General features: G+C 50.5%; 1 long non-coding RNA gene across 1 annotated transcript; it reads left to right on the top strand.

Annotated features, from left to right (window-relative positions):
• The first annotated feature begins 32,044 nt into the window (after positions 1 to 32,044).
• LOC123589152 lies at positions 32,045 to 59,906 on the top strand. The gene is made up of 2 exons (XR_006708193.1): positions 32,045 to 32,168; positions 59,524 to 59,906. It is a non-coding gene; the product is annotated as an uncharacterized LOC123589152 (long non-coding RNA).
• Positions 59,907 to 71,603: the final 11,697 nt, after the last annotated feature.

Genomic DNA, 71,603 nt, shown 5'->3' with positions numbered 1-71,603 from the left:
AACAAGTGGGGGAGGGGCAGAGAGAGAGGGAGACACGGAATCCAAAGCAGGCTCCGGGCTCTGAGCTGTCAGCACAGAGCCCAACGCGGGGCTCGAACCCGCGAACCGTGAGATGGTGACCTGAGCCAAAGTCGGAAGCTTAACTGGCCCACCCAGGCGTCCCAGCATCCTTTACTTACATGCTAAAAAACCAAGGCGCACAGCGTTCACAGAAGCTGCCCAAGTTCACCCAGTTAGTAAATGCCGAAATGGGGATTTCGTTCAAGCAAATTTTGCTCCAGTGCCTAAGTGCTTAAACTGTGATGTTCTGCCTCATGCTCAGGTGACCTGTGGTAATGGGAACTATGGCAAATACTTTTATGAAATCAGGGCAATATTCATGTATTTCTTTGGCGTCTGCTTTAGGTCAGAAATTGCTAGACACTGCAGATTCCATGGTGAACACAAAGAACAAATGGACAAACAATATGGTCCTTGACTTCATAGAACAGGATGTGCAAAGGCTCTGGGGCGTGTTAGAGGAACGCAAAGAAAGGTGAGAAAAGCAGAGAAGAGAGTTGGAGCCAGATAAGAGAGAGCCAAGGCCGAGAACGCAGGGACTTGTGGTCCTTTCAGCATTCTTGTTTTTATTCTAAAAACAATGGAGGGGCGCCTGGGTGGCGCAGTCGGTTAAGCGTCCGACTTCAGCCAGGTCACGATCTCGCGGTCCGTGAGTTCGAGCCCCGTGTCAGGCTCTGGGCTGATGGCTCGGAGCCTGGAGCCTGTTTCCGATTCTGTGTCTCCCTCTCTCTCTGCCCCTCCCCCGTTCATGCTCTGTCTCTCTCTGTCCCAAAAATAAATAAACGTTGAAAAAAAAATTAAAAAAAAATAAAATAAAAACAATGGAACATCTGCAGAATTTTAAGCAGGGGAGTAATGTGGGGGAACATCATCTTTGGTCACCTCAACACCCCGGAGCAGATTGACAGTCTACTGGTCCCATGGGAAAGCAGGGAGATAGCATGACAGTTTTGAGGCCCCACCGTCACCGGGAGCATCTGCCTCCGATGGAGTCTGGTGAAGTGTTTGTCACCATCTAATATAATGGATTCTACTGGGTAAGGTCGCCATCAAGGTCAGTTGAGGGTAAATGGCCTCCACTCTTCAATCTCGTGACTGAAGGTTTTTGTCTTAGGGACCAAGACCTAAAGCAATTCGCTGTAACCATCATAGGAAGGCTGGTTGAATTCTCACACTTGGAACCAACCCTTTCTGTTGCCAAGAGCCAATCTGAGGTGGTTTTCTTTAGAAGGAAGCGCTAGGCATGGAAGGGACATGGGGCTTCTCATCATCTTCTCCAGATAAACTAGATTTCAAGGAAGCAGTGACGTTTCCGTGAAAAATCGACAAGCTTATTTGGCTGGTGGACAGGATACATCAAGGAGATCCATTGCCCCATTGCGAGTCGTAAAACCCGAAAGCAGCAGTGTTCGAAGATGCCCCTTTCTCAAGTTTGGCTCTCTTACTTGTGCACCAGATCTAACCTTGACATGGATGTTGAAGCTGGCCTTCCAACCCCACGGAGTCCCGCCTCTTCCCACATCTGCAGAGGAGGCAGGAAGGTGAAGTGAACTCCATGAGGACAGGAGCACTGTCTCCTCCCTGCCCTTGGTGTCCTGAACAGCACCCATGTATGGCAGGTACTCGTTTAGTTTTTGCTGAATGAGTGAAAAAAGTTCTGTTCACGGCATCCCTGATGGCTGACAGCCTCTTCCTGTGTATGGCAAAGTGCAGATATAACACCACCTCCTTGGTTAATGTTAAGTGATTTTTTACAAAGCAAAAAGAGGTCCTTCTTTGTAAAGAATGCCCTTCGGAGCTTCACAGAACAAGCAAAATCCCTCCTTTTTGTGATACGAATTCAGATAGTTGAAGTTATTAGGGGTCTCCTTGGCATCTCTTCCCTGATGGAACGTCTTTTGTTCCTTAAAATGTCCTCCGTATTATGTGTGTGTGGGTTTGCATTTTCCTACTTTCCTCTGTGGTGAACAACCAGGTTTCTCACTTTAACCCATCCGCTAATCAGGTCAGATTTATCCCTAGCCCGCATCAAGCCGCACACTGTTCGGTACCTAGTGGGTTCTCCATTAGCGTTTCGTCAAAGGAATGAATGAGTAAATGAGTATCGTCCTGAGAACACTCTCCAGGTTTTCTACTGCACTATTACAGTAAGATACTCCGGGCTGAAGATACAATATTGCAAATCTACCTGATTATTTAGGGGCAAAACAGTCACCTCGTTCAGTTAAACGCTATGATTCGGTTAATGTGATTTAAGACACAAATGCATTTGCATTGTGTGTGTGTGTGTGTGTGTGTGTGCGCGCGCATGTTCATTTTGTGTCCGTGGGTAAGACGATGGTGTTGATGCTAGAACTCATTCTGGCCCCGGGGAATTATGGGCTGCTCGGATCCATAGAGGAGGACCAACGGCACACAGGCTGAATCGGTCTTAAAGAGATCAGCCGTATGGGAACTGGAAACACGCACAGTGTCTGTGTCCGGGAACAAACTCTAACAGTGTGGGTGTCCCAACAGTGTGAGGGGAGCGTAGCGATAAGGAACAGGTGGCAGTGGCCCGGGTCAGATGGGTGATCGCCATGATGTTGCCAGATCTGAAGACTGAGATTTCTCGGAAACCAAACCCTGAGACATGGGCCCCTCCAGGCAAAGGTCAAGAGCATCATAGTAGGGAAGCTGGGTCTGGGTCCCCAGAGCTCCACCCTGGAGGACTGGGTCTTGGGTCTGATTGGATGCAAGGGAGGCTTTTGGAGGAAATGGATCCCAAGACTCTGGCGGGAGGGGTGATTTTCTTCCAAGCCACATCAATCAGTATATAAACTGAGCTACCCTAAGGAAGGGGACCCGAAGCATAGCTGAGCAGACAAAACAGAAGTTTACTTTGTTAGCGTGCCACAGTCCAGAGGTAAATTGTTGGTCCAGTGCAGATAGAGACTTTGGGTCCGTGATGACGTCAGAGGGACCAGGCCCTCCTACCTCATCGTTCCACCCTGATCTGCACGGTCCAAGCTTGTGCAGAAGCTTCATGTCTGTATCGCACAGCCTAGAAAGACAGAGGGGAGGGCAGGTAATTAGCTTTTAAGAAGCAAGACAGATGTTTCACACGTCACTTCATTCACGTCCTAGAGGCAAGAACTTGGTCACTTGGCCGCCTCTCACCGCAGGGGAGGGAAAGTAACGTAACTTTCAGCTCCGAGCGGTCACAGGCTGAGTCCTCCAGGAGCCAATGCTGAGACTGTGTTTGGGGTACAAGATGATCAGTGGAATCAACGCCCATGGAAAGGAATATAAAGCAGGATTAGGCAGGGAGAAGTCAGACTGTGAAGCGTTGAGCAACCTGGGAGGAAATTCGGGGGTAAGAATCAACCACCCGAGTCGGCTCGTGATGGACTGAACTGGCTGGACCTTCCAGCCCCTCCCTCCCTCGGTCACTAGGTGCAGGCTACCCCAGCTGGGGATGGACACCCTTGAAGGAGCCGATCTGTAAAAACCTGCCTGCTGACCGCCCTCCCCACAGCCGGGCGCTAAGCCCCCTCTTTGCGAAGGGGCCCGGCGGCATGTGGCTGGGTCTACCCATGTGGCACGTGGCTTAAAGCAAACATGAGAAGCGTGGATGCTGGTGGGCAATGAGTAATCTTGGGTCGGAGCGTGTGGAGGGAACTCGTTTGTTCAGCACCTACTAGGTTTCAGCAATGAACCAGGATACGGGGCCCCTGATCTTACAGACCTTACAGTTTACTGAAAGAGACAGAAATAAGCAAGGGAACAAACAATCAAGACTATTAAAAATAACGGAAACCCCCATGAAGATATTCCAACGGAACAGGGAGTGTTAGTTGGCAGTTACTTCCGAGGGGGTAATCAGAGAGGGCTTCTCTGAGGAGGTGATGTTTGCACTGAGGACGGAATGAGGGAGAGGGGGAACAGCATTGCAGGCAGAAAGAACAGCATGTGCAAAAAAAAATCGGAGGAAACTCGACTCCTTCAAGGAAGAGAAAGAAGCTACTGGGACTTGAAGCTATTTTGGCAGAAAAAGAGATATAAACCCTACCATCAAATAGGTTGGGAAGGGTCAGATCATGTACTATTTGGATAAAGAGTTTGGAATTCATTTTAAATGTGACTGAAGCCATTGTAAGTATTAAAACAAGGGAGATGACTTAACTATTTTAATCAAAATTCTAATAAATTTGCTATATTTTCATGGAACTAATTCTTTAAACCTATTTAACTCTTGGATCAATTTTCTGTACAACACAGTTAACCTGCTTCCAACTTTTGTCCTATTTTCATTTGACTGAAAGTACTTTCATATGGATCAGTTTCACAGAAACGCTTTTACTCTTGTTATCGTTCCCAACTCTGCTCTGGCAAGAATGACGCAGACACTGAGACGTGGCCAGACTGTCCCTTTATCCACAGGCAGATTTATTTTCATGCCAAAACCCAGCGTCCCATGAAAATAGTTCTTCATTGCCTACTATGCCCTGACCCACTTCTCCTTGAACGTCTTTGTGCTTTTTTTCCTGCTCGTTTGGGTTCCTTCTCAAGTTTCATGTAAGTCAAGATTCTCTCTTTTTTTTTAAGAAAATAAAGCCCACTCAAAATAGCCTAGGCGGGTCTGCATGGCTCAGTCCGTTAAGCATCCGACCCTTGATTTTGGTTCAGGTCATGAGCTCACCGTTCGTGAGATTGAGCCCCCCTGTCAGTGTGGAGCCTGCTTGGGATTCTCTCTCTCTCTCAAAGTAAATAAATAAACTTTCTCTCTCTCTCTCTCTCCCCATATATATATATATATATATATATATAAAGTTTATATATTTTTATATATATAATATATATAATATATATAATATATATAATATAATATAATATAATATAATATATAATAATATAATATATATAATATAATATAATATAATATAATATATAATAATATAATATATATAATATAATATAACATAATATATAATAATATATTATATATAATATATATAATATAATATATATAATTATAATATTTTATATATTTTTATATATTATTTTATATTACTTTATATATTTTTATATATTTTATTTATTATAAATATGTTTATAAATATACAAATAAATAAATTTATAATAAATAAATAAATATATAAATAAAAATATATAAATAAATGTATAAATAAATAAATTTATAAATATAAATAAACATATAAATAAATATAAATTTATGTATATTATTTATTTATATTTATATATAAATTTTTAATAGCTTAACAAAAGACGCAGTGTCTTAATTTACACCTAGCTTTAGGTGTGGCTGGACCCAGCAACTCAATTCGGGTCATGGCCGTTCAGTACTGCCCTCTATTTCTCTGCAATACGCTTTTCTTTTCTGTTGACCAGTGACCTGATGGCCACGGTCCTGTCCGTGTGGTTGGGCACAGCAGCTCCACGAACACACGTTCTACTCCTCGGCGGCTGCAGAGATTTAAAAAAGAAAAAAAATCTAAAAAAAGTTTTTAAGTTTATTTCCTTCGAAAGAGACAGAGACAGCCTGGATGCAGGAGGAGCAGAAAGACAGAGAGACGAAAAAATCCCAAGCGGGCTCCACACCGTCAGTCAGCGCGGGGGAGCCCGACGCGGGGCTGGAACCCACGAAACCGTGAGATCGTGGCCCCAGCCAGCCGAGTCCAAAAGTTGGACGCTCAGCGGAATGAGCCCCCCGGGCGCCCCGCCCCCGCCCCCAAAGCATCTTTCCATCCTGTCTTGCAAACCCTGCAGGACCGATTCCAGTTTGGGTGTGGTGTGACCACACCCGCGTTCATGATGTCGCGGAAAGAGCGTAAGGCTCTGGTCGGCTGGCTCACTCTTTGAGACCAGGGCTACAGCCAGCCCTTCCTTGTACCGTAGGAGTTGGAAATGGAGCAGTGATTGCCCTCTAAGAAACCTCAAGCCTGGATAGCAGAATAAAAGGGAACAGATGTCGGGCAGGGACTGCGGTCGTCCCTGAGCCCGTGACACCGTTCCTGTCTGCAGCTCTGGGTTTTCCCGTCCGAAATACACTTCCTCGGCTGTGGCCTTTGGGTCGAGCCCGCTCCCGGGGCTGTACTCGTGCTTGTCACCCAGCAGAGCCTGCTCTTTGCTCTCTGGCTCTAAAGGAGGACCACATCCCTGGACTGACCCGAGCCCCAGAAATAAGACCCAGACAGAGCAACCCTACACAGGGAGCTGACTGCCAAAACAGCCACCCCTAAGCCCCCAGTTGGGAGGACAGCTTCTCTCTCCGCATCCCCCGTGGCGTCGAGTGGCTGAGCCAACGCTTAATTCAAAGGCTAGAATCCATTCAAAGCCAACGCGAGGAACAGAAAAGAAATCCCCTCATTAAATCGATGCTCGGTGGGGTGTGTGCATAATTCATCCCAACACCATCAAATATAAATGTCCCAGCGTCCGGGGACTGGAGCCGGCACCACGGAAGTCTGAGCCCGCTTAGAAGGAGATGTTGGAAAGAGACGAGTTTTGCAAGGAGACCTTCTCGGAGCGGTCATGAGATGTGGCACCGGAGTGTCTCCGGCAAGGATGCTCGACGAGGACGTGGTCAGCGACGGGGCTCCCCCTCCAGCCTCTCGGCGGGCGCCTGCGTGTTTATAAACTCAGCTCCGGACTCCCTCTGAGCTGGGGCTGGGCTGCCAGAGCTGCCGAAGGACATGGAACGAAGGGTCCTGGGGCTGTGGATTAGACGGGCGACTTGCGCGCGGGGGGCGCGGGCTCCTGCTGTCCCGGCTGGGCTTGGCAAGCTTTGCAAAGCATCGCTTCCAGCCCGCGGCCTCAACGCCAGCTAGCCCCAGGGCCACGGACGGCCGTTGCGGAAAGTGCTGGTCAGGAACCCCTTTGTCCCTCAGTCCCCCGGTGCACAGGTGAGGGTCCGGTGAGCCCAGGCGAGGTTCTCCCACCACGTGGAAACCTTACCCTCCACCTCACTGACGTTGTCCGCGCATCTGCTCTGAGCGACGGCACACACAGCCTGGGTCCCGCCGCTCCTGTCCCAGAGAGCTTGCGTCTTGCTCCCGCCCGGCCAGACCGTGGTGGCAGTTCGTGACCTCCTCCTCCTCCTCCTCCTCCTCACCGTCAAGGCTACTGTCCGCTTAACGCTTGTCGCGCGCTGAGCCCCGGGTCAGAGAGCCACGTGCGTCTCGTCAGTTATCCTCAAACGTGTGGATCCAACTATTTCCAGGCCTTTTGCACCTGCTTCCTGGAACGCTCTTACCAGGCTCTTCAAAAAGCGTCATCCTCCTAGCCGCAAGCTGAATACCGCCTCTGCGCCACCCGTAAGAGACTCTTGAATACTGAGAACAAACTGAGGGTTGATGGGGGTGGGAGGGAGGGGAGGGTGGGCGATGGGCATCGAGGAGGGCGCCTCTTGGGCTGAGCGCTGGGTGTTGTATGGAAACCAATTGGACAATAAATCATATCTAATATAGAAAATGCATAAATAAATACCACCTCTGCAGAATATTCCTTCATTCCTTTAGTGGCGTTCAGCACTCTACCACATGGTCAAGTTCATTTATCTGCATAGTTATTTATATCTGCCACCCCCCCCCCCCCGCCCTCCCCGTGTTGGAACATGAGTGGCTGAGGAGGCGAAGCAGGGATCCACTGTCTCGTTCCGTGTCCTGTGTTCATTGCCCGGAAGAACACGTTAAACAACATCAGCGATCAGCGCTCAAAAAAATGTTGGTGGAGAGAATGAACAACTCTATGATGCAGATGATATTGTAATCCCCATTGTACTTAGAAGAAAACTGTTGCCCAGACAGCGGATATAATGAATTGATTTCCGCTGGGTTACGTGACACTGAATTGAGTGGTGGCTGCTGATCGTCACCATGGACCTGCCCCACTAGCCGAGCCCCAAGCCACGGTGCTGCCCAAACCCTCCTCTCCATTCCTTTTCCACGATGACTCCATCTTGGGTCAAGATCAAGTTCACCAAAACCTCTTGGACGGTGACCTAGAGAGTAGTTTAGGTAGTAGCAGTCATCTGTCTCCAACCACATGTCCCTTTCTCTGCTTTCTCATTCCCTCCCAGACCGTTCATCAGTTCCTTCGTGATCCTGTATTCCTTTAAAATACTTGAGAGCGGGGCGCCTGGGTGGCGCAGTCGGTTAAGCGTCCGACTTCAGCCAGGTCACAATCTCGCGGTCCGTGAGTTCGAGCCCCGCGTCAGGCTCTGGGCTGATGGCTCAGAGCCTGGAGCCTGTTTCCGATTCTGTGTCTCCCTCTCTCTCTGCCCCTCCCCCGTTCATGCTCTGTCTCTCTCTGTCCCAAAAATAAATAAACGTTGAAAAAAAAAAAAATAAAATAAAATAAAATAAAATACTTGAGAGCCTCTGTGAGGCATGAGCCCCCGGCTTGGTACACCCTCCTGTCTGGATGTATAAACGGGCCCAGACTCCCTGGTAGGGAACGCTATGGGATGGCCAGTTTCCGGTGGCCGATGAGAAGGAAAGAGGTAATTGTGTCAGGAGGCAGGAGCACTGTGTGTTCCTGTCGCCTCCTCTGGTCCTCAGCACTGGTTTGGTCCTCGAAAATAGCAGGAGAATCCAACCGAGTTATCCCTACCCAAACTGGCTCCAACTGTGTTCCTCCCTCTCTACAGGGTTGAGGCATCCGGGCTAGAAGAGACGTGCTGTTCACGCTGATATGTTGTCATGGATCAGAAGATCAGGGTAGCAGACGGTAAATATTCTGCGTGGTGCCTAAGGTGGAATATAATCGGTCAATTCCAGCATCGGTCCAAGGGAGCTCATGGGCATCGATCTCCAATGTGCCACGTTGTTCTGGGCCCAAGCCCGTTCTCACTTCGCGGCGCTGGCCTGCCGAGAAACCCCGCGGGCTGTAATCCAGCCGGTCTGTCTCCCGGGATTTAAAGAGCAGCCACTCAGAGATCACTTAGCTTGTTGTAAATGGGTTTTGAGAACATAGGGATCATAAAGTGCGGAAGGAATTCATCCGTCAGCCAAGGGGTCACACGGCTCGCCAGCCTCCCGGGTTCTCGGACGCTCAGCCGGTTTCCTGAGAAGCAGGGCAATTGCCAAACCCTGCCAAGGCCCGTTCAGTGAGTGCGTTTGGAGAGCGCACCCCTGTTCTGTCTCCCCGCATCTGGACCTCGCAAGGGAGGAAACGACTGGGTTGAGCTGGTGCCATCTGGCGCGCAACCTCCCTCTGCAGGGGGCTGAGGCTGCGCGGGTACCTCGGAGGCTGATGGAGACGTGTGACATTGGGCCGCACGGTGTATTTCCCAAGGTCGTTGAGGATCAAGGACGTAGCGTCTGTGAGTTTACTCGTTCATGCTCATAAAAGCCAGGCTCTGATTTTGCTAAGAACATCCCGGGACTGGATCTAACCCCTGTCAGCCGATTCACCCCCAGCACTTCCCCCCTGCACCCTGCAATCCATCCACGTCGGAATTGTTCCCGTGTCTTGAACATGGTGTGCTGGCTCTCCTTTCCATAAAACTGTGCGTGATACCTTTGCTACCTTGACCTTGGCCATTCCTGCACAGGACCCAAGCCCACTCTCACCTCCCACGCGAGCGATTCTGTATCTCATGGGTCTCTCCTTAAATGGCACTCCCTTCAGAGCCCCCCTGACTCTCCTAGACCATTTTACGTATGTATGTATGTATATATATATATATATATGTATATATATATGCTTATTTACTAATGTTGAGAGAGCGCAAGGGGAAGAAGGGGCAGAGAGAGAGGGACAGAAGATCCGAAGCGAGCTCTGCACCGACAGGCCGACAGCAGCGAGCCCGACGCAGGGCTCGAACTCACAAACTGTGAGATCATGACCGGAGCGGAAACCGGACGCTCAACCCACTGAGCCGCCCAGGCGCCCCTCCTAGACCATCTTAGGCACCCCTGCTATGACTCATTCAAGTCTCTCATATCAGCTTCATCTTTCCTCTCCCGAGGACCCTCTGCCTCCTGGAATTAGGATTGCTCGATTTACCAAGTAAAACTTCAAAAGGCCAGGCAAGCTTGCATTCCAGAAACACTGAGTCTTTTTTTTAGTATCACTTGACCGATTACGAAAGAAAGAATGAGTTGTTTACCGGAAATTCAAATTTAACTGGGCATCCTGTATCGCATCTGGCAACCCTACCTGAGATGCCCGTTCACCTGCAAAGGAGCCGATTGTCTCTCGGTGGGAATGGAACTCACAGGCCTTACGACTTCGGGCCAAAACTACCGCCTGTGACAACTACGTAAAACCTGGTTCTTCCTGAACTGGCCACCATGCCCTTGGAAGCCAGAGGCGTGGTATCGCCACCTCCTGAGACCTTTGCAATCCAGCAGGTAGAATGGCCACTCCGCCTCCAGGGTACGGCCACTCATCCCTCCAGGATGCACTTCTGGGGCCATGTGGGTTCGCGGTGTGGGCGGGACGACCTCTCGGTGCTGATCTCCGCTAAATACGCTCCACGGCCAAGGTGCCCTGGATACTTCCTAGATACCCACCTGCCCCAAAAGGCGAGGCTTAGACCACCTGCCATGAGCAGCCGTCTAGGGACCCAAACTCACCATGTCCCCCGCAGACTGGACAACGGGCGTTACGGTTTTTATCTCCAAGGTAATTTGATCTCAGGAGCGCCGTTGCCTTTTTCCACTACCTGGCCTTGGGGAGGAACATCTTGACAGATTTAATGAAATTTGAGTTTCAGGAGGAGTGTTTGGGTTTCTTGCAGAACAATCCCTGCCTGGAAGACAGCTTATTCTTCAAATTTCTCACTTTCTCAACAGGCTGAAGCTTTGCATAACAAGAGTTCTTTAAAAATTCGATGTTGGTGCATCCTGCTAAGGATATTTGCTAAATGGATACGTGGCATGGAGGGAGCGCCGATCTCGAACATCTGCTGTGAACCAGGAGGCTAAGTGCTTCGTGTTTTTATTCGCTCGAGTCTCACCGATGCACTATTGGATTAGGGCGAAGATTACATTTTTAGAGGAGGAAACCGAGGCTCAAAGTTAAGTGAGTAAGTTCACATCAGCAGTGTCAGATTTGGGATCTTCTACAAAGTATTGTAGGAAGGGTGTGCTTCCCCCCACACTGTTGATTTGGGGGTTCAGCTACGGGACTTGGGGCGTCCGAGGAGATATTCACATGTGACCCAAAGGCGGCCCCAAGAATGCCCGTGTGTTTTGGCCTGGCCAAACTTGACTGGGTCTCCCCTGAGCTTCTCAGCTAGGCTTCAAACTTTGGACACCTGGGTGTATCTCTGGGTTGTCCAGCCTTAGCCAGAATGCCTCTTCCTGCCTAGCAGCCTGACAGCCTTGGGTGCATATTCAGTCTTTTACCCATCAGCCCCCAGTGATGTCTGACTGCCCTGGCCTGCCTTCGGCAGGAATCCCAATAGGCTGGTTTAGCCAGAATCCAACCCCCCACCACTGCCCTCCACCCCCCACCCCCCCCCCCGCCACAACCTTACCCTTGATATTTCGTCTTATTATTTTTCCATCCATTGGCCCCCTAGCCTGCTCTCCGCTGTGAATCCCTCTTTCCTTTTTGTTTCTTTGACACGGGACCCTGGTGGCTTCTGGTACAGGGAGGACAGGATTCACGGAACAGAGCCAGCTCAGCCCCTGCCTCGCTGACTGGGAGCGGAAAGCAGCTACCCAGCTGGATCCAGTCTAGATGGGCCACACTGCCATTGACTTGCAGACCTGAAATCCCCCGAGATTCCGAGATCGTTTTCTAAGCAGCAAAAGATGATTTGCTACAGCCAGGAGCTCACATGTCCCAGATTTCAACCCCTAAAATTTGAATGCGTGGGTTCAGGCCACCCACACTCACCCCTGGAGCGTGGGCAAGCTCCACCTGTCCGCGAGTTGTTAAGTCCGCAGGCTTTGGATTTCAGAGGAACCGGAGACGTGCAGAGGGAGTGCGGGCCTCTAGGGAAGTTTCACAGCACAGCTTTGGGATAGGAAACACGGCCGCCGATATTTATTTTCCTGAAAAATCAAATCTTCTCCCCTTCTTCATCTTCCTCCCCCTCCTCCCCACTTCTCTTCCTCCTCGTCCTTCTCCTCCCCTCCCTCCTCCTCCCCCTTCTTCTTCTTCTTCTTCTTTAATTTTTCTCTGTGTTTCCAGTTTGATTAGTTTCTATTAACCTACAATCAAGTGAACTAATGACTTCGTCTCCAGGTCCATTCTGCTGGGAAGCCCGTTCCAAGAATTATTCATCTCTGACATCGTGTTTTTCATTTTCATTCCATCTTTTTATAGCTACCATCCCTGCTAGAATCCCCCACTTGTTTCTTCACGATGTCTTGCACGCTAGACCCTCCAACATACTAACTTTAAAGGCCCCCTCCGATAGTCACGACACCCGCACCTTCCCCGGGGCCGGGCTTGTTGACTAATTTATCTTTCGGTAGTGGGCGCTTTTTTTTTTTTTTCCTGTTTCTTTTTTTTAACACTTCTCTTAATTTTGTATTACATGCTGAATACTGTGTGCAACAGAACAAGAAAGACTGAAGTACCTTGTGTCGATATCTAGACACGGGCATGCCTTTCCTTCCACCAAGTCTTCTGTATCGGAGGTGGAGTCAATATCGCCTACGGTTGAACCAGGTTTAATTGTATCGTTGCTGTTACGGCTGCCGGTAACCTCGGGGTGACGCTTCAGATTCCTCCAGGAGCCACGACCTCATGTCGAATCTGAGGCCTAGGATTCAGAAGGGTTTTCCTCAGTATCCCTCTTGCGCTCTGAGCGGGCCGTCCGAACCTGCTCCAAATGTGGAACACCTTCTCTTGCACCCGGCAGTTGACTTCTGTTGCTCACACGAGGCTAATGATAGGGCAGGGAGTTTCTCAGATGTTCTAGCCTTTGCCTTAGGTAGATCTGTGCACCCGATCTCCGGGGGTGGGGCTCTCCCGGCCTCCCACCCATCCTCCTCCGACAGGCTCCGCCCCAGGCGAGGTCTAGAGCCCAGGCAAGCTTCCTGTCCTCCAGTCCTCTACTCCGTGGCAGCTGAACTACACCTTGTATAAAGCAAGTTTTCTGCTACTATCCCAGCAGCCGATGGCCTGCCTCTAGTGTCTGTGCAATACGGAGGGGGGGTAGATTTTATCCTTCTCCCAGCGGCATTTGATGGTTTCCCAGTGTCAAGGCAGAGCCAGGTGGCAGGTGGGTTTTGCTACGTCTTCCCAAGGAGCACACGACTTTGGTCTTGTGTCCAAAGGAAGGGCGGGCCTGGGGCCGGGGTGGTTCCTGCCCCTCCTGCGGTGGATTCGAGTTTTGCTTTGCATCGGCGGAAGGTTTATGGTAAGGTGGTTTCCTGTCTGTCTCGACATGAGGTTCCACTCTCGGACGGTGGCAGGGTCTGGGGAACCGGGGCAATGAGGGGGTCCTAGTGAGTAACGACTGGAGGTCCGTGGAACAGATCCCCTTGGTGGGTACAGACTTCCTTTAGATTTAGAGAGTGCCCAAGGGTTCTAGGCTGTCGTGCTTGCCCTGGCTTTGTTCTCAGGGATCCTTAAAAAAATTTTAGGGGCCCCCGGGTGTCTGTTGCGTAAGCGTCTAACTCTTGATTTAGGCACAGGTCATGATCTCACAATTCAGGGGTTTGAGCCCCGAGTCGGGCTCTGTGCCCACAGCGTGGAGCCTGCTTGGGATTCTGTCTCCCTCTCTCTCTCTCTGCCCCCCTTCCCTGCTCGCACGAGTGCATTCTCGATCTCTCTCAAAAATAAATGAACATTTTTCAAAAGACTCTTGAAAATGTTTATTGTTTTATCATTGCTCTCTCCTGGTGGACCGCCTCTTGCTGGGCTCAGGCAAAGATGTAACCTCTCGTGGGTCCCCTCTCCCCTTAGAGGAAACTGTTGCCCTTTGGAATTCAGTGACCTATATTTTTCTTGTAGCCTTAGCTTTCTGTTGGGTTCCAAAAACTAGCATCATGCAGATTATCTGGCGTTTTCTCGTTGTCAGCAGAGGAGTGACCTTCACTTATAGCTTTTACCATCGCAGGGGACTACAGACCCATTCTTACTATAGTCTCGGGCTCATACTAATGTTCTATCATCTTCTCTGGGTGTTTTGTTTTCATTGGCTCTTTGATGCAGCAGGTTTGTTTCCCCGTGGGTTTGTCTCGAAACCGCCAACCCAGCTGAACACGTATGCAAGACATTCCTGAAGGTTCGAGGAAAAGGTAGACGTTACTATGTAGAAAGACAAATAACTGAAATCTTAGCATCGTCAAACCTTAGTCTTAAGTGTACTCTAGCCACTTGACAATGGCCAGGAATTTATATCACTGCCATTTTTAAATATCGAATTAAGAATTCTGCCATGTTTGTTCAGCATCCAGCCACCCACCCCACCTGCGGGCTCTCCTAGCTCCCTGCTCTCCCATATTCTGGATCCCCTCCTTTTAAGAGTGGTGTCTGGGTCACGAACCTTGAGCTGTAACCAGCACAGCTCAGTCAGTCTTTAACGAAAGAGGAATTTATTGGTAGCTCAGGAATTGAGGACGTTCAAGGGTGGAACACCTGAATCCGAAATTTCTGTGTTAACAAGTCTTTCCGATGAGTGGATCTGCTCTCTTTTCTCCTGGCCTCGTTCTCAGATGGGCTTTCTCTGGGCTCAGGCAAAGAGGGCCACCTGCATCTTTAGACTTAGATTCTCCCCGACGTAGGGATTGCAGGGAAAAGGGATACCTTCGTTCCGCATAGCTCAGGCAATGTCTAGGGTTACGAACCTTACGGGCTTGGGGCTCAGTCACCTGCCCATTCCCAGAGCGAAGGGGGTTGGGGGGTTGGGGAAGGTTCACCTCCGCTGAAATCACGAGCACGGAGACCAGAGAAGTGTTAGTTTCCCAAAAGGGAGACATTTAGAGAAGACACAGCAAGTTTCAGATATCATTGCAATCAATTCTCTTGTCTAGGATGCAGCCAATGAAAAGTAGTCATTACTCATAAACCATCGTGAATGGTTCTAGAAATTATGAATTATTTTAGCGCTTTACGTAACCTGGCTTTCTGGGTGTAGGGGCCAATCAAACTCTGGGTGTGTTAGGGGGTTATACACCGCACACGGGAATGTCTTTCTGAGGCTGTCCGTGAGAACTCAACCTGGGGCGTACGATATTTGCTGGCTATACGCTCTTCTCCCGGCTGCCTAGTCTGGACTTCGTACACAGTGTCTATTTACGACCGTCCCCGGCGCGGGCACACAATTTACTGCTGTCTTCCCTGCACTCAGGCCTCCTCTGAGATGATGACTTCTCAACCCCCAGCTGGAGTCTGAGCTCTGATTAGGAACCAAATGACCTCAATTTCACAAGCCTTGGATGGGACCGAGGAAATACTCCTTAGTCAGCAGGAGCAGTCGTTGATATGGGAGGATTGGCTGGGGGCTGGTGGCCCGGTTTGGAAGGGGGCAGTGGTAAAGGACCGACTTTTAGGGGAGGGGTGTGGAAACCCAGTCTTAAGAGTTTCGTAAGTCAAAACGGCTCTTCTGAAGCCTTTAAACAGGGTGGCTGCTCACTGTCCAAGTCCATGAGGTGAACGTGGCCCTTGGAGTGGTACAATGTGGAGGGGTACCACCTTTATAGACCCCCATGTCTCCCCCAATGTGATTATGGGGCAGGTGACTCCCTACGTGCTTCCGCCCAAGGACGAGGCGAGAAATCAAGGTGAAACGCAGAGATCTGGGGGGCAACGAGGTGGCTGAGACCACTCGAAGGCAGAAGGAATACTTGAGGAGCTGAACGTCTTTGCCCTGGAGGGGACCGCCCTGGGGGGAGCCAGTTCTGAGTTCGGACAGTGGGAAGAGAATATTCCAGAGTGGAGGCATGATAGGCTCTGCATGCCGCCAGGGGCTGGAAACGAGCCCCTGGCAGTGGAAGGAGTTAGAGTCAGCTTTTGATTCAAACGCTGGAAGAAGGTGTTAATTATACAGGGGACCCAGAGGGCCCCGTTTTGGTGATGGGTTGCCGGTCACGTGCTCTCCCCGGCCTCCGGGCCTTTGCCAAAGGTCTTGTCCCTCGGGCATCACCTGTAGCTCCTGCCCTGACTCCCTCCACGAAGCCCTTTGCTTGTTCTCACTCTCTTTTTCAAACCCATTTGAGGAATCATTTCCCCCGGGAAATTTTCCCGGCCATCAACCATCCATCCATCCATCACCATCACCATCATCATCATCATCTTCACGAAAAATTATCATTATCACTAGGATCAGTACAACGATCGTCGCGCTTAATAATGTCGCATAATATAATTATGACAATTATTAATACTAAGTAACATGACTGTGAGTGAGACGCTCCATGGGCCTGTCCCTGGGACCCATGCCTTCGCATGGACGGCTCACAACAAAGCGAATAATGGTTCCATGCTCCCCTCACCCCACTCTGACCCTGAATGAGGAAACTGAGACCGACACATGCAATAACTTGCCCCAGGACGCCTAGTGAGCAGAGATGGGGAGCCCAGAGTGATCTTGGGCCTTTTGGACACACTTACCATGTGATTTTGTGACTTTCTGTTCTCATGCTGTCCTCCCGTCTCTGCTGTGACCTGCCTGGTGGAGGATGGGGACCAGAGGAGGATTCTACAGACCCTAACCAATTTTTGCTACTGACCAAATGTGCCAGGTGACCAGGAGAGGGGTGTGGCGTGTCCGTTGTTCAAGGGCCGGAAGTGCTAAGAAGAGGGGGGCAGGAGATGATCCCCAAACTCAGAATAAAGGGCTCAGGCCCTAATGAGCTTCCAAGGAGCACACCAGGAGCGCACCAGTGACCAGACGACAGCGGGCAGGGACGATGGGATGGACCTCTGTGAGCTTCGGGAAACTTACCAGCCTCCCCACCCTTGTCACTCTGTTGCTCCCGGCTGGTCCCTTCACAGGAATAGGAGACAATATAAAATCAGGGAGAAGAAATGAAGCCCGACAGCACGACCTTCAGGATGGGAAGAGGTGGTCAAGGGACAGAGCAGGGAGGGTGCTGGCTGGAGTCTGAAGTCATGGGGCTGGAAGGGGACAGGAAGGCAGGAGGCTGGCAACGCAGGCAGGAGGCTGTGCAGGTTCAGGTGTTCGTGGTGGAGGGCACAGACGTAGGAGTCCCACAGGCCAGAACTTAAACTTAGCCCTGCCACATCACACGTAATTCTTCTGCCCTGAACTCGAGTATCCCTGACCTCAACACAGAGTCACAACACCCCTGCTCAGAGAACGCCACGGAGGGTTAAATGAGTTAATACCAGAGAGCCCTTTGCTCAATGCATGGCAGATGGTAAGCTCATACGTCTGCTGTAATAGCTCTCTTAGTCGTGAGGACCAGAGGCTATGCTCCTGCTGACTCCCACTTGGGAAGAGGTCAGCCCTTCAGGGCTCAGGAAGAGGCAGGGTGAAAAGGGGCCACCGTATGGACTCCCAGTTCTAAGGGGTGGGGCGGAGGAAAGTGCAGAGCAGGGCTCGGTTAGGAGGGGCTGTGCCAGAGCGGCCATGACCTTGAGGAGGATGATCACCACCGTTGCGCTCCAGATGACAGCCCCAGGTCCAGACAGAGGCCAGAAACCAGGTTGGGATTCCCCCACGCCGGGCCACAGGTCAAGGGCAAACACGTGAGAGACATTGTCAAGAATCTAGCAACAGCACTGAGCTGGGAGAAGATAGGTCCAGAGAAAGGGGCTGGGGGCTTGGCTGTCATATCCGAGCTGTGAGGGGCAAAGGTGAGAGTCCATGGATGGGGGTGGGGACAGGGGTAGGGTGTCCTCCCTGGGGGTAGTGGTGAGCTATGTGGGGTCCCAGCTGCACAACTTGCTAGCTGAATGAGCTTGGGCAAGTTACTCAACCTCTCTGGGCCCTGATGTCACCGTCTATAAAATGGGGATGAGGACAGTAGCCCTAAGGAAGTTTTAGGGTCACGTGGAGATCCGAGGCACGGGGAAGCATTTAAGCATCGGGCACATAGCCTGCGATCGGTAAGTGTTAGCTATTGTTAGTATTTGATTAGCTCTGGCTCTAGGATTTTTAAGATCACATCGAAGGGGGCTCATCCCTACTCACCAGGGTAGAAAAGCAGAGAGGATGGGGAAAAGGAGCCCTAGCTGAGAGCCAAGAGCATGCTGGAGGTGGGGGGTGCCCAGAATGGTGGCAAGAAAGGCAGTCAGGAGCTAGGTGAGAAGCCAGGCTGAGCCGAGTAGAGGGGATCCCCACGTGTGCCATGGCCTGAATCTTGGGGACCGCACTGTAGAATTCAGGTGCCCTTCAACACGCACATACACAGTCTCCAGAGTTGTGCACTGATCTTACTTACCTTCGGAAATATTCAGTGTGGGTCTGCAGCGTGTCAGGCACTATGTGCTACGTACTGTCGGCCAAGACAGGCATCGTCCGTACCTCATGGAACTTACGGTCCCTTCAGAGGGGAGGATCTTGGCACTGAGTACAAATTAGCGTACGGAGAAGCCAGCGAGAGGAGGTGTGGGTGAGGAGGTTTGGAGCGTCTGGATAGCAGAGCGCGAAACAGGCAAAGGAAACATCATGTGCAAAGGGCCTGTGGTGTGAGGGAGCAGGGCATATTAACGAGGTGGGGGTACTCGTGCCAGAAAAAAAAGGAACTGGCTGCTGGGCTCCAAGAGCGAAAGTGCCCGTGATGCCTAGTTACTGATGAGGAAACTGAGGCTCAGAGGTTACATGAATGTCAAGGTGAATCATCAGGGAAATGGCGAGGCTGCACCTCAAACTCAGGTATCCCGAAATCCCTGTTCTTTTTCCCCGCTGCCCGGTCCTGCCCAGGTGTACCCAGGGTAGGTAGCGACTGCCAGCCTCCCCAGACCAGCACAAGGCCCGGGTGTCCCCCAGCCGGCCACACATTCTTCCTCCTGCCGAGGGACGGTGTTTGGGAGGGAGGTGGGCAGCCGTGGGAAACTTCTGCTTGATGGGTCCTTGCCAAAGCCTTTTACCTCCGTCGTGGAAAGGACAATATTGAAAATCAATGGGGAGAAAGTGTCTGAAAGGGGAACTCAATCAAATATCCCAATACGGAGGAGTTAATCATCCAAAATTAACCTTATCACGTCTAGTATCAAACTGATCTATAAAGAAAATCAATGAGAGCGAGTCGAACCCCGAAGCCTCGCGCCCCATCCTGGCTGCTGCTGCGACCAGGCTGTGGCAATTGGGCTCTATTACCTGGAAACTGTCCCTCAGCGGTTGATAGATTTAGCCACGGGCTTTCAATGGGTAGTTTTCATATACGTGTCTCCTCCTGCATTTGCTTAACTGCCATTCTTAGAGCCTTAAATAAGATGCACTTAGCTGAAAATTGTCCTTCACCGAGGAGATACGCTGTTCCCACTGAGATGGATAATCCGGCATTGTGTGTGCTCGTGCTCGGAGGGAAACAAGACGTTCCCTCAGAGACACAGCTGCGTCTCGGTTCCCAAGCGGCCCAGAGGGGTGTGCGGGGCCGGGAGGGTGCCCTGATGGAGTGGGGTGGACAGAGGGGGACCCCTAGAGGCCGGTCCGGGAAGAGTGTGGCCAAGCCAGGCTGAGGGCTGGTGGGGGCCCCACGCAGATGAGGGAGGCTGTCGGGCGTGGCTGGAATAAGGGGCTGGAATCTCTCCAAACGGAAAAACGGGAGTGATTCTTCTGGACCAAAGCATCGCTGTCGGGCTACTCATTGTCCCTCCTCCGCGCTAGCTATAAGCCCCGTGAGAGCAGAGGCCTTGTCTGTTGCACCCGCTATTAAAATGCGAGCGTGCAAAATGACACCTAGCCCAGGGGCGCCCGGGTGGCTCAGTCGGCTAAGCGTTTGACTCTTGGTTTGGGTTCAGGTCATGATCTCACAGTGGGTGGGTCTGAGGCCCGCGCCGGGCTCTGCGTGAATGGGAATCGTCGGGGCCAAACCTCGACACCTGATATCGAGCAAAATCCCATATGTAGCAATGGGGGGGAGCGGACGCTGAGGAGTGTAAAGTCAACAGGGTGGCTAAGCAGCTGGCCTGAGGTCACACAGCTTCGCGCTGTTGGTGTTAGAATCTGAACTCAGGCCCCGGGCTCCCGTCACGCTCTTAAGCCACTGCCCCCAGTCTGCCCTTTTACGGCAAGCTTGATGAGCGCGGGCTGTGATGATGGCGGGGGTGAATAAAAGCGTTCAGAGTGAAGAGTGACATCCGCAAGGTAGGGGCCCAGGCAGGACCGAGCCCCCGCCCCCCAGCGCAGACATCAGAAGTGTAGCAGAAGGCGTCAGAGTCAGACCTGCCAGAAATCCGATGAACTGTCCAAAGTGGGCAGCAACTGGGTGAAAGTCAGCCTCAAGAGGGTAGAAAAGCGTGGGGTGTTTTATTTGCTCGTGCCCCGGCCCCTGAAAATGACGGTGCCTTGGCCCTACGAGGGACTCGTAGCATCTTTACCTACCGACAGCCTCACATTCAAAGTGGGAGCAAAGGAAGGCTCCCTCTGCCTCCCCTCATGGGAGCAGTGGGCAGGCCTTTTCCCTTCAGGTGCTCTTTCTCGAAGACCTTGACCTTCACTTCCGCTCTGCGCCTCCAGGGAGCGCTAATTTCCCTTTTATCATGGCGGTCTCTGCGTGGACCCTTCTGTGCGCGGACCTTTCCCTGCAGAGGGGCTGGGATCATGTTGAACTACATCCCGTGGACGCGATGTTGACTTCCATCTGACCGATGGGTAAACTGAGGCTCAGAAGGTTCTGGAACGTTCCCGTGGTCCCACGGCTACTAAGCGTGGGCTCCGGGATAGAAACGCAGGCCGATCTGACTCGGAACCAATGTTCTTGACCACAAAGTTTAGCGGCTCCCTTATAAACATTGAGAAGTGGTGCTTTGTGCCAGTGAATTGTGTCTGAATATAAATTGAGCATTTTCCAAGAAAATTGAAGCCTGCTTAACGGGAGAACATTTATTTATGGAGCCAGGAGTGAGACAGCAAATGTTTCCAGAGCAGCACTTCTCACTTTCCCTGTGTTCATCCTTTTGTTCTCTCTGGGATGTTAAAAGATGATTAAACTTCTACAGGAAAAAAAAAAAAAAAAAAACTTTTCAAAAACTTTGCACAAAACCTGATTTTGTCAAAAGAGCCACATCGGGAATTCTCAGCCTGGTAGACATACAGGGTGGCTGTCTTGAGACCCGTCCAGGGCCGTGCACCAGACAGACCTGGGTTCCAACCCCAGCATCAATATTTCTTTTTTTAGATATGTTTATAAGATTGAATGTTTATCTATTTATTTTGAAGGGGGAAGGGGCGGAGAGAGAGAGAGAGAGAGAGAGAGAATCCCAAGCAGGCTCCACACCGTCAGCGCAGAGCCCCTCGCGGGGATCCGTCTCACGAATGTCAAGATCACGACCGGAGCCAAAATTAAGAGTCGGAAATCAAGAGTCGGACGCTTACCTGACTTGGCCGCCCAGGCGCCTCTGAAGCTTTGGGGCCTGGGCTTTCTCATCTCGCCCATTCAGTCACCAAACGCTGTCTAACACCAGCCCCCTCTGTTAACTTTGCTGTCACCTGTAGGGGCCTGGGCTGCAGGTGGGGGCAGGTCACAGGAAGGAGGGACAGTGTGGAACACCCTGCTGCATTGCTCCTGATGCAGACCCCCCACCCCCACCCCCCAGCACGCTGCCTTTATTAACCGCGCCCTCTCACCTGCAAACAGCAAGTGGGAGAGCCCAGGCTGGCTCTGGAGCCCAGTGGAGAAATGACCATCTCTGGTCAGACCCCCGGGTCCAAATGGTGGCTCCATCACCCCTGGGCTCGTGGACGCTGGGCAAATTACGTAGCTTCCCTGGGCGTCATTTCTTACTCTGTAAAATCAGGGTGCTGGTAATAATACTTCCTATCTCATAGAGTTGTTTGGGGGAAAAAAATGAGTTAATTCATGTAGACCGCTTTGGCTTGCCTGTCAAGAGTTGATTCTTTGTCAGATCCTGATCTAGGATTCTTTATACCCACTATTCTATTTAATTTCATGATAACCACATTATATATATATATGATGTGTCCCCTATTTTATATAGAAGGAAGCTGAATCCTCAAGCAATAAAATCGAGGGCTGCAAGGTAGCGGTAACGAACTTACCCAAAGCCACAGCACCGGGAAGTGGGGACGCCGAGCTTCAGATCCCTGTGTGTCCATGTCTGAAGCCTCAGCCCCTTCCCCCATAGCCCAGAGCTTTCCTAAGAAAGGAATGGGGTGGGTTTTCTAGGATGCTTTACGGGAACCGTTGTTCTCCTTCGGAGGGTTCGCTCCCTGTGGTAACCTCGTCCAGGGGCCTGCCCCTGAACCGTGTCAGTTTCCCAGACGGTAGTTTGCAAAATTCACTCCGTTCCCCTTTTGTGTTCATCTCCAGTTGGCTGGTGCCTCACTGAGCCCTCGTGAGACAAGTAGTGGCAGTGACGATGTGTTGGCATAGCTGTAATAGCAACCGAGGCCTGGAAGTCTCTTTCCACTCTCCCTCCTCCTCCCGCCTCTGTGTCCTGAGTGTCCTATCTCTCAAATATCTCCTCCTATCGCCCCTTCTCCCTTCCAAGCCCTTAGCATCCCTCGCCTACGGGTCCACAGCGGTCCTGACTGGTCTACCCCCCTGCTTAACACCCGTCTCTGCCTTGCCATCACCTCTGACTATCCGATTCCTTCAAGTTCTGGCCTATAAGCCATGCCTGGGAATCTGACCTTTGCCCCTCTATCCAAGAATATCTCTTCCCGTACCTACCCAGGGGCCCAACACACTGTTTGGCATCTCTGAGTCTTACACTTAATGGACAGCTCCTTCCGCCTTGAACAGACAGTTCACTCCTATGCCTTCACCCCGTTCGCTTCCTAGAATTTTAAGTGCTCAGCTGATGGTTCACCTCCTCCAGGATGCTTCCCTGATTACACCGGTCTAGGTCCTCTGCCTTTGCTCCCCATAATGCTCTGTGCTACCTCTGTCCATCTGCTTCTCCCTCCCGTGATGGTTTGAAACATTTTCCAGCAAACCTTCCCTCTCTTCTCTTCCTACTGTGTGCGCGGCGGGGCATAGATGCCTGCCCCACAGATGCTCACGTACTTTGGGCAACGGGATACGGTAGGCATGTTGGAGGCAGAGGCTTGCATGGTGCGGCCTGCACCCTCGTGTTCCTGTGATCCATCGGGGGAAGAGAATGCCTTCAATTGCTGCGGACCCTTTGGTCTGGCTCCGAAAAGAGTACGTGGGGAATAGCCCGGACCCAAGCACAGCTGACGGGCAGCCCACGGCATGGATGACCAGCTGAGCCCAGCCCCAAGCAGCCGGCAAACACGAGAATAAATACTTGCGGTGAGCCAGTGGTTTGTTTAACAGCATTCTGTGGCAGTAGATGATTTATTTTTTACTTGCTTTCTCCCTCTTTGAATCTGCAGGCAACTGAAGGTTAGAGACTGTCTCTTACATATAAATCTATATCCCCTGCACCCAATATAAGGCTTGGCACATTAAAGAATGCTCGGTATCAGAGAAATACAGATACCCTATGTTTTCACTCATGTGTGGATCCTGAGAAACTTAACAGAAGACCGTGGGGGAGGGGAAGGGGAAAAAAAAGTGAGAGAGGGAGGGAGCCAAAGCATAAGAGACTCTTAAAAACTGAGAACAAACTGAGGGTGGATGGGGGGTGGGAGGGAGGGGAGGGTGGGTGATGGGTATTGAGGAGGGCACCTTTTGGGATGAGCACTGGGTGTTGTATGGAAACCAATTTGACAATAAGTTTCATATAAAAAAATATGAGGCTCGAATACAGGCTTGTCTAAATAAATTAGCATTTCCCCTAAAATCTAAAAGAAAGAAAGAAAGAAAGAATGAAAGCCCAATATATGTTTGAAGGGAAAAAGAAGAAAGAAGGAAAGGAAAGCAAAGGAAGGAGAGAAGGCAAAGGAAGAAATAAAGAAGGAAAAAAGGAAGGAATGTTGATGTTCTCAGTAAAGCACAAAAATCTTTGTTAAAACTGCTTTTTGTTGGCACCTGAATTTAATGATTAAGCCCCATGCCAACGAAACCATCAGGAAAGATCTAGAAAGGAAGAAATGAAACGAAAACTTATCAAAATGGCCATCTATCAACCCGAATCCATCTCGGAAACGAAGGAAGGAGGATATTTCACCAGCTTTAAGGTTGCCCAACGCCTACAGAGACAGCATTACTCCTGGCAATGACATCGATCCGTATAATAACATTTCCTTCTGAAGGAGGTGAAGGGGGTGCCAGAGAAGACCAGCCAAGAGCCATGGAGCTCACGCTAGTGACCACGGACGCGGCCTCCTGCTTCCCTCTTACCGTAACTGCTCATCTGGGACGGTAAGGACATTGAGCGCCATATGCAAAATTAAGAGGACGTCGGGGAAAGGAAATTGATGGTGGATAGGTCGCTGCGCTGCAAGTCAGGATTTCACTTACTGATGATTTGGCATGAACTATCTTCCCTAAGCCTTCCCATTTGTAGAAATAATTTTTACTTTTTTTTTTTCAACGTTTATTTATTTTTTTGGGACAGAGAGAGACAGAGCATGAACGGGGGAGGGGCAGAGAGAGAGGGAGACACAGAATCGGAAACAGGCTCCAGGCTCGGAGCCATCAGCCCAGAGCCCGACGCGGGGCTCGAACTCCCGGACCGCGAGATCGTGACCTGGCTGAAGTCGGACGCTCAACCGACTGCGCCACCCAGGCGCCCCAATAATTTTTACTTTTTATTTTCATCTTTTCTGGCACCTCAGAGAGCACCAGGGGAAGTTCAGACAACACGGAGGAGTTGGTGGAGTTGGTGGGGGGTGTGATGAGAGGAGGGAGAGGTACCCGTGTTTCACAGATGAGGAAACCAAGGCTCGGGGAGGTAGGTAACTTGCCTTGGATCCTCTGGTTGGGAACAGACAGAACCGACGTTCGAACGCGGGACTCGGGGAAGGCAGCAGTCAAGTCAAGTTCATTGCCTCCTATAACAAACACGGCCTCTCATCTCTGGCGTCCGTCCCTCCTTAGCAGGAGGAGATGCTCTTGCCAGTCTGAGATGCCACTCACTGACGGGGAAGGCTGTAGCAACCAGCGTGGGGAAATTTAGAATGTTCACTGTCTCACAAAAATTAGCATGTCAAAAAATCTTTCCTTGCCTGCGATAACTCTAGTCTCCAGGGAAACGGGGTTATAATACAATGCCAGTGGCGGGAGACAAAACCTTCATGCGGGTGGATTGCTAAATTCTCAAGCTGCGTTACAGGAGCAAACAGCCCTGGGGAGGAGAATGTGAGGTTTTTAACCCCAGCGCCGCCGCATAACCCGAGCAAGTCGCTTGCCCCTTCCCAGCCTCATTCTGGTTCCTCCTTTGGAAGACGGAAATGGGGGTTTTTGCTTTGCATCATCTATAGTAGTAAATAAAATATTGGAAATAGCCTAAGTTCCCGAGAGTAGGGATTGGGCTACGTTTTGACATATGCATATCGTGTCACGGCCATTAAGGAGTGATTGGGTGAAATGCGGGTCTCTTTCATGTTTCACGATGTTGCGGGCGCTGTGACGTAGACGCATCGGCCCTTTCATTTTCCCTCAAATCTGCCAGGTTTTTGTCAAGTCCGTTTTGGAGATGAGGTGAAGTACTTTGCCCAAAGTCACAGTTAAGAAGAGAAATCAGAATTAAAACCAAGGCGATCTGATGCAGAACTCACTGTACCCACAACATCGTTACGTAGAAATATGGTCTCATTTTAAACTTCGAAATGCGAGTTATCAGATAGAATGGTGATCCGTTACTTAATTGCTATTGTAATAAGCCACCAGCCCCAAAACGTAATGGCTTCCAGTAACGACCAGTTTCTACCGCGGGTCGTAGCATTCTCGCGCTTCTGCAGTCCAGGCTGGGCTCAGTGGGGTGGTTCTTCTGTGGATCTTGCCGGTGGCCTTCTAGGTGCTTGTACTCATAGGGCAGGGCAGGTGGGTGCTGGGCTCGGCCGGGAGGCTGGAAGGACTGGGCGCGCTCTCTCTCTCCATGTGGTTACTCCAGAAGCATGGGCTTCTTACGTGACTTGTCAGAGCTCCCAAGAAAGCTAAAGTAGAAACCGCCCAGATTTCTTAAAGCTTAGGCCTCCACTTGACCCCGCTTCACTTGCCCACATTCTATTGGTCAAAGTCAGTCTTGGGGCGCCTGGGTGGCGCAGTCGGTTAAGCGTCCGACTTCAGCCAGGTCACGATCTCGCGGTCCGTGAGTTCGAGCCCCGCGTCGGGCTCTGGGCTGATGGCTCGGAGCCTGGAGCCTGTTTCCGATTCTGTGTCTCCCTCTCTCTCTGCCCCTCCCCCGTTCATGCTCTGTCTCTCTCTGTCCCAAAAATAAATAAACGTTGGAAAAAAAAAAAAAAAAAGTCAGTCCTGGGACCAGCCCAGGTGAGCGCAAGGGGAGGAGACAACGCGGGGCATAAATACTGGAATCACGCTAGGCTGGGGCCCCCAGTGTAATACAACATTGCAGTTCGGGGACGAGAATCCTACTTGTGGGAGAGCGCTTTTATAGAAGTACCCAAATGGACATACTTTCAACCGTTAGGAATGTTTGAGATGTTTATCTGGGTCCAGGGAGAGACTATAAGGTCTTTGTCTTCTTATATCGGTCTATCTGTATTTTCCAAATTGTCTAGAGTAAATGCGTGCTAATTTTACGTAAGCAAAATAACCGGGGTTACCTTTGTTTTCAAGAATAAGAAAATAATTGCTTGTCTGTATGGTCCAACCAGTCACTGCTTATGCGGCACTTACTATGTGCATACACATGTTAAGTCTTTTTCTTCTCCCAGAAACTATGAGGTGAGATAATAAGCGTATTATCCCCATTTCACAGATGCACAAACTGAGGCATGGTAGCCGCCAGAGCTGAGAATCAAGGCCCAGCAGTCGGGCTCCGGAGCAAAGCTCAGTGCTTGCGTTCCTTTGGGTCCTGGAGCTTCTTGTCCTGCGACGTTCCCTTTTCCTTTTGGGTACAGCACGGCTCACTGATCTATTCCAGGAAATTAAAACCCGGAAGCCCCCCCATCACCCTAGGACGTCACCCTAGGGGAACGGCCTGCCAGAGCAGACCTCAAGGTAGAAATCTCTGGACACTTCCTGATGGTCTTCCCCCATCTACTATGAACCATAGTAGCCAAAACACAAACTGAAGACTCCCCTCCCTATGCCAACACACCCACAAAGGTGCACACGTGCATGTGTGGGCAAACACATGTGGAGAGGTATTCGTGTATCCACATTCGTATGTGTCTGCCTGGCGTGATCGGCACATCCAAGCAGACGCAGACGCACAGACACCAAAAGTAAACTCACCACGCATCCGCATACAGCTGTTCGCAGGGCAAACGGATATGTGTGCGTATGCCTACGTTCCCACTCTGCATTTATACAAATCGTGCATTTACTTGCTGTGGGCTCCCACATGTGTGCAGCTATGGGCATTTAGACACCCCCACACAGCTATGCAAATTCCTACCCTTGCTCGTCTTTCAGATTACTTAACTCCCAGAGAATCTCAAAAAGAGACGGGCTCCGAAATATTCCTTACCTTCACCAGGGAAAAAAAAAAGCAGAACTTTGCATCTATACCTCCAGAGATGGTTTTTATAGGTTGACTCATTCACTCGTTCGTTCGTTCGTTCATTCATTCAGCACATATTTATTGAATGCCGGCTATGTGCCAGGCACAGTTCTGGGTGTTGGGAATTCAATAAAACATACCCAGAACTCCTGCAGTCGTGGAGATTACAGCCTGGGTTCCCAGACAGAGAGGCGTCTGGAGCCACAGAGACTCCCCTGAGTTTTCAGGACACAGTCCCGTGGGTATTACCAAAGGAAATTCTATTCTTTCGAGAGTGAGAGCGGCTGGCCAGGCTGTGTCAGTGCTGGATAAAGGCATCAGAAACCATGCAAAGCTTGGAATGCTCTCCCATAGCTCTGGTGTCATTGGTGGACATGTCCCTGTCTGCGGGAGACACGTCCATCGGGCCACAGGATGTAGCCTTAGGGAAGATGGGAGTGGTGGGTAGAGCGGGGTTGAGACAGAGACCCAGGCTGACGGTGGAGGGCAGGTGGATAGAGGAAGAAAGTGAGGATCAATGTGGAAACTGCAGAGATCAGTAGCAGTGGGAACCATCATCTGTGACCAACTAATGGAACCAAGAAAGAGGCTCTGTTCCCTTCTTCCTCCTTCTAGTGTACGCTATGCGCCAGGAAGGTGCCCCGTGAGTTCAGCGGCAGAATCTGAGAAACTCAGAGAGCCTAGTGGGTGCCAGGCATTGGCAAAGACAGTTGAATGCAGGAGTGAAGGAAAGAACGAAGTGAATGGAACAGTTTAATGGCCCTAAACCCTTGCTTTGCACCAGGCGCTGTTGTATTATTTCATGTAATTTTCACGATTGCCCTTTGAAGGTAAAGAAAGGAAGGCACGGAAAGGTTAAGTAGCTTTCCTAAGTTTCTACTAAATAGATGGATGGATAGATGACGAGATAGTGCGTAAAAAATGATAGAGCTGAAAACTCTAAGGAGTTTTATCTGGTTGAGATTGCACATTCCTGCCCGCTCCAGAAATACTGCGCACCCGAGTTCCGAAATGCCATTTATTTTAAGATGTGCCACGGATTTATTAATAGCTTTTCAGGGGAAAACAAACAACGGATCAGCGCAGATACACAAATCTAATCACATCAAATACATACATCAAGTGTTAGATAGGTCCCAACGCAGAAGTCTTAACTTGTGGGAAAACAAGTGCCTCTGAATCAAGGAGTCGGGGTGTTATATTAGCCATCGGACGCCTAATAATCAAGCAGCATTGGCAGGTTCCCAGCTGACCCTCCACTTCTCCGTTCCTGGTTCCTGCCTCGGCTCTCAGCCTGGGACCCGACTTGTGCGGTCTCTGCTCGCTTTTGCTGTCTCTGTTTCCAGCTAATTGCCCTAGAATGCCCTGCTGCTAGCTGGAGGGCTCTGTGACTTGGGGCAGACCAGGGCACGCACTTGAAAAGGGGGAGCAAGATAGCTTCCTTCATCCACTGAATGAAACCCACCCCAGTTGGGATTTCTAAGGAGCAGCCTGGGTCTTGGGCACCCCACCCCCACCCCCCGGGGGTCCCAGCCCATTCATTTGTGATGCTAATCCAGGGGCATCAAAAAGGGGAGCACTACTTCACACTTGACCCCCAAATAATTGTCAGAAGCTTCTCCCAGCCTTTTTGTGCAGAAATGGAAGAGGGGAGGCTGTGTTCTAATTCCGGGATTTATAAAATCTTTGTGAGTCACTCTAGCATTGCAAAGTAGTCTTCTTTTCTTTACGTGGCACAGCCTTAGGGTTGAAGGAAACCGTTCCCCTCCCCCCGCCCCCGCCCCGCATGTCTGAGAACCCCTCCGAATTGATTTACTCCCAAGGGCCCCAAAGGATGACGGTACTGGAAAAAGACGTACCAGCACTGGAGACGCACTTGACAAAGATTCTTTCCCTGAGCGAGTTCTCTCCTCGACCAGTCCCTGGGCTTTGGGCTTGCGCGTCATCTCTGCATTAATGCTGGCAAGACTCCGGCTAAGTCAAGTGCGCCCGAATCCAGCCCCACCCCGTCCTGGATGCCCGAGGAGGCTCCGAGTCCCGCCCCCCTCCTCCCCGCAGGGTGACCTCTGACCAGCCCGGGCTGCCTTCAGCAAGAACCTGTTACATCATTTAACCCCTAACCCTGGACACATTCTCTTGGTAATTTTCCATCCACTGACCCCACGCTGCTCCTTGGCTCTAAATCTCTACTCTTCCTTGTATTTGGGGTTGAGCCCGATCTCTGCCCCCACTGCAAAATCCCACGCAGCGGTCCCTGTGCCTATCGTCTGCGCCTACCGAGTAAGGCCTGCCCTGCCCTTCTTTAACAAGCATCAAGAATAATTGAATAGTGGGTGATGGGTATAGAGGAGGGCACCTTTTGGGATGAGCACTGGGTGTTGTATGGAAACCAATTGGACAATAAATTTCATATACTGAAAAAAAAAAAGAAGAATTGAATAGTTTTTTCTTTAATGCACGTGGTACATTCTAAAAAAATTTTTAATGCTTATTTTTGAGACAGAGAGAGAGAAAGAGAGAGAGAACAAGCAAGGGAGGGGCAGAGAGAGGGAGACACAGAATCGGAAGCAGGCTCCAGGCTCCGAGCCATCAGCCCAGAGCCCGACGCGGGGCTCGAACTCACGGACCGCGAGATCGTGACCTGAGCCGAAGTCGGATGCTCAACCGACTGAGCCACCCAGGCGCCCCAGCACGGGGTACACTCTGTGTAGCTCTGGTTATAGGATTCTTTGTAGCGGCCCAAGAAGATGCTGTTGGCTGATGTATGAATCAGGACACACAATGTGCCACCACCTTTCCTTCCTGACGCGTAAATAGAGATGGGTGAATGTTTGAAAAATAACATTCCGCTTTACTTTTTAAGCTTATTTATTTATTTTGAGAGAGAGAGAGAGAGAGAGAGAGAGAGAGCACAGCGGGGGAGGGACACAGAGAGAGGGCTAGACAGAGAATCCCAAGCAGGCAGGGCTTGAACTCACGAACCGTGAGATCACGACATTGACACCAGGAGCTTAACTGCCTGAGCCGCCCAGGCGCCCCGAGATATATGAATTTTTATTGAAAAGACTAAGAAGCTAATCGCTTTGACATTTCTGCTCTTTTTACCCCCAAGCAACATCGTGTGATGAAGTGATTCCTGGTCCGTGTCAAATACTTGCTTGCACCCCTGGGAACTGTCCCAGGGTCACCCCGGATCCGCCCAGCACTGCGACAGAAGGGTCGCACAGGTGTGTATATGAGCAAGGTTCTGGTCGATGTCACAGCCTTGGTTCGTAGCAAGTGGGTCAGGTTGGGGGAAAGGGTTACAAGTGTCAGACAGAAAGGAGGACCAATCGCTTACAGGATTGGCCAGGAAGGACAGTCCAGCAATGAAAAGGCAGGCAGGAACCCGGGACCCACAAAGGTCCACAGGGTCACAGACTCCTTCCAACCACTCCCAAGAAGGTCTTTCCTATACCTGTCGAAGTAAGGTGTCCTTGTTTGGCTAGCAGCGAGGCAAGCTGGGGGCTGTGCCCCACTTTTTTAGGGAACCCGCTTTCAAGCACCCTGTATCCAGCGGTATAGGTGGGACTGACCAGACCCATTCTTCCTGAGGTCCTGGGAGAGCCGCGCAACTCAGAACGTGCCCAAGCAACCAGTGTCACCCTCTACCCCACCCCTGGATGGAGTCCATCCCAGAGGAGGCAGCCTCTTGTGGGAACAGGGAGAGACACTCCATGGGAATGGCTAAAGCAGGTTGTCCCGTGAAAGCCTGAAGCTACCAGGGGCCAGTGCATGACAATAAACTAAGAGTGAAGCCAGTCAGAGGAAAACACAGTAGAAAATGGAGATACAGAAGGACCACGTCGACCCTGGATCCAAACTTGCGTGCAGCTGACCTTTATGATGTGTGTGCTCAACTGGGTGCCTGTTGGTGTGATGTTTCCTTGCTCTAGCAGACTAGGAAGCCCCTGCTGTCGGGGCTCTGATCATCGTGGCATCTCCAAGGCCAGTCATGTACAAGTTGACCGAAATAACCAATCGACAAATGAACGAAGGACCTGCCTGAGACTGTCCTGGAGAATCTGGGTGAAAACACCGCAGATCAGTGTCCCTTCCACGCCTTAGACGACACGTGTGAATACCCAGCAAGCTCAGGTGGGTGCTGCAGAGTGTCGGTGGGGGGGATATGTATTCAGCTTCTGCTCCGAAGTCAGGGAAGCTTTTAATGGTCCGCGTCCCTGGGTGATCATTCCTTCCTCCCCCAAACAATGGAAGGCTGGGGCTCTCTGCACCCCCTTTAATCCATGTAGCTCATCCCCTAGGAGCTATTATGTAATCCCTCTGGGGGGACATAATGCCTGAATCCTGAGAAAATGCACTTGCCTATAAAAGTAATTAAGTAGAAATGCTCACGGTAGATTTCCAAGCAACCTAGCTCAAGGGGGCTTTCAGTAGCCCAGAGAGGACTCCACGAAAGAAGCTGTTGAAACTGCTGCAGCATAAAGCATTCCTGCTGTCCATGTGTGAGTATCTCGTCCCCCAAACCCCTCTCCTGGGTCTGCAGGGAATCACCACCTTCCCCCAGGCGGAGGCAGATGGAGGTTCCGCTCTCCCCTTCCAGGCCAGCGCTCGTAGATTTCCAAGGGCGGGTGGAGGCTCCCTGTGACCCCAAGGATCAGCCCCTTCCAGTGGTGGGTCACCAAGCCAGGACCACCCATTCTTGCTAGCTCAGCCAGAACTTGGTAAAAGATGGATCAGCGGTTGGAGCCTGGTCGCTGGGAATACCTCCCCACCCCCCGCCCCCGCCTTCACTGCTGGTTCAGCCTCTAGTGAATGTTTCCATTAGAACTCGCCCTACAGGGTCGTAGCGATGTGGTCATCACATGGATGGGAGTAACGCGCACTTACCGAACCTTTGCCTTCTTCTGGGAACTCTGCTGAGCACCTTAGGACATGAATTCGTTTCCTCCTTACACCTACCCCGTGAGACAGGGACAGTTGTTAGCATTCCCGCCCACCCAACCAACGTGCCCAAGATAAAACGGAGACACAGAGAGGTTGAGCGGCTTGCATGAGATCACACAGCAAGGGGCTGGAGGCAGTGGGAGGCAGAATTGGCTTTAGGACTTGCTCTTTTAGCCACGAGGCTAGCCTGTCTCCGGGAGACGATGGCCTTTGCTCTCAGCATGTGCCTCTAGGTAGTCCGTTTCTTACCTGCAGCACTTTTGGCTGCGTTCTCTCCACCCCATGTTGGCCCCTGCCTAGAACCCAGCCATTTTCCCTTCTCAAATAGCTAATGAAGTTCACACTTCAGCACTTCCCTGATAAAGATGGTCACACTAGACCCCCGTCCTGACTGCCCTGGGGCCAGGCACCAGACAGATGGGGGTTGCCCCTACCTCCCAGAGCCCACCGAAGAAGAGAAGGTGGGGGGCGGAGGGGGAGAAAGAGAGAATGGCCGGCGCAGAGAGGGGGGCAGGAGTTGGGAAAGCAAGCGATGTGGTTCCAGAAGACACAGCGGGCGACAGGCCGCGTGACTGTCGCCTGGCCACACCTTCCGAGACCGGGACGCACAGAAGGGAACATTTAATACCGTCAAGACCACAAGGCGCTGAGTGGCACCAGCAGCCGCCGCCGGTACGTGCTCCCCTGTGGATCTTCCCGGAACAGCAGAGAGGGAAGCGGTTCCCGTTCCAGGCTCACACCCAGGAAGAGAGCAGAAGTGCTTTTAGGCTCTGTGTGCCCAGCGTGAGCCGGGGGTGGGCACGGATTTTCCCTCCGTCCTCACCAGGACGTGTGAGTCCTTGACCAACAATCAGAGATGTTGAATGACTCCTTTGAAACAATCGGAAAGCTCTCGGGGCGCCAGGGTGGCTCAGTCGGTGAAGCATCCGACTCTCGATCTCAGCTCAGGTCTGGGTCTCGGGATCGCGGGTTCAAGCCCCGGGTTGGGCTCAGAGCTGGGTGTGGAGCCTACTTAAAAAAACAAAACAAAACCCAGAAAGCTATCATTAAGTGTGGATGCCAGGATTCGAAGCCCAGAGGTACCTCCCTCTGCACCCTTCTGTACATCCTACCCACGGCTAAGCCTGTTGTCCCAGGGCCCCTGGGCGTGGTACCCTCGTGTCTCTGGGGTGAGTGGGTGAGAGGCAGAACCAAACATTCCATCCACCACTCTCACCAACGTTGTTCTTCGTAATCAGTCTCTCCGGAGGAGTGTTGATAACCCAAGAAACATTTGCCTCCTCGCTGGGCTCCAGCTGCCTGACCGAGGAAGTCTGGTTCGTCCCCCACCCTGGACCCCCACTTTATTCTCAATCTACGTTCACTGGCCTCCTGAGTTCAATGGCTGCTGCTCATTTTGCGTAGCTGAAGGGATGACGGATGCTTCTTACCTGGACCCCCCCCCCAGGCGTCCCCACTCCTGGACCCCCTGCGGGCATCCTGCCAGGGAAAGGAGTAGTAGGCAGGACTTCCAATGTCAATTTTCATCCCCTCTCAGGATGGAATCGAGAATGTCTGCATCGCCTCTAGGCCCCCGCCCCCTGCTACCTTCTCCCGTTGGCTCTCTGTTGACTCAACCCATGAGAATTGGATTAAACCCCATCTCAATGTATGGTGCAGAGGCAGAATAGCATAGGAATAAAGGAGAATTTGGAACGAGCCAGATAGGTCTGGCCGTGATTCTTCTACCCACGCTAAACTCCTCTCAGCTTTATCGTCCTCTCCTGTAAAATGGTAACGGTAGGGCTACCTATCTCGGAAGTTTGTCGTGAGGATCCAATGAGATCATGTACGTCTTTACACGTTGTGTTTATCAGATGCTACAGTGGCCTAACCAAGAGAGGTAGATTTTTCTCGTTAAGTACGATACACAGAGGTAGTCGGGACATGATACCAATCACCGCCAAGGCTCAGATTCTTTTGTTTTCCTGGACTGCCACTCTTAGCATGAATGCCTTTTCCTCTTGATCGCAAGATGGCTGCTGCCGCCTGATCATTATATCCACATTCTGGGCTGATTGAGTAGCTTTCCTGGAAACACCGTCAAGCAGACTTCCATCCTGACCTCATTGGTCAGAGCCGTATCGCGTGGCCACCTTTGGCCGATATCGGCGATACCGGTAGGACGTTAGACGGTTCCTGACACATGGTAATGCCTGATAAGGCTCAGTTAGCTCTTACGAAGGCAATAACAATGTATGATTTTTACACGATCCTGGCTCCTCTTGGAGCTGGGACCTAACCCTGAAGCCACAGTCCCTTTTATATCCAGGCCTTGTCATCTTCATGAGCTCCCGTCACCCAAGAATGGGGCTCTGAGTCACCTGCCCAAGATCGGCGTGTGCTGTGGGCTGAAGTGTCTACAAGGGCCACTGCACAGCCCCTGGGTCCCATCTCTTGCTGCCATGCACTGCCCCCTCGTCTGATTGTCCTAGGGTGTCTCTTGGACCATCCAGCCACCAGCCAGGCACGTGCGTCCTCTTGGAAGTTACTAATAAAGCCTGGATGAAAAGCAGGGCCCCTACCAGGGGCTCTCGGCCTTTCTATCTCGGGAATCACACAGAAGCTGGCAGGTTCTCTTTATTCCGGTGCTCTCCAGTCTTGGTTCCAGCCCCATGCCTCCCTCACCAAGAAACCACCCTAGCCCCTAGTCACCTTAGGGGGCCTTGGAGAGAGTAGGTGGGGAGTTCGTCCACTGGGATCTGTGAGCTGCTTCAGACACTAAGGGAGCCAGTTTCTCAGCGAGAGCAATCCCTGTGCAAAGATCGTTGCAACAAACGTCCATATCCCAGCTTCCCTGGGTAGGAGTTTCTTTAAAGTATAAACCTGGGAGCGAAAGGGCGTGGCCACTGGGTACTCCCCTCTTCAACCTCGCTGTATATATCCGAATTGCTTACCAAAGTCGTCGTTCACGTTGACCGTTACACCGGCGACGGATAAGATCATTGGTTTCCCAGCATCCTCGCCAGCACCTAATATTGTTGGACCTTTTATTTATTTTTTATTTGTTTTTGTTGGACTCTTCACTGTTTGGAAACACCAAGTCCTTAAGATGGGGCTCCTTCGACGTGGGACTTTACGTCTTCATGTTTACCGAGGGGAGGGACATCTTTTCACGAGTTTCCCAGCCACTCATGCCCTGTAAACTCTCCAAGGCACTGTGCCTGTATAACCGTGTTCTCCAGTGCAGAACTGTGGATTTTGATCTGTGGAGGAGAAAATTCCATTTGTCCGTGAGACCCAGCCCTACCTGGGTGCAGCAAAAACATAGTTTGCTAACAAGAGCCCGTGAATCTGCACTGGGGTCCCCTGAGCTAGGACTCAGGGATCGAGGTCCAGGGAAGGAGTGTCAGGGGTGCGCCAGGTACAGAGGCAACGAAGCAACCAGAATTCCAAACCCGGAGCCATCAGCAGAACAGGACTCAGTTTATAAACACTGGACCGTAGCCAGCGTCCAAACAGCGTTCTAGGAGACCAAAGCTGAACGGGAAATGAAAGGTGAATTATAAATCAGGCTCCAGGCAAAAGAGAAAACTGGGGAGGGAGGGCACGAGGCAGCCAGGAGCCAAAGATTCTGTCTCCGTCCAAACAGGAAAGCACCCCCTGAACCATGGTGCGATAATTCACAAGGGAAAGGTTGTCAGAGCAGGAGAACGGCACTTACGGGGTAGGGATGGGGGGTGGGGAGAAACAAGCCTGGAGCAGGTCTGGTGGGCCGTATTTGGAGGAGCAGGAGCCTGGAAGGACCAGATGGCGAGGATCCGTTGGTTAGACGAGAGGACCATCAACTCTCTCCTCTTGCTCACAGTGAGCCCCTACTGCATTTGGGGTGATCATGCACTGGTGAAAATACTCCTTTTCTAACCCTCGCTTTGCAACTAGGCTTGGCCAATGAGTTACTAGCAGAAATCACCAAGTGGAGCTTCTGGGAAATCTGTTTAACAGGGGCTTACTCGGGAGGGATAGATGTTTGCCTCTTGCTTTTTCTCTTCTTGCTTGGAACGGGCCACGAAGGCTGGAGCTCTGGCAGCCATGGCATGACTTTGAGGATAGTGGACTAGAAAACAGAAGATCCCTAACGACGCTGGAAACCAGCAAACCAACACCAAACTACTTATGTCTGGAGTTCTTTTATGTGAAGGAATACCCTCTGGGTTTAAAGCCCTGTAAATGGGTCTCTGTTAGTAGCAAGGGCAGAGATTTGCCGGGAAGTCTGCATACTTGACTATTTGGGGGAAGGCGGGGGTGTTAATGACAGAGCAGGATAGATACAAAGTCTCATTAAATAACCAAACAATGCATCAGCAAAGCCTGCAATTCTTTTCCCAGCCTGTAACCTTATTTTTCTTCTTCTTCTTTTATTTGAGAGAGAGAGAGAGAATGAGCACAGGAGAAGGGAAGAGAGAGAGGGGGAGAGAGAATCCCAGCAGATTCCATGCTCAGCACAGAGCCCGATGCAGGGCTCGATACCACAGCTCTGGGATCACGACCTGAGCCAGTAATCAGAGTCAGACGCTCAACCGACTGAGACACCCAGGCGCCCCAGGCTCTGTACCTTTACATGTAACGCCACACTGGGTGAGGTCATTAGCAGTTGAGGATTTCTAAACAGACATGATCACATGGCTTTAGAAATCTCTCCGGCCTTCCGAGTCCAATTCGGGGGTGTCCCCATCTTTTCCTTTCGCAGGTGGAGAAACTGAGTTGTGGGTAGAGGACATTATTTGCGCAAAGTTACAGAGCAACGCATCAAAGCTAGGTTTCCAGTATCCGTGCCGACCTCCCGTCCCTTGCGCCGTCTCTCCCTACCTCTAAAATAAGAATATTGCAGTAGATTGCCTTCCAAATACCATTGCTTTATTATCCTAAAGGAACCAGCCTCCTGAGTATCAAGCAAGCCCCGCCTGCATATTGGGCACTGTTTCCATAGACATAACCCTCCCATTGCTACAGGAATTCTGGCATCCCTTCAAGTTCATTAAAACGGGATTTTTGCTGCATTTACCTTGTGCCAGAGCAATAACCATTTCACTCTGGGAAAATTTGCTCTCAAGGAATTTCCACGTCTTATTGTTGGTTGGATGTAATGATCTGCCCCAAAATGTGGCGCTGAGAGCTTTCTTATGTTTAAAATGAAAAGCCAGCCGAGCATTTGTCCTGAACATCTTTGGCCAGTGCCCATGCTCTCCCGTCCTGGTTGGCTTTGATGTCCCGCCCTGCTCCTGACCCACCCCCATCCTGGGATGGTTCAGGTCACCCTGGAGTATGACCTTCTGTGACCGGCCTCGAAGTGAAATTCCCCGGCCTTGTGGGGGGAGGGAACAGGGGCCGGGTGGTTTGGACTGTGCTAGTTTAGGTGGACACCTGTGTGGTCTGAGAACCGAGTCCCAAGGGAAAAATCGTCCCTGTGTTTATTCTGAAAGATCTCCTTCCCGAGCCCTCTGGGACTGTGACATTTGCGCCTCGGGAGGAAATCGGATATTCACCCTGGAAGCCACTTTCCACAGTTCTGGGAGGTCGGCTCTTTTGGAAGAATCGGAGACGAGGTCAAGAGTGAAGGAAGAGGTGCTAAGGGACCCCTGGTTGCCCACCAGCTGGAGGAAAGGTAGAGGAAGGACGGGAGGACAGTGGGACAAAAGTGGAAGGCATACAGGCTGCACCTGCCCACCGTCTTTATCAACTAGACAGGGGGCTTGGACTCTGGTCAAACAGGCTGAGATCCACGAGGGTACCAGGATCAGGCTCCGGGGCCTGGATTCTAGGTAGCTCAGTCTGTTAGGACCTGCTTATAGGCGAGGGGGTCTTGTCCTATCACAGATCCCAGCCCAGATGCCTGGAGCCTGCAGGCGGGAAGCGTAACTGATTGGGGGCGGAGCTCTATGGTGATGGAGATTATGGCAAACCGGAGAATGTGAGCCCAATGACCCGTTTGCTAACAGTCTGGCTAGATACAACACAGTCCCATGCAGACTAACGAACGGTGACCTCCGATGAAGTGAGGGGTTTGGGGGAAAGGCAGGGGACCTTGCGACGTGGAGCCCGCCTGGGTCCCCAGGCGTTGTATTTGGGGTCCTAGACCCAGCATCCGATGGGCATCGCGAGGTCAGAAGGGCGAGATTCGGCACCCGTTCAGTCGCGGGTTCATTTAACACTTCCCGATGGGCTACTCTGTGTCAGGTCATGTGCTGGGCGCTGGAGACACCGAGGTGGACGAGGAGACCCAGTGGATGTGGGGTCGGGGAGGGCGGCTTCATTCCAGCACCGCCGGGCAGGGACTGAGGCCACTGACCAAGTTGGCTAGGGTTGGGAAAAACAGGCAAACCCATCGGTGGAGTCGGGCTCCGGGATCTGAGCAAGGCTGATAACAGGAGTCTCTGGTCGGGAATTCTGCTCCCCGGACAAAACCAGGGCGGGGCTGTGCAGCCGGGTTTGGCCAAGTGAGGGAGGCGGGTCCAATTAAAGTAGCCGCTGCAGGAATTTAATAAGCACGGGAACGTTTACAGAGACAGCTCCCTATTGGAGAGCATGGCCTCATTTCTGAGATTTGAAACGTTTGATGTTGTTCTGACTCTGTTCCGAGTTCCCAGCCAGCTCTGCAGAGGACCCACATCCCAAGGAGCCTCTTTGAAGGAGCCAGGCTGTCAATGGAGTTATACTAATTAGGCAACCAGAGTGGCCTCAAATGCCTGTCCTCATTTGCAATTCAGTGTGTCTATAATTTGCCAAAAAAAGAAAAAAAAAAAGAAAGAAAAGGTCCTCTCTGTAAAATTATTTCCAGGTTGGCGAGGGAGACTGCCTCGGTCACCATTTATGAAGCCCTTAAAGTACCAGGCTAAAACATCCTCGTGGGTGATGAAGGGAGGTATTATCGTTTTGATCCCATTTTACAGATGGGGAAACTAGAGTTCAGGAAGGTGAAATATTCACCCCACAGCCACCCAGCTCGTATGGGACAAAGCCCGGGTTTCCGTCCACCAGTCATTTATAACGGTGGTTCTCAGCCAGGGTGACTGTCCCTCAGGAGACATGCGGCATTTTTCATTGTCACCGCGTGGGGTGGGGGATGTTCTTGGCATCTCGTGAGTAGGGGTTAGAGCTGCTCCTGGACCCCCTGCAGTGCACAGGGCAACCCCCCACAACACAGAATTATCTGGCCCCAAAGGTCAATTGTGGTGAGTCAAGATTGAGAAAGCCTGATATCACCCAAAGAGCAGGTTTTAAATCTGCTGGCCTGACAGCAATTGCATGGTTTGGGGGAACTTTTCTGAGCCTCATTTAACATCTTTAAAACGGAAGGTGTGACGAATATAAAAGATAACATGTGAAAGTAACGTTCTTTGCTCTCTCTCTAGGTGGATAGATAGATAGATAGACATAGATGATGATGGATGGATAGATAGACAAATGATGGGTGGGTAGATGGATATATAGACAGATAGATGATGGGTGGATGGATGGATGGATAGATACATGCATAGATAGAGAGATACATAGATAGATAGATAGATAGATAGATAGATAGATAGATATAGATGATGGATAGATAGACAAATAATGGGTGGATAGATAGATATATAGACAGATAGATGATGGATGGAGGGATGGATGGATAGATGATGGATGGATGGATATATAGATAGATAGATAGATAGATAGATAGATAACATCTTTCTTTTTGCCTTTCTCTCCCGAACTAATGAAGTGTATGTACATTACAGGAAGTCAAAGATTGGGATAAGTCTGAACTGCATTGCTCGGCTCCATAAACCACAGCCCCGGCAGCCAGTGCCTTGCACCAAGAAAGCCTTCAGCCTCAGGATGGCAATCATGCAACCTTCGTGTCCGGGAAGGGTCTTAGAGATCAGCATTCAACCCCGTTTACAGATGGAGGTACCAAGGCTCAGAAGGTACGTCCCAGATACCTGTTTGTTTGCCTTTCCATCTTGCAGCCCCCCTTTTGGGAACAATACCTTCACTTCCCTTGGGGAAACATCCTTCCCTGGTCACAGTGATGTGATTAGGGTGAGAGTGACCCTTGATTCCAGGAATAGACACATGACACTGGCTTGGCCAATCAGAATGTTCCATCTCCCCGGCCTTAACAATTGGTTCAGGAATGTGCACATGACCCACTTTGGGCCAATGAGAATAGATGACTTCTTGTGGACTTGTTGCCTCTGAGCTATGAGAATGGAAAATCCATAGAGAAAGTCCGCTCAGACTCACGACATCCCAGACTGAGCAGTACCAGGAAACAGAGAAAGGGAATACAAGAGCCCTAGCCCTGGGCATCTTGTTTGAGCCTCTGGATCCAGCCACGCCTGAGGCTCTGTCTTTTCATTTACGGGAGTGTCCAAGAAATCCTTTTTCGCTTAAGACAGTTGCAACTGAACTTGTTTCGTGGTAACACATGACCCGAGGTGAAATCAAGAGTCAGACACTCAACCGATCGAGCCACCCTGGCGTCCCTACCACTGTCCTCGTTTCTAACATCACAGGGTAGTTTTACCCATGGTTTGTTTGCTTTATTTTATTTTTTCACAAATGTGCGTTCTGGGTGGGGCGTGGGCAACTTGTCTCTGCTCTCCTGAGTCTCAGTGGGGGCAGCTCAGAGGGGAGGGGGTGCTGGAGTCACCTAGAGACTCCTACGCCTGGCGTCGGGCCTGGGAAGCCTTGGACAGCTGGGCCCCCTGACATCTCTTAGGGTGGTTGCCCCAGCCCAGCACCTTCAGGCTCGCCGACTCCTTGCATAGCGGTTCAGGACTCTAGAGGCGTGTGTCCGTCCCGTGAGCGAGTGCCAGGCTCAGAGGTCACTGCTTCTCTCGCACCCAAACCTGCCCCGATTCAGGGAGCCAAGCGGGACCTCACCTGTCAGTGGAGACCTGACAGGTGAATAATGGTGCCAGGAGATGTTTTCTGCTTGATCTTGACATTCATAATAAATGAGATACAGCATATGCCCTCTTTTGTGGCCACCTTCTTTCGCACAACACTTTATTTACGAGATGCACTGTATGTGCGTTTCGTCCATCCCTATTTGTTACGGGCTGAAGGTTTGTGTCCCCCACAAATTCATGTGTTGAAATTCTGAGCCCCAAGGCGACGGCATTTGGAAGGAGAGGCTTTGGGAGAGGATTGGGTCATGAGGCTGGAACGCTGCCGAATGGGATTGGCTCCATAATGAAAGGGACCCCAGACACTTCTCCTATCGTCTTTCTTGTCCTGCAAGGACACAGCAGGAACACGGAAGCGAACCAGGAAATGAGCTGTCACCAATCTGCTGGTGCCCTACCCTTGAACTTCCCAGCCTCCAGAGGTGGGAGAAGTAAATGCTTGCTGTTTAAGCCCTCGGTCGAGGGTGTTTGGTTATTGCAGCCTGAACGGACTGAGACGGCATTGCTATACGACATCCTACCGTGTGACCGCACCACATAACCTTATCCCTCGCAGTGTGGTAGACATTTGGAACCTTGTCGGGTGGGGCGGTCACGAGTGGTGCCCCTACGCGGATTCTCGTGTGTGTCTTTTGGTGTTCTTGGGTACACGTTTCTATGAAAACGCCTGGTCCTGGGGTATACGTACACTCACCTTAGGGGATTCTGACACGTAGTTTTCTTTGGTGGTGGTTGTGCAAAGGCACACACTTTCCCAGCAGTGCAGCAGGGTCCCGGCTGCCCCAGGTCCTGGCCGACATTGGTCTTTTCTGTCTTGTTTCAACCGCTCTGGTGGCTGTGACAATCCGGCGTGCTTCCAACAGTATCAGTCCTTTCTGACCCGAGGCCATGCCGCACATTCACGTAGATGTTCAAAAAAGTTTGCAGACGAAAGGACGTTTGCTTGGCTCTGACTGAGTCACCCTGGACTCCTGCAGGAACTGTCAACATGAACTTCTAGAGCCCGACTGTGGAGTCAGATTGATGGATGTCCCCCCGTGGGGTTAGTATGGTGACGCATCTATCAACATCTTTGCTGCCCCTGCTACGTATTTTTCATGCCGTGGCCTGTCATTCTGTTCAACTCAGACCACGAGACTTTCATAGCCTCAGGGAAGGGTTTTAGAACAGGAAAAGCAGAGAAAAGTGCTTTTGGAGTTTCAAAAGCCAGAGCCCTGGAGCTTTTGGAAGACTACAAGATCGGAATAATCTTCCCCCCCCCCCCGCCCCCGCAAACTTCTGGGAGCAGGGGTGTGGTCAGCAAAACCGGAGCCCCCACCAAGATGTCCGTGTTCTAATCCCCGGAGCCTGTGAATGTGTTACCTTCCGTGGCCAAAGGGACTTTGCGGATGTGATCCAGCTAAGGATCTTGCGAGGGGCAATTACTCCAGATGGTACAGGTGGGCTCAGTGCCATCACAGGGGACCGTGAGGGAGACGGGAGACTCAGACTCTGAGAAGAAGAGGGGACGATGCGAAGAGGCAGAGGTCAGAGCGACGGTTGCTGGCCCGAATATGGAGGAGAGGCCATGAGCCGAGGAAGGAGACGGCTTCTCCAAGTCAGGAAAGGCCAGGAAACCAATTCTGGCCTGACGTCTTCAGGAGGAATACGATCCTGTCACCTTTTGATTTTAGCCCAGTGAGGACCCTTTTGGACCCCTGACCTCCCACCAAACTTTCCGATAATGTGTTTGTGTTCTTCTAAGCCAGGGAATTTGTGGTGATCTGTCGTACAAGGGATAGGACGCTGACCCTGGGGTCGAGGTAAGTAGAGCTCAGGGGAAAACAAAGCAAGACTGGAGGGTTCCTCCTTGAGAGGAAGAGCTGTCGAGGCCCAGGGGCCAAGTAGGGCTGAGTCCGTATCTACAAACCCAATGTCCACCTCACCCAGAGCGAAGGTCAGGGCAGCACTGAACGACCTACTCACTGTCCAGAACATTGGCATCCATCCATTATTCAATCTACACACCGTTTGGCTCTGTCTGGACAATCGTCTCCCTTTCCCCAACCGAGGGGCCCATCTGCTTCATTTCTGAGGAGATACGAAAGCTAGCCCTGACCCTGACATCTGTGGGGTGCTCCTCCGCCCCTCACACCGTGTGGGCGTAGACAGGCCACGGTCAACATATTGCCCATTGCAACAGAAAAGCGTCGAGACCAAAGGAGGTACAAGTCAGGTGGTCTTGTCTCGCTTTCAGCTGGCCCCGTGCGTCATTTCAGCATTCAAGAGAGAAACCCCGGTGGGACCTTCTCAACAACCAAACAAGAATGGAAACAAACCAAAAACACGTCAAGCTGGGGTGGTCTCCAGCGTGAGTCTGGCCCCACACCGTCATCGTGCGTGGGGGAAGGGGTAGGACCAAGACTTTGCAGAGACGTGACCCTCAGCACGGAGCTGGGTGGGTACAGGCTGGAATGCGGCCACCTCGTTTCTGGTGGAGACTTTTTTACACTTCACCACACCTGCCCAGGGTCATATTTTAAACTCACATGCTTTTTTTTTTTTTTTTTAATTTTATTTATTTATTTATTTTTTCAGCGTTTATTTATTTTTGGGACAGAGAGAGACAGAGCATGAACGGGGGAGGGGCAGAGAGAGAGGGAGACACAGAATCGGAAACAGGCTCCAGGCTCTGAGCCATCAGCCCAGAGCCTGACGCGGGGCTCGAACTCACGGACCGCGAGATCGTGACCTGGCTGAAGTCGGACGCTTAACCGACTGCGCCACCCAGGCGCCCCTCACATGCTTATTTTTGTTGTTGTTTTTACCGAACTACAAGAATGCAACATGATTATAAATCTCAGAGGCACGGACTGGCATTTCTTTGAAGCTTTGGTTTTTTTTGTTTTTTGGGTTTTTTTTTTCCCCCATCTAACGGATGTAGCAAGCCCACAGTGTTTTAATATGTATTGCACCTTTATTTGATTTCATGGACAATTGGTTCTTTCACAAAGCAAAAGAAAATTAAGGAAAGAGCCTTTACTCCTTCTTCCCAGCATGCAAGTTTCCTGGGGAAAGGAAGTCCGTTAGGATGTAGGAGGCCAGCCTGCAGGGCCCAGCTCCCCATGTACTGACATGATGGTCACATAGGCTAGGGCTCTCAGCGGGGCTCTGGGGGGTGCATCCCTGACGACGAACACTGAAACTCTGGGCACCATGGGGGAGACCAGCAGATCACTGCTACCTGGCCTCCAGAGGGCAGGAGAAGCCAGGCGTTCCACCTGGAAGGGTATTTCTCGACAACATGGGAGAGTTAAGGGCAAGGGGAAATCAGTTTGTTGAGAAAGGCAGTGATGGGATGGAAGAAGGAGGGCAGATCAGCATCACCATTGTCTCCTGTGACTGGAGGTCAGAAATTCATACTGGGTTCGGGTACCATTTTTAGGAGAGCGGAGAGGAGTTTCTTCCAGCGTAGCTGCACAGATCGTCCCTCTGAAAACTCGAAAGGAAAGGCCTCTTCCCAGCTGAATAGAATCGAAGCATGAAGAATGATAACAATGCAAAAGCATCCATTAACATCGATCAAACACTTACTGGGTTGCAGATGGTCTACTAAGAATTCTCATGCATTATTTTACCTACCTTACGAGGTAGGTGCCATGATCATCCCGACCCTACAGGTCTGAAGAGGGAGGCCTGGAGGGATTAAGACACAACCAAGGTCACCAGTCTGCAGGTGGATGGCCTGGGATTTAAGTTGAAGCAGTGTGGCCCCAAAGTCCATGACCTTGACCATCATGCTATCCTCCTTCTTTCCACATGGGGTTAGCCCATCCCCATTTTAAAGGCTCAGAAACTGAGGCTCAGAATACTCTAAGTGAAGGTCATTGGAAGTAGGGCCCAGCTCAGCTCAATCTGGATTATTGCCGGGATTTCTTGGAAAGACACCTCCTCTCCCCACTTGGGTTGCTAAGCTGGTTGGTTGTAGGTTGGCCCCAAGGTATTGGACCACCTTATACCGTCTGAAAGTTTAACCATCCCCTAGGAAAGCCGGGCTCTGAGGTGCTTTGGGGTCAGGAATGCCCCAAGACAGCTCTACTTCCATAATCTCATGAAATCACTCATCGGCTTAATTCAATGTGAGTTGGCAGGTGCCTATATTCTGTCTGCCATCTGGATTCCTAGACGTACTCCCTCCAGTGCGGTCCCTGCCCCAAGAGGCTGAGCTGCGTGAACTTCATTGCCAGCTCCCAAGGCTTTCGGCTTCCGGTAGAATCTGGCTGACGGAGCACACTGGCCGGAGGTCGGAGGAAGGGGGAGGGTGAGGCCGGAGGTTCATTCCCTGACTGTGGCTGCACAGAGTGGGCTGGATGGCGTCAACCAAAGGTAGCAGGTGGCCCCTTCTCGCCTCCCCTTCTCTTTCTCTGTCTCTCCCCCGCCCTCCCGGCACCTGCCCCGGGATCTGGTGACAGCTCCTTTCTCTTGCCCCTCCAGGCCCAGCTGCTTTGTACTTTTGTAAATAGTTCCTTTGTTAAACGCTATTCATATCACCCCAATTGAGAGTCCCATCTGCTTCCAGCTGGGACCATGACTGACACAGATGGCTTTCTGTCACTTACAACCAATAATCTCAATTTTTCCAGGAAATAAAATACTTCAAGCACTACTGTCAGGTGAACGTGGTATTAAGCCCCTCATTTGCTTGACGTCGTTCATGGCTCACGGTAAACCGGCTTGGCTCATCATGCAAGTTGTCCCAAAGTGCCTCAGTTGACCTCCCTGGCCAATGGCTATTACACCTGCCAACACGGAATTAATCTGTGGCCTCTTCCCATGGGTGATTGTTTCTAGGTGCCTTTACGAAGCACGTTGCCTTTCTTGATGCCTTCCTAGTCCTCAAAAGCCACCTCCTCCTTGAAGCCCTCTTTGCTACCTTACTCCCCCAAGCAGTGTATGTCTTTGTTCTCAGTTGAATCACCCTGGCCGTCCTCAAGCAGAGAGCTTAGTGAACTGTAAACCGACTTCCTGGTCCTTCCTCTATCCCTGATGCTTAGAATAGTGCCTGACAGGTAGCAAGCAGCTACTTGGTGACAAGCATTTGAGGCAGCCTCACAATCAGGAAGAGGGAAGGGAAGAAGGAGGGGAGGGAGGAGGAGATTGAAGTTACTGATCGGAACCCAGAGTTAATCTTCAATTATGGCGTCATTTATATTAGGAAGCTCTCAGGGCTTCTGAACACAAAAACTTACCTGTGGGGAGCGGAGCCCATTTCTACCACCTCAATTGAAATGAATTTCCTTTCTTTCTTCTTTTTGAGGGGGAGGGAGGGGCAGAAGGAGAGGGAGAGAGAGAGAGAATCTGAAACAGGTTCCACACTCAGCATGGAACCCGATCTCACAACCTCGAGACCATGACCTGAGATGAAATCAAGAGTTGGATGCTTTGGGTGCCCGGGTGGCTCAGTCGGTTGAGCGTCTGAGTTCGGCTCAGGTCATGGGCTCGCAGTTCGGAGGTTCGAGCCCCGCGTCGGGCTCTGTGCTGACAGCTCAGAGCCTGGAGCGTGCTTCCGATTCTGTGTCTCCCTCTCTCTCTGCCTCTCCCCTGCTCACACTCTACCTCTCTCAAAAATAAACATTTAGGGGCGCCTGGGTGGCGCAGTCGGTTAAGCGTCCGACTTCAGCCAGGTCACGATCTCGCGGTCCGTGAGTTCGAGCCCCGCGTCGGGCTCTGGGCTGATGGCTCAGAGCCTGGAGCCTGTTGCCGATTCTGTGTCTCCCTCTCTCTCTGCCCCTCCCCCGTCCATGCTCAGTCTCTCTCTGTCCCAAAAATGAATAAACGTTGAAAAAAAAATTTTTTTTAAATAAATAAAAAAAAAAACATTTAAAAAATTAATTAAAAAAAAAAGTTGGACCCTTAAGCAACTGAGCCACCCAGTGCCCCCTTGAATTTTCTTTTCTTTTCTTTTCTTTTTTTTGCATGCTAATTCTACATCAAGAAGTCATTCCCATAGACTCTGACCAGTGTCCTTGTTGGCAATTGTTTCCTCTCCTATAGACACGCAGAGCCTGGCCCCCTCTGGGGGGAGCAGAGGCCCCCCCAGGATCACCAGACCACAGATTGCCCAGTCCTGGCCCAGCCTCCTGGATTCCACCCTGCCCTTTAAGCCAGCCAGGAGAAGCAGACGGAAGAAAGACGCCCTCCCCAGCACCCTCCCTGCATCCGTCAGCCCGGCCTCATGCGGAGGACAACGCCTTCTCTCCGCACCACCAAATGCCAAGCCATTGATTGACTGCAACACTCGATTTCAACCCAGCAGAGGACCTGGCAGGCCTTTGATCAATATTTTCCACAACAGACCACTTCCCTATGATAAATGCACTAGTTGAGAAGAGGAACAGATTAACTTTTCAGTGCGGATGGCAGGCAGCAAGGAGGAAAAAGATGGCTCAATTCTTTCGGGAAAAGAGGATGGGGTCTGTTTTCCGAGCTCCCTGCGACCATATTTCAGCCGCGAGAGAACCGTGAATGAGAAAGCTCGTTCCTAAAGGGTCTGGGGAATGCCCACCGTCAAAGCAAACCGGAGGCCGCCACCCCCCTACCTGTGTCGGACTCAGAGGAAGCAAGCGAGAAGCAAAGGTAACAGAGAGAGAACGGGCAAGATTATATATATTCTCTGGATTCTCGGGGCAGCTGAAGGATGAGGGCAGGGAGGAGCAGTGGCGTGGAAAGTGCACGCAAAGGGAAGAGGGAAGTCCGGGGAAGTGTTCTGTCCCCTCCCCGTAAATCCTTCTCCCTGACACGCAGCGCGGGGAACAAGGTGATTCTCCACGGTGATGGAACTGCGATTGCATCAGAGATCCTCCAGCCCCACAGACGGCGGGGAGGGGCCCTCGAACAACAGCAGGAAAGGTGCTCAGGGATGAAGCGGTCAGACCAGGAGCCCCGGGAGCCCCGGGGGCCTGGAGTGCACACCCCGCGGCTGAGCTGAGGCGCTCTGGTGAGATCCAGCACAGAGAAATCACAGTGGCCACATCCCTCCATCCGTTTAAAACTATTTGGCCGTGTGCCAAGTATGTGCTTGCAAGGCACTGTGGGTCAGGAGGGAACCAGCAAGACTCAGACTCTGTGGTCAAGTCGCTTAATGAACGACGCTTGCGGTAATGACTGACAAGGAGTAAGCATCCCCCCCCTGCAGGCTGGGTGCTCAGCTCTACGCATTGTATCATTTTGTGCTCCCCATGTCCTTACCCTCCTTGTACAGATGAGGAAAGCGACACTTAGAGATGCGAGCTGACTTGCCCGAGGGCACACAGCTCGTGCGTGACAGGGCTGGAAGTCAGCGCCCGGCATTGGGACTCTGGCAATGACATAACATTGCATAAAGTGGGCGGGTGCAGACTGGTTCCCAGGGGCAGACAGGTCACACCGTCTGAGGAGAGTCAGGAAAGCTTCCCAGAGGAGGTGGCAGCTCCTTTTGTTATTGAAGGACAGGTTGGGTTTGAACAGGTGACGATGGAGATGAGTGTCCAGAGTCCGGCAAGTATGAGAATATCACCTTCCCTCCGACCGTCCTCCAAGAACCCGGACATGATGGTTGATTTCACGTCAGTTTCACTAAGCCAAGGGGTGCCCAGATTAAACGTTATTTCCGAGTGAGCCTGTTTTGGGAGGAGATTAACATTTGAATGGTGGGCTCAGTACTTTGTTCTCCCGTCTCCAGCCGGGCACCAGTCCACTGAGGGCCTGAAGTCGCCAAAAGGCAACAAAAGTTCGCTCCTTTTGCCTCCTGCCTGTCAGTTCCAGCTCCATCAATCGTCTCCTGCGATTGACTAGGATTTATACCATCGGCTCCCCTGGTTCTCAGGCCTTCAGACTTGGACTGGAATTATGCCACCAGCTTTTTGTCGCCTCCAGCTTATAGACGGCAGAGTTTAGCCTCCAGAATCATGAGCCAATTTCTCATAAATCTCTTCCTATACATATCTTATTGGTTTTGTTTCTGGAGAGCACTGACTGGTTCACGGGGCATGGTAAGGGGGGCAAGAGGCTTCCAACACGACCCCCAAAGGCCCGGCCGGTGCAATCCCATTGCCCTGAGTGCAGATGTTCCTATAGCAACTTCCTTCTAAGGAACAGAATATGGGGAATACGGTGGCATGCCACGTCCAAGACTGGGAAGTCACAACATCTGTGACTTCCATCTTGTTTGTGTTTACTCTCTCTGGTTCTTCCTGGCTTCATTGGATGAACCAAACTGCCATGGTGTGACCCGTTCCACAGAGACTCCCACATAGCAAGGAAATGAGGGCAGCCTATAGGTCACAGGCAGTGAGGAGCTGAGGTCCTCACTACAAGAGCTACCAAGGACCTGGATCCTGCTGACGACCATGCTAGTGTGACATTGGAAGAGAATCCTTTCCCAGTGGAGTCTTCCGATAACCGCAGCCCTGCCAGACCTGGATGACGGTCTCACAAGGATCCCAGAGCCAGAAGACCCAGCTAAGCCAGACCCATATAAAGTGAAAGATAATTTACATTGTTGTTTTCAAGCCACTAAGTTTTGGAGTAATTTGTTATGCAGCAATAGGAAACTGATACATCGGGTCACAAAAAGTGTTTACCTTCTTACTATCATCCTTACAGATCAATACAGTAGCCTTGTTATCTCTTTGTCTCCCAGCTTTCTCTCCATATTCCACGGTCCCTCAATAGCCAGCCAACCTCAGGTCCACAGGGCTCCCGTGACGTCCGATACCTTTGTTCACGGGAAGGCATAGAGGACCCGAATGGACAGGTAAGCCAGCACTACCCCAGGCTCTTTGACACTAAGGTGGCTCCTCCATTAGCTGGTGGACCAGGAAAGAGTGAGGCTGTCTTAGGGTTGAGACAAGGGCTCAGCGGAATTAAGATAATATTGAGACAGATGCCTCAACTCCGTCCCAAACTATAAATACCTCGCTGGCCAGATCCCCGAGGCAATTGTAAATACAAAGGTTAAAGGGAATTATGAAATTCCAGCACGATTTCAGTATAATTTGGACGTGAGCCCCAAATGCCAGAGTGAACCATGTGGACATGCCAGCTGGAGGGTCCAGCTGGAGCCTGTCATCTTTAGGGTCCTCTGTCTCCCCCTCAGCCTAAGCCCAAATGACGCCACCAGCTGGCCATCCATATGGGACAAGGCATCGAAGGAATGACAGCACATATACGCAGAAGGACAGAGGGACAGAGAGAGAGCTGGGCAGACGTTTTCCCTCGTGGGACTGCATTTTGGACCCTGCATTCCATGAGAGGTAGAAAGTGGAAGCAAGACTTCAGAGATCTGTACTGATTACCTTCTGTTGCATCGTGGGCACTGTCCTAATCTAGCACCTGAGCAGATTAGAAACATCCCCTTTCAAGAGCCGGGACTGTGTGAAAAGCAAACTCAAATGTGGCGACTCTAGACCACTGCAGGAAAGAGGCTGCCTCTCCTCGTCTCCTAGGCACAAATTACCAAACACTCGGTGGCTTAAGAAAACCACAGACTTATTAGTTATAGTTCTGGAAGTCAGAAGTGCCAACGTGGCCTCACCGGGTATCAGCAGGGCTCTGTTCTCTCTGGAGGCCCTGGGAGAGCACCTGTTTCCTTGCCTCTTCCAGCTTCTAGAGGCTTCCACATCCCTCGGCTCGTGGCCCCGTCCCCCATCTTCAGAGCAAAGCCCCTTCTTGTGCTGTCAGCTCTGCCGTTCTCGGTCTTCTGCCTCCTTCCTCTGCTTGCAGAACTTGCGTAATTACGCCGGGCCCCCTACAGAATGGAGATCATCTCCCCGTCTCGAGGTCAGCTCACTGGCAATCTTAATTTCATCTTTGACTTGGTCCCCCTCTGCCATGTAAACCTGACCCATTCACAAGAATTAGGAAGCAGCCATCTTTGGGAGGCCATTATCCTGCCTCTCGCGTTGCCCAACCCACAGAAGGGCCATTTGGGCACTTCTGACCCCACCCTTTTCCCTGGGGTGACAAAAGGCAAACCAGAGGAACCTTTCCGGGGACCAAGGTCAACGATTTGGATGCACCAAATTAAAGGGACTGACGCCCTGGAAAGCAGGCACCCAACAGTGGTCTCAAGGCAAACGTCTTAGCATCCCTGATTCAGTATTTATTGCCTCCTGTTCGAAGTGGGGTCAGCCACCAACCGACCCCACAGAATGGGTGTGAGATTTGCCCGATTCAAAAGTCTGTGTGGCTAAGTATGAATGCCGGAACAAGCTCTCCCTCTGGACCTGCCCTCACCATTGTGTTCCCTGTGTTAGACTCTCCGTACCACATTTCCCAGCCTTTCTGTTTCATAAGATGCTGGAAGCAAATAATCACTTCTGTCTTCCATTCCAGAACATTCATCGCCTTGTGTACTCCATGCAATTTTCCAAATCACAAGCTAATTAAATACTCCAGCAAAGGGCTAAGAGTAGATTAAACATTGATGTGGGCATCCATCGATTGGCGCATTTCCTTGACTCCTGGCACAGTGTATCAATAATATTAAATAATCTCTTAATAAAACGTCCTCCTCGTGATACCTCCCCCCCTTCGCTCTCTCTGAAAATGCAATTGCATAGGAAATAAACACTCTTTGTAAATGGCCATCAATAAACGCCAAATAGGATGGAAGGGATGGGGTAAGCAGAGTTCTGGTACACGTGCTTGATTGTATTACAGTCGAAATAAATCCGGACAAACTACCCTGGACAGCACTAATTCAGGATGCGTGGATGCCTGTGGGTTATATTTTTCCCCTTTATTTCTTAACAGGACCTGCCTGTTCGGTTCAGCAGGGATTCAAAAACATTTGCTCGATGCCTCATTGCAAGAGCAAACATTGCACTCGGCAACGCTCTACGTCAGGTGCTGGTGCTCAGCTATGCTGACCCCCGATGTCCCAGGTAGTTCCTTCCAAGCATCTTAGGATCCAGGCCCTAGCGTTATGCTGTCAGACCAAAGACATTGGGGCTTGGAGACGCGAGGAAATCTGCTCTTTCTCGGCCATACAGAGAGTAGTAATTGGCAGCAGCAGGATTTTATTCCGGGTCTGTCTGATTCAGGAGCTGCATTTCTTTTCTTTTTCTTTTTTTTTCTTAATGTTTATTTTTGAGAGAGAGAGACAGAGCATGAGCGGGGAAGGGGCAGAGAGAGAGAGAGGGAGACACAGAATGTGAAGCCGGCTCCAGGCCCTGAGCTGTCAGCCCAGAGCCCGACGCGGGGCTCGAACTCACGGACCGCGGGATCACGACCTGAGCCGAAGTAGGACGCTTAACCGACTGAGCCACCCAGGTGCCCCCACGGGAGATGCATTTCTAACCACTGCACAACATTACCTACTTCATGCCAGACCCTCGCCTGGGAGTCTGAGATGCAGTTGTGAATCGCAGGGGGTCCTTGTCGCGGAAAAAGCTGTAACCCTACTGGGTTGACATCCTATTCGTACTTCAAAAAAAAAAAAAAAATGTGTTTATTTGAATGAGTTGCATGGTCCTGAATTGCAAAAAAAAAAAAAAAAAAAAAAAAAAATATATGAAAGGGGGTCCCGAATTGCAAAAAAAAAAAAAAAAAAAAATATGAAAGGGGGTCCCGAATTGCAAAATATATATATATATATATATATATATATATATATATATATATGAAAGGGGGTCCCGAATTGCAAAAAAAAAAAAAAATATGAAAGGGGGTCCTGAATTGCAAAAAAAAAAAAATATATATATATATATATATATATATATATATATATATATATATGAAAGGGTACACAGCGAAAAGTGAGTGTCCTTTCATCCTGTTCTAGAGCCCCTAGCTATTTACCTTCTCATTAAATAGCAGAAAACGGGTACTCCCCTCCTCCTTTCGCAACCAGGAAACACTGTGGAACGTGTAAACGAGATTGAAAGGCGACGCCGAGCGTCCTGTGTGCATCACGCGCTACGGACGCTGAGCAGGGCAGGGCCAAGTTGAACCACAGGGTCAGGCCACCAAGACGCGGCGAGAGCCTCACATCCAGGCTCAAAGGAAAAGAAGGCGAGGCCCACCGGTCGCGCGGGGTCAAACGGTTCTACCATCGCAGTGGCTCAACGGGGCGGCAGTTTGTTTCCCGGGCGACGAGGGTCTGTGCCCCACATTCAGGGGCTCAGGTTGATTCCGTCCTGGGGAGGCTGTAGCCGGTGGTTTTCCTGGCGGGGTGGATGATTATGCGGGAGGGTGTTATGGGCACGCAGCAGAATGCCACGTATCACTTCTGCCCACATGGTGCTCACGGCACAGAGGCCTGGAAATTGGAACCCAGGCGGGCTCCCCGGAGGCAGAGGAAACAGGGGGACCTCAGAACCAGCCCTCTACTTTCCGGATCCTGCTCAAGGCCAGGTGCCATGAGTGCAAATAGGCAATGAGAAGTCTGGCTGTGGGCTCTTGGGAGACCGAAGGGGGAGGGGGGCAATACAAGTCCCCAGCTGAACGGGAGTCGGGAGTGGGACCCCTGTGCAGGAAGGGAGACGGAGACAGGTACAGCCCGAGGAATCTCTTCCGGCGGGATAACTCTTATTTCTTTGAGCCCAGAATGCCTCAGTGATGGATGTTTCTTAAGAGGACGCAGCTTTCTAATGCTTGGATTTAGAGCACGTAAGAGATCAAACTGTTCCTAAAAATAATTGGGAAGTGTTTTGTGTACTTAAGATAAGGCAATGCTATAGATGAGAGAGAGAGAGAGAGAGAGAGGTTGATAGTGATGTATATTTATACAAAGTTTATATGTAAGATATTGCGTATATAGAAAACTCAGAATACAGCGAAACCTTGGTTTGCGAGCACGATTCGTTCCGCAAACGGGCTTGTAATCCAAAGCGCTTGTGCATCAAAACCAGTTTCAAGAACCATTGGCTCAGTTGTGATCATGTGACGCTGGGCGTCACGTACGACTCGCGCTGCAAGACAGCGGTTTATCAAGTTAAAATTTATTAGAAATCCTCATTTTGTGGAATGCTCGGAGAACGGGCTACTCACAGTCCAAGGTTTTATATTCTGATGGGGTATTGAGATGTCCAGAAGGTGTAAGGGGACCAGTCTACACAGTACACGTGATTGGACTCCCAGGACAGACAAGGATACGGGCGCCTCCTGGTTTCTCTGCTCACTGCAGGTGCCGCCTTGGGCCAGGGTCTCGATGCCTCTGTGTGCTAACCGCCTGTGGAATCGCTTCATCCATCACCTCCCGCGAGCAAATTCCGGAGATGTGCCACTGTCCTCATTCTCGGTCCATCCTCTACCCAGCAGCTGCAGTGATATTTTTTAAATTTTATCTTAAAGGGAGGGGGGTGCTGGGACAGGGGCCGAGGGAGGAGAGAGAGTCCCCAGCAGGCTCCATGCTCAGCCCTCAGCCTGATGTGGGGCTCGATCGAACCCTGGGATCACGATCTGAGTCGTAATCGAGAGTCAGACGCTCAACCAACCGAGCCACCTCGGCGCCACCCCCCCCTCTTTTTTTTTTTTTACTTGCCGTGATATTTTTAACGGTAAATTTGACCATGTATTTCTCCCAGGCCAGCACTTTGCTCAGTACTCTCTTGTGTTTACCCTCTGCTGGTCCAAGCACTTTGGAAAACAGTTGGCGATTCCTTATAAATTAAACCTACACTGGCCATATGGCCCAAGCCCCCCACTCCTAGGTGTGCACGTAAACAGAAATGAAAACATATGTTCATTAAAAGACCCGTATGTGAAAGCTTATAGCGGCATTATTCAAGACAGCGCAAAGCTGGAAACGACCAAAATATCTTCTACCCGCAGATAAATAGAAAAACAAATTATGGTATATCCATATAATGAAATATTCCCTAGTAATTAAACACACACACACACACACACACACACACACACATGCAAAGCAGTGATATTCACAGCGCGGATGAATCTCAAAAACATCGTGCTGAGTGAAGGAAGCCAGATCCAAAAGATGACACATTGTATCCTTCGTTTATCTGAGGATCTAGAAAGCGCAAGCTCAGCTAAGGTGACAGACTGCAGACCCGTGGTTGCCTGGAGCGGAGGGAGGGGGTTGACCGCAAAGGCAGCACAAGGGAACCTTCCCGGGGGGTGGGAATATTCTGTATCTCAACTGGAGAGACAGTTACGGAGGTGTGGAGAGCTGGCAGAATGTACTGGACTGTGTACTTGCACTGGGAATATTTGATGGTATGGAGATTACACTTCAATAAATTGACGTTAAAGTAACAAGATTGAATCTCCCCGTGTGGTTTTCCCTCTCATTCGGAATGACTTCCAAAGTCCTTACCACAGCTACAAGGCTCGGAATTTATTCCTGTCCTGCACAGCATCTTGCCCCCAGTGCGGGGCACGCCGGCCTCCCTGCTGATTCTCAAACACCCACCTCCATGCCCTTGCCTTTCCAGAGCCTTCCACTTGGACAGCACCTTCCCTGGCTGCTGTCATGGCTGCTGTCTTCACCTCTCCAGGCACCTGCTCGTATGTCACGTCCTCAGAGCACCCTCTGATTCACACTCCCATTTTTTTTTTTTTAATTTTAGAGTGAGAGCACAAGCTGGGGAAGGGGCAGAGGGAGAGAGAGAGAGAGAGAGAGAGCATCTTAAGCAGATCCCATATTCAGTCTGGAGCCCGACGCGAGGCTCGATCCTACAACCCTGGGATCGTCATCTGAGCCGAAATCAAGATTTGGATGCTCAACCAACTGCACCACTCACGTGCCCCTGATTCCCCCTTTCTGTCACTCACAATACCTGGAGTGTATTTTAAGCTGGCCTCATGCAGCTTATCGCAACCTGAAAATATGCCTAATGAATTTGGCGTCTGTTTTCCGGAGCTAGAATGAATGTTTTGTGAGGGCAGGCATGGTTTTTCATCTCCATAATCTCCACACCTGTTATAGTGCCTGGTGCATCATAGGGTCTCAACAAACATGTGCTTGATTTAGTAAAATGTGTGTGCCCATACACATATATGCACATGCATATACACACATGTATGTATATGCACGTATACGTATTATGTAAAGCACTAAGGGCTATGAAGAAAGAGTGTGTGTATACGTGTGTATACGGGGGACATATTGGATGACGTACTCAATGAAAACATCTCTGAGGAGGTGACTTTTAAACAAAAACTCAAACGTAACAGGGGAGTGAATCGTGCAGATAGCTGGATGAGAGCATTCCGGGCAGAGGAGCCACAAGTGCAAAGGCCCTGAGGTTGGCATTCAGTAACGGTGAGGTCAGCGTATCTGAAACAGAGCGAGTGCGCCCCCCCACTCCCTGCCCCCCCCCCATATGCCCTATCGGCGTGTAAGTTTCTTTTACATTGTTGCTCCTTTGATGTTTCATGTAGTCTCTGTCTCTTCTACTGGACTGTGAGTTCCACAAAGGGAAAACCGTGTCTGTTTTATTCAACAGGACGTATCTGCACCGATGGAGTGCCTGGCACAGGGTGGGGGGACGTTCCAGCACGTGGTGAAAGGTATGAACTGTTGCATGAAGGAGCGAGAGTGGGAGGAGAGGAGAGAGCATCGCATTGGCCTGGACAAGGGGCTCTTGGCTTCATGGCTTCAAATGGGAGCACCGGTGATCCGCTGGAGCGCGGGCCGCCTGGCGGTCCTGTCCGGTGGGGGGGAAGGAATCGAGGAACCTCCTGGCTTTGATTACATGGTTTGGCCAGATGGCAAGCAAGGGCTTTCCCACCCAACTCAGACCCATGGCTGGTGTGGGCACAGCCGATTCTGCCATTCATTCCGCCCGTCTCACTTGGTTACGCGGGCACGTCGGGGGAGGCGTTTGAAGTAACGTACGGACCCCTGCGGCGTTTTCCAGGGGGAGAAATAGTCTGTCACCTCTCCTTTCAGCACAAGACCTTTCTCACTTGGAGAGTCATTTTTCCTGATGGCCAAAAAGTAAGGACGTATTACAATTAAACACCCGCGGGCACAGATAGACCCCCCCACACACACACACACGTACACACACATACATACACCATTCATAATTTACCACGTAAGAGATAAGCCCTGGTGATATTCTGTTGTATTGAACGCCACTCCTTTGGTGTGTGAGGATGCATCCTTTAAAACATATGAACATCACGGGGCGTCTGGGTGGCTCAGTCAGTTAAGTTGCTGACTCTTGATTTTGGCTCTGGTCGTGATCTCGCAGTCGTGGGGTCGAGCCCCGCGTCAGGCTCCTTACTGCCTCACTGACAGCGTGGAGTCTGTTTGGGATTCTCTCTCTCCCTCTCTCCCTGTCCCTTCCCTGCTCATGCTTTCTCTCTCTCCCTCTCTCTCTCTCTCTTTCTCAAAATAAACATTTAAAAAAGAAATATGAACACCATACAAGAAATGTTATTTTGTAACATTTTAAAATGTTTATTTATTTTTGAGAGAGAGAGAGAGAGAGAGTGAGCAGGGGAGGGGCAGACAGAGAGAGGGAGACACAGAATCTGAAGGAGGCTCCAGGCTCCAAGCTATCAGCACAGAGTCCGTCGCGGGGCTCAAACTCACGAACCCCGAGGTCATGACCTGAGCCGAAGCTCAACCGACGGAGCCACCCAGGCGCCCCTATTTGGTAACAAATTTAAATAAAGAGCTTATCTTAATGACTTCTCTCACTGTTGAATAGCCTGCTAAACTCAAATTTCAATGCTACTTCACAGAGGTGCTGTGAGTTTATTTAAGTCAATGCCCTGGTATTGAGTGTTTAGATTTGCTGTCACCGTGTTTATACACAGCTGCCAGGGAAATCTCTGCCCACATCTTTTCTTCGCCATCTGTGTCCCTCACCTGGGGACAAAGTCGGAGAGGCCTGCTGGTGGGGAGAGGGGAGCACAAACATCCTGGACGAGGTTACGTCCGCCGTGTCGTTCTCCAGAAATGCCGAACCCTCTGTCCACCAAGCCCGCATTTCTCTTTTCCCCCAGGTCTCCCCAAATGTGTTACCTTTTTATTTTTGAATCACTTCTCCCGGAGCCAGTGATGGAACCATTCGTCCTCTGCTCGCTCACCGATACTGTCATTTTTATCAACAGGATGCATGCATGAGTGAGAAAACAGATCCAAAGAATTAATGATAATGTAGCAAAGAGCTCCCACCCCCTCTCCCCTGCATCTTACGTGTAGCGACCCATGGATTCCCTCCTGAGTTGTTGGGCTTATATTTCTCCTGATGGTCACTTCCCTATCTCATACGATAGAGACACTTACATTTGTTAATATCCCATATTTAGAAAATACTCGTTTCCTTGATATTAACACTTACACAGCACTGTCTCCTTCTTCCCCAGCTTCCTGTTTCATCGTTACTTATAATTCCTTATTATTTCATTATTCTTTTTTGTTCTGTTGGCTACTCTTTTTTTTAAGGCTGTTGCTTAAAAGCTGAAACCTCCTAAGGTGTAAGGTTTTTTAAGCAATATAAACTGAATACGAATTGAGTTCAATTCATATGAATTGAATATATCCGTTTCATACGACAATATGAAATTCTGTCATAATTTCAAATGACAGAAAAGTTGTAAAAGTTTTGAAAAGATTCTCTGCATACCTTTCACCCAGATTCCACAAATAATATTCTTATTGGCTCTAAATATACTGACATCACCATACGCATATGTAGATAAGCATACATATTACTGTTATTAGAAGCTTCTGAGCTGTTTGAAAGTTGCAAATGTGTTATACTTTTTGTTTCAATTATTTTTTTTAGTTTTTATTTTTGAGAGAGAGAGAGAGAGAGAGGGAGAGAAAGCATGCACGAGGGCAGGGCAGAGACAGAGAGAGAGGGAGAGAATCCCAAGCAAGCTCCTCACTGTCAGTGCAGAGCCTGATGTGGGGGTCGATCCCATGAACCATGAGATCATGACCTGAGCCAAAACCAAGAGTCGGACACTTAACCGACTGAGCCACCCAGGTGACCCTTCACTTCCACTTTAGATTGAATGTTTGTGTTCCCTCCAGCAGGCGAGGACACAAGAGTTTCCAGATCACCACAACCTGACCATGCTGGCCCCCTGACTGTGGACTTCCAGCCTCCAGAACCGTGAGCTAGAAATTTCTGCCCTTCACAATCCCCCCAGTCTGTGACGTCGCGTTACGGCAGCCTCAACAGACAGCTTCTGAATACTTACTTCAGTGTGAATTTCCCAAAAACCAGGCCATTCTTTTCCATAACCACGGTGCGGTGATCAAAATCAGGAAATGACACTGAATCATCACTATTATCTCATCTACAGATCTTACTCAAATTTCACCAATTGCCTGCTAATGTCCTTTGTAGCACAACCAAGGAAAATTGGCTGCCTTTTTAACTGCAAATAATAAATACGGATTTCCGTTTCTTGTTTCATTTGCTTTATTCATCCTGTGCACCCTTTGATAAATGCCGTGGTTTCCTTCTGGTAGGGCCCGGGCAATGCGAGTTAAGTCTATTCCTAGGTATTTTCTTGTCTTTTTATATTCCTCGGTATTTTCATTTGTTTTGGCTGGTATTATTGTGAATGGGATCTATTAATCTTTTATATCGTACCTTGCTGAACCCTTGTATTAGTTCAAAGCGTGTGTTACCCAATTTTCTAAGGAGACAGCATATTACCTGCAGATAACAATAATTGCATCTCATCCCCCCCCCGCCCGGAAATTTTAACTCGTTTCTTCATCTTGTTCCTTTGGCATCGGCCACGAAATTAAGACACGCGTCATTCCAGAGGCGCCTGGGTGGCTCGGTCGGTTAAGCGTCCGACTTCAACTCAGGTCACGATCTCGCGGTCCGTGAGTTCGAGCCCCGCATCGGGCTCTGTGCTGACAGCTCAGAGCCTGGAGCCTGCTTCGGATTCTGCGTCTCCCTCTCTCTCTGCCCCTCGCCCGCTCGTGCTCTGTCTCTCTCTGTCTCAAAGACAAATATAAACATTAAAAAAATTTTTTTAATAAATAAATAAATAAATAAAAACCAAATGGGACCTGTCACGACCACAAGGACCCTAATGAGACATGATGGACCTAATGAGTCCCCCAGTGAGGACTAAGTATAATGTGGTCTCCGGGATAACTCAGGGACAGAAAAAAGTTTCAAGGGAAAATCAGAAAATCTGAATAAAGTCCAGACCTCAGTTGATAATAACGTACCCAGACTGGTTCACTCATTGTAAAACAAAGGACGATACTAAGGCAAGATGCAAACAGTAGGGGAAACTGGGTGTGGGGGGTAAGAAAGCTCTCTGCTCTATTTTTTCTATTTCTCTGTAAATCTTAAACTATTCTCAAATTTAAAAATCATCAGAAGACAAATGGGGACGATTGGGAGACTTTTAAACAGGAACTAAATATTGGATAGAGAGTAGTTATTAGTTTTATTGGGTTGGGTGATGGTGTTGAGTTATGAGGGAGACAGAATCCCAATAATTTTGGCAATGGGTGCCATAAGCTGTTAAGTATTTAAAGATAAAGTGGCTTGGGGTGGGAACTTACGTTAAAATGATTGAGCCTAAGTCTTACGGAATGACTGCCAATAGGTTAAACCTATTAGGTGAAAAGCCCCTGGAGACTTTCTAATGGGTAGATTACAGAAATTAACTCCAGAATCTACTTAACATCATCAAAGGAGACGACCGGGCATATGGTCTTCCCGATGATGAACCACATCAACACTACTTACAGAATACTCTTGCCAGAAATCTAACCCGAATTCCATCAAGCCTCCCTAGCTCGCTCCCAGTTGACAGGAGGTAAAAGTGAGGGAAAAATGTGTGAAATGGCATCACAGAATTGACTTAGCAAAATCCAGAATGTGGCAAGTTGCACAAGAGAAGTGACCTGGGCTCTTGAAACAAAGAAACAGTGGAAAACCAAAAAGCAGAACAAACCAAAACCGGAAGAGAAAACACAGAGCAAGGGTTAGTCAAATACACTGTGGGGACCCCGGATGAATCCCAATTCAATGATAAGACCTGTAAAAACAGACAGGAGGAAGCAGGCGGGGGGGGAGGGGTGGTGGGAGGGCAGAGCTCGGGTGATCTGAGCACAGACTATTTGGTACTATTTAGAAAATGTTCGCTATTTTAGGTATGATAGTGACATCGTGTTTGTATTTTTATTTGTTTTGAGAGAGACAGACATGCCAAGTGGGGGAGGGACAGAGAAAGAGGGAGACAGAATCCCCAGCAGGCTCCACGGTCAGCACAGAGCCCGACGTGGGGCTCGAACTCCCGAAACCGGGAGATCATGACCTGAGCCGAAACCAAGAGTCAGACGTTCAACCGACGGAGCCACCCAGGGGCCCCATATCTCGCAGAGACACGGACTGAACTACTTATAGGTGAAATCACACAACGTCTGGGATTTGCCTCAAAGCAATCCAGGACTGGGGCGTAAGAGGCATGGAGTGATTGAGGGAACAGGTGGATTGAGATTGTCCCCAGAATTGTCTGTGCCGAAGCTGGTGGGGTCCATCACGCCAGCGTCTCTGTTTTTATATACAGTAGGTACTTTACAAAATGAAATCCTTAAATAATGGCTCAGCCAATGGAAAGATGAGGCAAAGGCAAAAGAAAAAAAAAGGCAAAGAAAAAAAAAAGACACACAAAAAAGCCAAATGTTAAAAAGCTGTTGGAATCCAGCTGTAGGTGAATCATATTCAATTATGAAATGTAGTACGCCTTCTAATTTTCTGCATATTTGATCATTTTCATAATCAAAAATTAAAAATGAATGACCGAGTAGAATAATAACACAAAAGTCAGGGAAACGACTGCCTTGCAGGGGGAGAAGGGGGGAGATGGGATCAGGTAGGCATGTGGAGCTGCTAAGGTCCAGAAAATTTTTCCATTTCCTAAAAAGGAAGTAAACGTGTTTATTTTATCAATGTCTTATAAACTGTGAAGGTATGCTCTGTTCACCCTTCACTTTCATGTATGGCACGAAAAATTACAAAAATACATTTTTTTCTTCCTTCTTTCCTTCCTTCCTTCCTTCCCTCCCTCCTTCCTTCCTTCCTTTTCTTCTGTCCCCCCCCCCCTTCCTTCCTTCGTTTCTTCCTTTCCTTTCCTTTCCTGTCCTGTCCTGTCATTTCCCTTTCCTTCCTCCCTCCCTCCCTCCCTCCCCTCTCTCTCTTTTCTTTCTTTCCTTCTTTCTTTCTTTCTTTCTCTCCTTTCTTTTCTTTCTTCTTTCTTTCTTTCTTTCTCTCTCTCTTTCCTTCTCTCCTTTCTTTCTTTTCTTTCTTTCTCTCCTTTCTTTTCTTTCTTCTTTCTTTCTTTCTTTCTCTCTCTCTTTCCTTCTCTCCTTTCTTTCTTTTCTTTCTTCTCTTTCTTTCTTTCTCTCCTTTCTTTTCTTTCTTTCCTTCTCTCCTTTCTTTCTTTTCTTTCTTTCTCTCCTTTCTTTTCTTTCTTCTTTCTTTCTTTCTTTCTTTCTCTCTCTCTTTCCTTCTCTCCTTTCTTTCTTTTCTTTCTTTCTCCCCTTTCTTTTCTTTCTTCTTTCTTTCTTTCTTTCTCTCTTTCTTTCCTTCTCTCCTTTCTTTCTTTTCTTTCTTTCTCTCCTTTCTTTTCTTTCTTCTTTCTTTCTTTCTCTCTCTCTTTCCTTCTCTCCTTTCTTTCTTTTCTTTCTTTCTCTCCTTTTCTTTCTTCTTTCTTTCTTTCTTTCTCTCTCTCTTTCCTTCTCTCCTTTCTTTCTTTTCTTTCTTTCTCTCCTTTTCTTTCTTCTTTCTTTCTTTCTTTCTCTCTCTCTTTCCTTCTCTCCTTTCTTTCTTTTCTTTCTTCTCTTTCTTTCCTTCTCTCCTTTCTTTTCTTTCTTTCCTTCTCTCCTTTCTTTCTTTTCTTTCTTTCTTTCTTTCTTTCTTTCTTTCTTTCTTTCTTCTTACAGAGGGTTTGAGATCCCCTGGCACCGCACCATGACATCAAGCTCCCGGGGAGTCTCTTACGGGTCCTGCCATAAATCGGGGCTGGCTTAGGAACTGGACGGGGAAGGTGACCTCACACTTCTGCCTCCTTTTCTTGGAGAAGATGAGGGAGGGTTATTGGTGGTGGGAATTCAGTCAGGATTAACCAAGGCAAGGAATATCCATCACAGACGTGACACTGTTAGATTTGTGACCCACCCTTCCACCTGTCCTTCCGTCCTTCCTTCTTTCCGTTCTTCCTCACCCTCTCCTTCCCTCCCTCTCTCCTTCTCTTTCTTTCTTTTTAAATGAAGTTGAGTTTCAAAAAACTCCAACTAGCTTTCCATCTTCCTGAGAGGACGGGTTTAACCCTTATTAATTTTGTGAGAAGAAGAACGAGGCTTTTTTGTGAATTGTGAAAATACCATGAGAGCAGGCAGCCTCCCTTGGTCTGATTAAAGGGGGAAGACGTGACACGGAGAATGTGGCCAACAGGAGGCTGGGACAGGGTCAGTCACAGAGGAGACACAGGACAGCCAGCCAGCCAAGGGACAGAGACCCGGGCCCCGGGCTGGACCCCTGATTCTGACATGAGGGAGGACCTACCAGAATGTTCACTTTTTCTTGCTGTGCGACCCCTGATCCTGCTCTGAATGGCACTTTTCTCTCCCGTAGATGTAAATCAAGTCCCGCCAACTATAGGGGACAGACCAAGAAACCAGAGGAGTGAAATAGTTAACTGAAGAGTGTGTGCCTCATCTACCTGGGCAGGTAGGACTCAGCTGCAGCAGCAACAGAGACCCAGCCTTTGTTTTTCATCTCAGGAAAATCGAAATCTGACGTTTGAAAGTGAAATATCCCTATTCCGCGTGTTGGCACATAATTCGATTTAAAAAGAAAACAACAGCAACAACAACAAAACCAAAAAGCAAAAAGCAAACACAGTAAAGCCACTTAAAAAAAATCATCTTTGATTAAAGATGGGCTTCCGTTGGGGCGCCTGGGTGGCTCAGGTCATGATCTCACGGTTTGTGAGTTCGAGCCCCGCGTCGGGCCCTGTGCTGACAGCTCGGAGCCTGGAGCCGGCTTCGGATTCTGTGTCTCCCCCTCTCTCTGCCCCTCCCCTGCTCATTCTCCGTCTCTCTCTGTCTCAAAAGTAAATAAATAAAAACATTAAAAAAAATTTTTTTAAAAGGATGTACGAGATACTGGATAATACCTGAAGAACCTCCCCAATGTTAACAACCTGCATTAAAACAATTTGGCTTCGAGGTTAAGGAGACATGCTGGGGACCCAGAAAGATGTCGGTTCAAATGGTAGCTCTTCCCCTTCTGGCTGTGTGGCATCGGAAAAGTCCCTCAACTTCTCTGAGCTTCTGTTTCCTCCCCTGAGATCGTGTAGCTGCCAGAATGAAAGGAGGACGTGTGCACACAGGTGCCTGGCACACAGGACGTGCTCGATAAATGGCACTGATTATAACTCTTGACTTTCACCAAGATATGTTAGCTGCATACTTTTGAATCTGGAGGACTTTACGCAAACAGATAATTGGAGGAACTTTTGCTCGCATGATGAGTTCCTCAGGAAAGCATAGCAGAAAATTCCATCGGGGGAGGCTCAGCCCTGGTGTGGACGATGCCGAAGGGTGTCCCGGAATCTGCTGCGGGCTATGTTCCGCTCTGGAGTTCGTCTCTTGATCCCAAAGACTGAGGATCTGAAGACCTGAGGTCCTGTGGGTAACAAAAAATGAAGCAGATGCCTACGACGAAGCTAAGACCAACTCGATCTTCCATTTAAAAATATATTAAGTACTTTCTTTCTTTCTCTCTTTTTTTTTTTGGTAGCTTTAGATTTGCAGAATCGTCTTCAAGACCCTACAGAAACTTCCCGTATACACTCATCCAGTGTCCCCTATTGTTAACATGTTACATCACCACGGTGCATTTGTCACAACGGAAAACCAACATCGGTGCGTTTGTATTAACTAAATTCCAGATTCCATTTCAATGTCACTGGTTATTTTTTTTTTTTTCCTGTTAATACCTCTTGCTGTTCCAGGAGGCAATCAGAGGTACTCCATTGCGTTTCACCATCTCCTTTCCCCCTACCTTCTCTGATCTGTCCCAATTTCTTAGTCTTTCCTTGCTTTTCATGACCTGACAACCTTGAGGGTCCTGGCCAGGCGTCTTGTAGAATGTCCTCCAATCGGGGCGTGTCTGGTGAATTTCCCATGATTAGACTGGAGCCTGGGGTTTGGGGGAAGAAGTCCACGGAGGTGAGGTGCCCCCAGCATCACATCATATCTGGGGACACACAGAACATTAGCCTTCATCACTTTGTCACGGTGCTGTTTCCCAAGCTTCTCCCCTCTCTGGTTACCATTTTTCCTCTTTCCAGACTTTATTCTTCGGGAGCAAGCCATTAAGTCAAGCCCACCCTCAGTGGGGAATCCCAGAAAAGGAGGAAGGTTAACCCCCACCTTCTGAAGTGGAACATCTCCGTATATTAAACAGAACTCTTCTTTTTTTTTTTTATTTTTAAAATTTTTTTTTCAACGTTTATTTATTTTTGGGACAGAGAGAGACAGAGCATGAACGGGGGAGGGGCAGAGAGAGAGGGAGACACAGAATCGGAAACAGGCTCCAGGCTCTGAGCCATCAGTCCAGAGCCTGACGCGGGGCTCGAACTCACGGACCGCGAGATCGTGACTTGGCTGAAGTCGGACACTTAACTGACTGCGCCACTCAGGCGCCCCTAAACAGAACTCTTCTGTGAGCAACTAACTTTCATCCTGTGTGGCACGTTAGCCCCATTTTACAGGAGTGAAAATGGAGGCCCAAGAAAGTCAAGCAACTTGCCCGAAGCGGCTACATTTATAGGGAACAGAGCCTGGGTTCAAACTGCCAAGTCTTTGACCCCAAGACCTCTTTTCTTTCCAACGCTCAGTGCCAGACTCCAGCAGCACTGCCCTTGACCCTTGCCCTGTTTCGGGTTCCTCCTCTGCGTGTCGTGAAGGCTCCTTGGCAACATTGTCTCTGCCGTCTCTTCAGACTCAGAATGCTTGGTTTCTGTCATCCACGAAATGAGTTAAATCACTGACACAGAGAACAATCTGGTGAGTCTTTCTCAGAATTGCTGTGTCCTTGTGGTCACCGAACCCAGGTAAGGACTGGCTCATGCTTGTTTCCAGGTGTTGGTGAATTCCTGTGGGGGCAGCTCTCCTCGCTGCCTCTGCAGTCCGGGGAGGTGCCAAACGTACTCACCAAGCCCCCGGCACCCTAGAAAGTAAAAGGCACAAAGAAGGGTAGAAAACGCTGTTTCTGTTACCCCCTGGAACTTCGTGGGAACAACAATGTTTTCCCGGCGTCTTTCCAGCTGAAGCACATTTGCAGCTCAGTGATTCCCCCAATACTCTAAATTTTTTATACTTCCCTGATCAGGACTCTCTTTCCTGCAAGATAAACTCCAACCCAAGTGGAGTCGAGATTCCAACTTAAGTTGACTCTAGCCAAAAAAAAAAAAAAAAAAAAAAAAAAAAGAAGAAGAAGTTATCATTCCATCAAACTGAAAAGTCTACTTAGGGCTGTTTCAGGTATGGCTGGATCCAGGAGCTCCAAAGACACGGTCAGGATTCTTCCTTTCCATTTTAAATCTCAATTCTCCTGTGTTGGCTTCAGTCTCAGGCAGGCTTTCCCTAAGTTGACCTGGTATTTTCCAGCTTTCTGGGCTTCCAGAAAAATAAATGCCTCTGTGTTAATTGTTCCAGCCAGTCTCCATCCCGATTCTGATTGGCCGAAATATGTTCACCTGCCTTATCAGTTATCCACTGCCACAAAGCAGTGAGCAATAAACAGCTACAAAGACTCACTGGCATATAAAAACATTTATTTACCATGGATCCAGAGTCGTTTGAGGGCCGGCTGGTGGTTCTGCTGATGGTCTCGCCCCCTTACCTGGTGGGTCAGTTGTGCGACGGGGGTGATCCTGCTCTGTTCCACATGCCTCTCCTCCCCCAGCAGGCTGGCGCGGGCATGTTCTCCTGACGATGGCAGAGGCGAGGGGACGCACGCCCGTCGGCATCGGCACAGCGACTTGCCCTCACCTCCGTCCCAGCCACTTGGCCACGACGCACGGCAAGCCGGCCCCTGCGTCAGGGGTGGAGAATTCGACGGCTTCTAGAAAGCGGTCACGTTGTGTCTGGAGCCCAGACCTGTCTTCAACCAAAGTCAACTCATTGTATGTCTCATCTCGCATCCTCGTTTCACCCCGTTTTAGCACCCTCATAAAGGGAATGCTCCTAGGCACCTTTCACGGATTATTCCTTATCGTTGTTTTTTAGCCACAGGTGACGCACAGGCAGATTTTTGCCCCTTTTGGAAAGGATGCTGTCCGGCTGAATTCAGCTCATCAGGCTAGCACTGTAGAAGACCCTCTTGATTTCACCTTATTTGTTTTAAGTGTATGCATTTCTTTCGAGAGAGACGGAGACAGTGCGAGTGGGGGAGGGGCGGAGAGAGAGGGAGACGGAGCGTCTCAAGCAGGCTCCGCGCTGCCAGCACAGAGCCTGACGCGGGGCCCGAACCCACGAACGCGTGAGATCCTGACCTGAGCCGAAATCAAGGGGCGGATGCTTAACTGACCGAGCCACCCAGGCACCCAGAAGACCCTCTGGGCTTTAAGCGGGAGCGAGGAAATTCTCGGTACCAGGGGGGTTTGGAGATGAGGACCCACAATCTATAAACAGGAGTGATAGTATCTCCTTCTTCTTGGCAAGTGTTGGGCGATTTGGAGACACTGGCGAAGACGTCGCCGAACGCCCAGGCTTCCTCGCCGTCCTCCCGCGAGTCAGTCCTCCGGGACAGACGATGGCTCTTCGAAGCTGGCAAACGCCTTCCGAAGAGATAACGTGACTTCCATTCCCGTGTTTCGACAGGAGCTGAGGCCGAAGGGCTCGACAGCATCTAATCTCTGCAACAATTCTCCTAAGAGCTAAAGTCTCTCCTCTCGCAGGGAGCCGGGGTCTCATGAGTGGCCTATGATGTGGCCGCTGGGAGGAGGGGTGGACACCGCAGGAAAGACGGGAGGAACCGTCTCCCGGGCTCAGGAACGTGAATGTCACCGGTTGCCGAGAGGGGCAGTGACGCCCTGGGAAAACTTCGACCCCGCAGAGCACTTCCGTGAGTGGAGCCGGGAGGCCACGAACAGCTCTGTCCATACACGCGGAGCCGCAGGAAGTGTAGGCTCCCGCTTGGCACGCCGTGTGGACCCTGGGCTCTTCTGGGAATGCCGCTGATGTCTTCGCTCACCCCACAACCGTTTAGGGAGCCCCTATGAAGTGCCAAGCCCTAGAGTGCCACAGTGGGCCGGACAGAGAAGACCCTGCCCGTGTGGAAGGGCCGTTCCCTCCAGGAAGAATCCACGCGGCGTGCCCGGAAGGTCAGGAACGGGAACGCAAAAGCAAATTGCTGAAGTTGCAGGTCACGGATGAGGTCTGCAGCCAGACGAAGGAATGATGGGTAGCGGGCGCACCAGCTGAGGAGGGGGCCTGCCAGTCACTGGATGGGGCCCAGGGCACGTGATTCTCCGTTACGCGTTCAGCAAATCCCTGCGGAGCATCTTTGTCGCAGGAGGCATTAGGTGTTGCGGATACGAAAGGGAGCAAGATGCCCACGGATCGCTACTCTCACAGAGATTAGGGTTCAGAGGGGGCAGCAGATGAGGAGAGGAGGCAGGGCCCCCCAGGGAGCGACTGGGAAAGCCCACAGGCCTCTGGGAGCAGAGGAGGAGCGAGAAGGTTCCTAATGGGGCCGAAGAGCTTCGGGGTCTCAGCGAGCGATGACAGCTGAGGCCAGTGAAGGTGCAGGGAGGGAGGGTGGGGAGGGCCCGTCCTCAGCGGAGCCTGGCACCAGGGCAGGCGTGGCACGCGTGAGGTCCGGCTCCAGGTCCCGTCCAGCTGGGTGGGGGGCATATGGCAAAAAAAAATGAGGCTGGAGAATAAAACAGTAGCTCAGGCAGGGAGGGTAAACTCGCACCTTTGCAAAGGAGTCTGGACTCCAACCCCGGTCGGCGAGACATGATGGCAGCGGGGAGGGGTGGGGGGGGAGGTGATTCAACAGGTGCGCGCCATGGCCAAAGGTCCGTGCAGAAGGATCCCTACGCCCTTGGCCCGCCCAGTGGATAAGAGAAGGCAAGACCGGGGCCGGGGAGCCACGTAAGGAAAGGCGGTGTTAGCCAGGCGGGGAGGTCGTCCCGCGGGGAGCCAGCGGGCAGAAGCGTGGTGACACGCGTGGGCCGCCTGGTGGCAGAAGGCCCTGGCTTTGAACGGGTGCGCTGCGGACAGAGCTCAGGGGAGAGGCTCGCTCAAGGAGCTGCCCCGGCAGGAAGGAAAGGATGCGAAACAGGGAACCAGATGGTGAGGATGGGGTCTGGTGCTAAGCAGGTACCTCTTCAGCCTGAAGGGCTTTCCTGTCCTCCCCTCCTGGGAGATTTGGTTACAAGGAGTGGATTCGACCACTGGTGAAAAGTGCTTTCTCGCAGACGACTAAAAGGTTGGGGACGGGAGACCCTCGAGGGCCGTCCCGCCTCGATTCTCAGGTTCTGTGAATCGAGATCATAGAGGGAGGGTCTGGCCGGACTCCAAAAGCTGCACCGGAGGGCGCGGGCGTGAGCTGCGGTCCCCGGAGAGGCGTCCAGAAAATGTGGCCAATGACACGCGGGCCCTGGGCAATGCTGTCAGGGCCCTGGCCTGTTCTCCACCTCCAAACGATGATAAAAAAGAAAAAAAAAAAAAAAATTCACAGGCAAGAGACAGGACCCTCCAAGCAATCGCTTACCAGGCAAAACCTCCCAAGGCAACAATACACGCTAGCAGCCCGGCATCTGGCACCGAGAAGCACACGCTCATATGAGCAAACGGGGCAATTAGAGTTTCCCAGAAACAGTTACCTAAGCTCGAGGGTTTCTTTGGAGTTGCTCGGAGGAGGGGTGAGAAGGAAGAAGAGGCACAGAGGAAGAAAACTCATCTCCTGGGGCGCCTGGGTGGCGCAGTCTGTTAAGCGTCCGACTTCAGCCAGGTCACGATCTCGCGGTCCGGGAGTTCGAGCCCCGCGTCGGGCTCTGGGCTGATGGCTCAGAGCCTGGAGCCTGTTTCCGATTCTGTGTCTCCCTCTCTCTCTGCCCCTCCCCCGTTCATGCTCTGTCTCTCTCTGTCCCAAAAATAAATAAACATTGAAAAAAAAAATTAAAAAAAAAAAAAAAAAAAAGAAAACTCCTCTCCTGCTTCCGGCTGCCAGATTCAGCTGCTACAGACGGGGGCACCTGAGGGGAAGAGCAGGCAGGTTCCCGTCGGCGTCTCCCTCCCTGAATCCGCCCGGAAATACTGGGAAGGGTGCTGGCCATCCTGGGGAGCTGCAATCCCTAGTCCCCGGATGTTGGAAGGAGGGACCCCCAGCCCTCCTGGGCAGTAGAAGACAGCATTTAAGCCCATGTTCATCAATTTTGTTGGCAAAGTAGCCTCGGTTTCTTTGGGTACAAAATGGGCTTCTTTTTTTTTTTTTTTTTTTTTTTTAAGTTTATTTATTTGTTTTGAGAGAGAGAGAGAGAGAGAATGAGCTGGGGAGGGGCAGTGACAGAGAGGGAAAGAGAATCCCAAGCCGGCCCCTCACCGACAGCAGACAGCCCGACGCGGGGCTCAGACTCACGAACCGTGAGATCGTGACCGGAGCTGAGGTCGGCCACTTAACCGACCGAGCCCCCCGGGCGCCCCACCAAATGGGTTTCTAACAACAGAGCCTATCTGATGGGGTCGCCGCAGGATCGAACGAGTCCTCACAACGTACCACGGTCACCGGGGGCTAAGCATTTTGGTTGCTACCGTGTGGGATATGCTCCCACAGCTACGGATTTCGAGCAGTGGCGCTCTTTGCGGTTTGCAGTGGGGGTGTCTCACTCCCGGAAGGGAAGGAAGCCACATCCTCCGCTCTCCAAACAAAAGGGCCGTTAGGCCAAAAGATTCTGGCACGTGCCAGGGTTTCCGGCAGCTTCCCGTGGCCGTGTGGCCACGCCAGGCTGCTTCCCCAAACACAATAGGCCTCCAGTTATGTTACTTGACGTACCTAACCCACAGGCACCTGTTTGCGTTCCTCTCTGTCTGCAAAAAGAAGATTCTCAGTG

The sequence above is a fragment of the Leopardus geoffroyi genome, chromosome E3 (genome assembly GCF_018350155.1).
Source record: "Leopardus geoffroyi isolate Oge1 chromosome E3, O.geoffroyi_Oge1_pat1.0, whole genome shotgun sequence".
NCBI lineage: Eukaryota > Metazoa > Chordata > Mammalia > Carnivora > Felidae > Leopardus > Leopardus geoffroyi.
Note: the sequence above shows the minus strand (reverse complement) of the source record. Positions and strands in the feature narration are given on the sequence as shown.